The following is a 72,089-nucleotide window of genomic DNA, read 5'->3' as shown; positions in this document are numbered from 1 at the left end:
GTGAACATTTTCAGGTTTGTTTCAAACAAATCCACTAACACCATTTTATTGCCCATTTCAGTGGGAAAAAAAGAATCAATAGGGAGGAAGAAGGGTTCTCACATGACCATGAGAGAAAGTAAGGGGGAGGGCTTGTCCTGATTGGCTCCCAGGCTAACAGACAGCCTGGATGAGCCAATCAGGGCTGCAGTAGGCAGGGAGGTGGCCTAGCAGAACAAGCAGAACCCCATTATGTGCTGTGAATAAGAGTGGTTGGGTCTGACAGTGTCTGCCAGGAAAATGATCTTAAGCAGTCATGGAGAATGAAAAAAATAATAATTTGGGACAGTCAAAAATCTATCAAGCTTATTGCCAGGGCGAGTGAAGGGAAAGGCTAGGATTCCAAAGACGAATTGTGTGTTGTGTACAATATAGAGAATCTGAGCATCTGACAGACAGGAAAAGAGAAGACAGGACCTATTGCTGACTGTGCCTGCTATCAGAAGTATGGGTGTACCTAAATAGCAGCTACCTGCAAGCAAATACTTTAATTTTTCCACCCATTTTCACAGAAATCCTTTTAATTAAGCTGCATATATACATGATTACTGCAGCAATACCCGTGGTGTGGCAGCAATCTCCCAGTGTGCATTAAGGTTAAATTTACCATCAAGCCTCAATGGGCTGTTTCTCTATATCCAGTTTCCACACAGTTGCAATTTTTTATTCTTTTTTTTTTTTTGGGGGGGGGGGGGGCGGGGGTCGGGGTGTTTCAGTTTAATTACCATTTACATATATTCAGTTTCCACATGGATGGAATAAAAAAATTTGGGGGATTGTTAAATGTAATTGAACCAGTATATACAGTACAGACCAAAAGGTTGGACACACCTTCTCATTCAAAGAGTTTTCTTTATTTTCATGATTATGAAAATTGTAGATTCACACTGAAGGCATCAAAACTATGAATTAACACACGTGGAATTGTATGCATAACAAAAAAGTCTGAAACAACTGAAAATATGTCATATTCTAGGTTCTTCAAAGTAGCCACCTTTTGCTTTGATTACTGCTTTGCACACTCTTGGCATTATCTTGATGAGCTTCAAGAGGTAGTCACCTGAAATGGTCTTCCAACAGTCTTGAAGGAGTTCCCAGAGATGCTTAGCACTTGTTGGCCCTTTTGCCTTCACTCTGCGGTCCAGCTCACCCCAAACCATCTTGATTGGGTTCAGGTCCGGTGACTGTGGAGGCCAGGTCATCTGGCGCAGCACCCCATCACTCTCCTTCATGGTCAAATAGCCCTTACACAGCCTGGAGGTGTGTTTGGGGTCATTGTCCTGTTGAAAAATAAATGATGGTCCAACTAAACGCAAACCGGATGGAATAGCATGCCGCTGCAAGATGCTGTGGTAGCCATGCTGGTTCAGTATGCCTTCAATTTTGAATAAATCCCCAACAGTGTCACCAGCAAAGAACCCCCACACCATCAAACCTCCTCCTCCATGCTTCACGGTGGGAACCAGGCAAGGCATGTAGAGTCCATCCGTTCACCTTTTCTGCGTCACACAAAGACACGGTGGTTGGAACGAAAGATCTCAAATTTGGACTCATCAGACCAAAGCACAGATTTCCACTGGTCTAATGTCCATTCCTTGTGTTCTTTAGCCCACACAAGTCTCTTCTGCTTGTTGCCTGTCCTTAGCAGTGGTTTCCTAGCAGATATTCTACCATGAAGGCCTGATTCACACAGTCTCCTCTTAACAGTTGTTCTAGAAAAGTGTCTGCTGCTAGAACTCTGTGTGGCATTGACCTGGTCTCTAATCTGAGCTGCTGTTAACCTGCGATTTCTGAGGCTGGTGACTCGGATGAACTTATCCTCCGCAGCAGAGGTAACTCTTGGTCTTCCTTTCCTGGGGCGGTCCGCATGTGAGACGGTTTCTTTGTAGCGCTTGATGGTTTTTGTGACTGCACTTGAGGACACTTTCAAAGTTTTCCCAATTTTTTGGACTGACTGACCTTCATTTCTTAAAGTAATGATGTCCACTTGTTTTTCTTTACTTAGCTGCTTTTTTCTTGCCAGAATGCAAATTCTAACAGTCTATTCAGTAGGACTGTCAGCTGTGTATCCACCTGACTTCTCCACAACGCAACTGATGGTCCCAACCCCATTTATAAGGCAAGAAATCCCACTTACACCTGTGAATTGAAAACCATTTCAGGTGACTACCTCTTGAAGCTCATCAAGAGAATGCCAAGAGTGTGCCAAGCAGTTATAAAAGCAAAAGGTGGCTACTTTGAAGAACCTAGAATATTACATATTTTCACTTGTTTCACACTTTTTTGTTATTTATATTATTCCACATGTGTTAATTCATAGTTTTTATGCCTTCAGTGTGAATCTACAATTTTCATAGTCATGAAAATAAAGAAAACTCTTTGAATGAGAAGGTGTGTCCAGACTTTTGGTCTGTACTGTACAGGTCCTTCTAAAAAAATTAGCATATTGTGATAAAGTTCATTATTTTCTGTAATGTACTGATAAACATTAGACTTTCATATATTTTAGATTCATTACACACCAACTGAAGTAGTTCAAGCCTTTTATTGTTTTAATATTGATGATTTTGGCATACAGCTCATGAAAACCCAAATTTCCTATCTAAAAAAATTAGCATATTTCATCCGACCAATAAAAGAAAAGTGTTTTTAATACAAAAAAAGTCAACCTTCAAATAATTATGTTCAGTTATGCACTCAATACTTGGTCGGGAATCCTTTTGCAGAAATGACTGCTTCAATGCAGCGTGGCATGGAGGCAATCAGCCTGTGGCACTGCTGAGGTGTTATGGAGGCCCAGGATGCTTCGATAGCGGCCTTAAGCTCATCCAGAGTGTTGGGTCTTGCGTCTCTCAACTTTCTCTTCCCAATATCCCACAGATTCTCTATGGGGTTCAGGTCAGGAGAGTTGGCAGGCCAATTGAGCACAGTAATACCATGGTCAGTAAACCATTTACCAGTGGTTTTGGCACTGTGAGCAGGTGCCAGGTCGTGCTGAAAAATAAAATCTTCATCTCCATAAAGCTTTTCAGCAGATGGAAGCATGAAGTGCTCCAAAATCTCCTGATAGCTAGCTGCATTGACCCTGCCCTTGATAAAACACAGTGGACCAACACCAGCAGCTGACATGGCGCCCCAGACCATCGACTACTGTGGGTACTTGACACTGGACTTCAGGCATTTTGGCATTTCCCTCTCCCCAGTCTTCCTCCAGACTCTGGCACCTTGATTTCCGAATGACATGCAACAGTCCAGTGCTGCTTCTCTGTAGCCCAGGTCAGGCGCTTCTGCCGCTGTTTCTGGTTCAAAAGTGGCTTGACCTGGGGAATGCGGCACCTGTAGCCCATTTCCTGCACACGCCTGTACACGGTGGCTCTGGATGTTTCTACTCCAGACTCAGTCCACTGCTTCCGCAGGTCCCCCAAGGTCTGGAATCGGTCCTTCTCCACAATCTTCCTCAGGGTCCGGTCACCTCTTCTCGTTGTGCAGCGTTTTCTGCCACACTTTTTCCTTCCCACAGACTTCCCACTGGGGTGCCTTGATACAGCACTCTGGGAACAGCCTATTCGTTCAGAAATTTCTTTCTGTGTCTTACCCTCTTGCTTGAGGGTGTCAATGATGGCCTTCTGGACAGCAGTCAGGTCGGCAGTCTTACCCATGATTGCGGTTTTGAGTAATGAACCAGGCTGGGAGTTTTTAAAAGTCTCAGGAATCTTTTGCAGGTGTTTAGAGTTAATTAGTTGATTCAGATGATTAGGTTAATAGCTCGTTTAGAGAACCTTTTCATGATATGCTAATTTTTTTAGATAGGAATTTGGGGTTTTCATGAGCTGTATGCCAAAATCATCAATATTAAAACAATAAAAGGCTTGAACTACTTCAGTTGGTGTGTAATGAATCTAAAATATATGAAAGTCTAATGTTTATCAGTACATTACAGAAAATAATGAACTTTATCACAATATGCTAATTTTTTGAGAAGGACCTGTATATAATACTACAAGAAACAAGGAATAGCAGAAATCTACCTGTGCATATTAACGAGAACTTGAGCGTCTGTTTATGTAAATTCACACAGTCACAATTTAAATTATTTTGGAGGGCGTTTACTTTAATTAAGCTGCACATATATGTGATTATATGTGCCCTGGTGTGGCAGCAATCTACCAGTGTGTATTAAGGTGAAATTTACTGTCAAGCCTCAGTTGTCCGTCTACGTATATTCAGTTTCCATGCAATCATAATCAAATTTTTTTTTGGGGTGGGTTGAATTTAATTAAGCTGCATATATACTGTATGCGATTACTGTAGCAATACCCCAGGGGTGGCAGAAATCAACCAGCGTGTATTAAGGTGAAATTTAGCGTCAAGCCTCAATTGTCCCTTTACATATATATTTAGTTTTCACGCGTTTTGGAATTTTAATTTTTTGGGGGGGATTGTTAAATGTAATTAAATCAGCATATATAATTGATTACTACAAGACACAAGGTATAGCAACCAGTGTGTATTAATGAGAGATTGAGCAGCAAGTGTCTGTTAAATCACTAAAACAGGAGGATAGCAAGGAAGTATTGAAAAACTATAAGAAAAATAAATACAATATGTAAAAGGCAAATAATAGCAACCAAACTGGAGACAGACAGATTAATTGCCATATAGAGTAAAACTAACCTGAAATGATCTTCAATTATATAAATAGTAAAAAGTATAAATTTGAAGGTGTCAGCCATTTACAGAATGATGAGGGGGGAGTTGCAGAGAGCGATGAGGACAAAGCAAAGCTATAAAAAAAATTTTTTTCTCCACTGTACTTACTGAGGAAAATAAACTGTTAGATAACAGCGTGTAAATTCCCCATTAAAAGTGGTCTGTCTGACCCAGGAAGAAGTGCAGCAGCATCTTAAAAAGATTAAAATGGACAAATTCCTGGGACCAGATGGCATACTCCCCCATATCCCAAGAGACTTAAGTAATGTCATAAACAGACCCTTATTTCTGATATAATGACAGGGAGTGTTTCACAGCATTGGCGCTTAGCAAATGTGGTGCTAATATTCACAAAGGGGCCGAGAAGCACAGAGCCGAGAAGCTATAGCCCGGTAAGTTTAACATGGGTAGAGATGAGCGAATCCAAGCTGACGAAGTGGAATTCGATCCAAATTTCAGGAAAAATTTGATTTGCACCGAAGCCAAATGGCTGCTGCACGTGTGAGGACATGGAGCAAGGAACTCTGGGAAGGCGGGATCACCCATAATGCTATGCATGCAGCCAATCAGCAGCCAGCCTTGTAATGTCACAGCCCTATAAATAGCCTCAGCCATCTTGGATTCTGCCATCTTCCAGTGTGCTTAGTGCAGGGAGAGACATCAGCAGGCATCTGCAAAAAAATACGATTTACAACTGCAGGGAAAGATTATTCAAGGTGTAGGGAAAGGATAGGGAGGAATCATTCCACAGCATTTTTGTTGAACAGGGTTCAGTAGAGGAGGTTACAGCCTGGGTAATAGGAACAATCCTATTACACCTTGCTGCACTGACTGGGGATCCAAATTGTCATTATACAGCTCTGTAAGTCCAGCAAACCGTTCTTATTAGGGTGCAAGTGCTGTTTGATACAGGCATTAACAGTGTTTATTGCAAGGAAATATTTATATGTCTTATTTGCCCTTGTGCAGTGCAGTTATATGTTCTAAAGCATTTGTATTAGTGGGAAAACGAGGGCTTATTTGCCGTTGTGTGGTAAAGTGCTAAATTGCAGCCCTTTTTGTCATGTATTAGTGGCAAAAGTAAAATGTATTTGCCGTTCAGCAGTGCAGTTATATTGTCACGGAAGGTGTACAGAAAACTAGAAGGCACAAAATGAAGATCCGACTGACTGGATCCAAAACTAAGGAACCAAAGGGAGAGCCCTGCAACAGACCTGGCTCTCTCCCTAAATGCTCAGCCTATGCAAAAATCTCAATAGTAGATGATCGCATATCCTCGTTCCTCGACTGTATAACACCTGAACACCCTACAATAGTGAGGGGACACGACCACCGGCTCCCTACATTTGATACAGAGGGAGTCAGGGTCACCTGGGATCCAGGAAACAGGAAAACACAAATGAATAAACAAAACGTATCTGTAGAAGACTCAGTAGTAGCATCCAGCATGCACACACTCCAGGAAGTATAAACTGCAAAGTGATGCAGTATGGGAAGGGATTTAAAGGGATGCAATCAGTGCAACTTCATGACAGCTGAGAGAGGCTAACGAGATGAGAAAGCGAAAGCAAAACAAAAGGAACCTCAAGGAGGAGGTTCTGAAGAACGTCTGTCAGAGCTTCTCAGATGTCTGGTAGTGACAGTACCCTTCCTTCTACGAGTGGCCTCCGGACACTCAGAGCCCACCTTCTCAGGATGGGACCTATGGAAAGCCCTGATAAGACGAGTGACCTTAATGTCCGTCACTGGGACCCACATCCTCTCCTCAGGACCATAACCCTCCCAATGAACGAGGTACTGGAGAGAACCGCGGACAACACGAGAATCCACAATCCTAGAGACCCGAAATTCAAGATTACCATCAACCACAATCGGAGGAGGAGGCAAAGACGAGGGTACAATGGGTTGGACATAAGGTTTTAATAAGGACTTATGAAAAACATTATGGATCTTCCAAGTCTGAGGAAGATCAAGACGGTAGGCAACAGGATTGATGACGGACAAGATTTTGTAAGGCCCAATAAACTTAGGACCCAACTTCCAGGAGGGAACCTTCAATTTGATATTCTTAGTAGACAACCACACCAGATCACCAACATTCAGGTCCGGACCAGGCACACGTCTCTTATCCGCCACACGCTTATATCTCTCACTCATGCTCTTTAGATTATCCTGAATCTTTTGCCAGATACAGTTGCAAGAAAAAGTATGTGAACCCTTTGGAATGATATGGATTTCTGCACAAATTGGTCATAAAATGTGATCTGATCTTCATCTAAGTCTCAACAATAGACAATCACAGTCTGCTTAAACTAATAACACACAAAGAATTAAATGTTACCATGTTTTTATTGAACACTTCATGTAAACATTCACAGTGAGGATGGAAAAAGTATGTGAACCCTTGGATTTAATAACTGGTTGAACCTCCTTTGGCAGCAATAACTTCAACCAAACATTTCTTGTAGTTGCAGATCAGACGTGCACAACGGTCAGGAGTAATTCTTGACCATTCCTCTTTACAGAACGGTTTCAGTTCAGCAATATTCTTGGGATGTCTGGTGTGAATCGCTTTCTTGAGGTCATGCCACAGCATCTCAATCGGGTTGAGGTCAGGACTCTGACTGGGCCACTTCAGAAGGCGTATTTTCTTCTGTTTAAGCCATTCTGTTGTTGATTTACTTCTATGCTTTGGGTCGTTGTCCTGTTGCAACACCCATCTTCTGTTGATCTTCAGCTGGTGGACAGATAGCCTTAAGTTCTCCTGCAAAATGTCTTGATAAACTTGGGAATTCATTTTTCCTTCGATGATAGCAATCCGTCCAGGCCCTGATGCAGAAAAGCAGCCCCAAACCATGATGCCCCCACCACCATACTTCACAGTTGGGATGAGGTTTTGATGTTGGAGTGCTGTGACTCTTTTTCTCCACACATAGTGTTGTGTGTTTCTTCCAAACAACTCAACTTTGGTTTCATCTGTCCACAGAATATTTTGCCAGTACTGCTGTGGAACATACAGGTGTCTTGTGCAAACTGTACACGTGCAGCAATGTATTTTCTGGTCAGCAGTGGCTTCCTCTGTGGTATCCTCCCATGAAATCCATTCTTGTTTAGTGTTTTACGTACCGTAGATTCGCTAACAAGGATGTTAGCATATGCCAGAGACTTTTGTAAGTCTTTAGCTGACACTCTAGGATTCTTCTTCACCTCATTGAGCAGTCTGCGCTGTGCTCTTGCAGTCATCTTTACAAGACGGTCACTCCTAGGGAGAGTAGCAGCAGTGCTGAACTTTCTCCATTTATAGACAATTTGTTTTACCGTGGACTGATGGACAGCAAGGCTTTTGGAGATACTTTTATAACCCTTTCCAGCTTTATGCAAGTCAACAATTCTTAATCGTAGGTCTTCTGAGAGCTCTTTTGTGCGAGGCATTATTCACATCAGGCAATGCTTCTTGTGAAAAGCAAACCCAGAACTGGTGTGTGTTTTTTATAGAAAAGGGCAGCTGTAACCAACACCTCCAATCTCATCTCATTGATTGGACTCCAGTTGGCTGACACCTCACTCCATTTAGCTCTTGGAGATGTTATTAGTCTAGGGGTTCACATACTTTTTACACCTGCACTGTGAATGTTTACATGGTGTGTTCAATAAAAACATGGTAACATTTAATTCTTTGTGTGTTATTAGTTTAAGCAGACTGTGATTGTCTATTGTTGTGACTTAGATGAAGATCAGATTACATTTTATGACCAATTTGTGCAAAAATCCATATCATTCCAAAGGGTTCACATACTTTTTCTTGCAACTGTAGATGACAAAGACGAGGAGAATCTGTCCTCATCAGGTAAACCAGAAGACCCCTCTCCAGAGAATGTCCCAAACTGCGGATGAAACCCATATGCACCAAAAAATGTTGACTTATCAGAGGACTCCTGACGACGGTTATTTAAAGCAAACTCAGCAAGGGACAAAAAAGAACACCAATCCTCCTGATTCTCCACCACAAAACAGCGCAGATATGTCTCCAGATTCTGATTGACGCGCTCTGTCTGGCCATTCGACTGTGGGTGGAAAGCAGAAGAGAATGACAACTGAACCCCCAAGCGAGAACAGAAAGCCTTCCAGCATCTGGAAACAAACTGCGTGCCCCTATCAGAGACTATGTCTGAAGGAATACCATGCAATTTGACAATGTGATCAAAAAATGCCTGCGCCAGCGTCTTAGCATTGGGTAAGCCAGGAAAAGGAATGAAATGCACCATTTTGCTAAAACGGTCCACCACCACCAGAATCACAGTCTTCCCCGAGGAACGAGGCAGGTCCGTAATGAAGTCCATGGACAGATGTGTCCAAGGACGGGAAGGAATGGGTAACGGAAGGAGAGGACCTGATGGCCGTAAATGAGGGACTTTGGCACGAGCGCAGGTCTCGCAGGCTGCCACAAAACCCTCAACCGACTTACGAAGCACCAGCCACCAGAATCTCCGAGCGATGAGTTCCACTGTGGCTCTTGCCCCCTGGTGCCCAGCAAGGACAGTATCGTGGTGCTCCTTCAAAATCTTGTGTCTTAAAGCGAGAGGCACAAACAACCTCCCAGTAGGACAAAGATCAGGAGCCTTTGACTGGGCTACCTGAACCTCTGCCTCCAATTCAGGATAAAGAGCAGAGACCACCACACCTTCAGCCAAAATGAGACCCGGGTCTTCAAAATTCCCACCTCTCGGAAAACAGCGTGACAGGGCATCCGCCTTCACATTCTTAACCCCAGGGCGGAACTTGACAACAAAATTAAACCTTTAAAAGAACAAAGACCATCTGGCCTGTCTCGGGTTCAGACGCTTGGCTGACTCCAAGTAGGCCAGATTCTTATGGTCAGTAAACACGGTAATAGGGTGTCTGGCTCCCTCTAGCCAATGGCGCCATTCCTCAAAAGCTAACTTGATGGCCAACAACTCCCTATCTCCTACATCGTAATTTCTCTCTGCGGATGAGAGTTTCTTCGAGAAAAAGGCACACGGTCGCCATTTGGCAGGAGAGGGACCCTGAGACAAGACCGCACCCACACCCACCTCAGAAGCGTCCACCTCAACTATGAAGGACAGAGAAATATCAGGTTGTACCAAGATGGGAGCAGAAGCAAAACCCTCCTTGATATTAGATATTAGAAAAAGATATTAGATATTAGAAAAAAACTACCCCCTTTCTAGTCATATCAGTGAGTGGTTTAACAACAGAGGAATAATTCAAAATAAACTTCCTGTAATAATTGGCAAAACCCAAAAAACGCATCAGCGCCTTCTGATTCTCAGGAAGCTCCCACTCAAGCACAGCGCGGATCTTCTCGGGGTCCATGCGAAAACCAGAAGCGGAGAGAAGAAACCCCAGAAATTGAATTTCTGGAACCGCAAACACACATTCTTCCAGTTTAGCGTACAATTTATTCTCCCGCAGGATGAGCAAGACCTGACGTAAGTGTTCCTTATGAGTTTTGAAATCAGGAGAAAAAATCTAAATGTCATCAAGATACACTAATACAAATTTCCCCATTAAATGATAAAAAATGCTGTTCACAAAATGCTGAAAGACGGCTGGAGCATTCATCAAACTAAAAGGCATAACCAAATTCTCAAAATGGCCCTCAGGGGTATTGAAGGCCGTCTTCCATGCGTCTCCTTCTCTGACCCTGACCAGGTTGTATGCCCCTCTTAGATCCAACTTGGAAAAAAATTTTGCCCCAACAATCTGGTTAAACAGGTCCGGGATCAGAGGAAGCGGATAAAGGTCACAAATTGTGATACTGTTCAGCTCCCTGAAATCCAGACATGGTCTTAAAGAACCATCTTTTTTCTTAACAAAGAAAAAACCAGCGGCAACAGGTGTAATGACCGGCAACACACACAGGGAGGAAAACAGGGAAAGCCCTGCACAAGGGAGAGGGAAAGGTGGTGACCCCTAACTCACCTTGCAGCTGGTACCTGCCTGCCCTGTCGTCCCTAGACGGGTTCCTCACCCGTGCGGCGATCACGTGCCTAAACCCTGGCTTTCCCTGAAATGAGCCCTAGATAATGAACGGGCCGGTGGGTTCGCTAGTCCTCACCACTGCACTAAGAGGGAAACACCAGGGAGAGGACAGACAAACACAGACAAACACAAACACCCAGGTGGACGGCAACAATTGTCCACAAAGGTCCAACAGGGATCCGGAGGGTAGCGTTCTAAGGCAACACTCAGAGAACGCAGCAACACAGCTCCAGTGTGTCAGAATAGATGTCCAGGCAGGAAGCTCTATATCTGGCAACCAGAGAAGTGTGAGAGGGGAATATAAGGAGGATTGGGAGTGCTGGACAAGGAACAGCTGAGAGAAGGAGCTACGGATCCCTGAGTGAGCCAAAAGGGTTTGTAAAGCAAACCCAGAAAGCTACAATAAGGAAACTTCCCTATCTGACATAGAGCGTGCAGCCAACCGCTGCGACCTCCTGACCCCGGGTACAACGGAGTCAGGCGTGGCTCCTGACACCCTCGTGACAGTACCCCCCTCTCTACGAGGGGCCTCCGGACACTCAGGACCAGGTCTCTCAGGATGAGAGGCATGAAAAATCTGGACTAGCCTGTCGGCGTTTACCTCAGACGCAGGAACCCACATTCTTTCCTCGGGACCGTAACCTCTCCAGTGCACCAGATATTGGAGAGAGCGGTGGACCCGACGAGAATTAACAATTTTGGATATCTGAAATTCCAAACTACCATCCACGACAACAGGAGGGGGTGGCAGCGGTGACGGTTCTAGAGGTGGAACATATTTTTTGAGTAACGACTTATGAAAGACATTATGGATTTTAAAAGTCTGAGGTAACTCCAGGCGAAAAGCCACGGGGTTGATGATGGCTACAATCTTGTAAGGACCAATAAACCTAGGACCCAGTTTCCAAGAGGGAACCTTCAACTTGATATTCCTTGTAGACAGCCACACATAGTCATTCACTCCTAGGTCCGGACCTGGCGACCGTCTCTTATCAGCCATGCATTTGTATTTACCTCCCATATTTTTCAAGTTAGCTTGCACCTTCTGCCATACTGATGAAAGAGATGACGAAAACCGTTCCTCTTCGGGAACCCCAGAAGACCCCCCCTCTTTGAAAGTACAGAATTGGGGATGAAAACCATATGCACCAAGAAAAGGTGACTTGCCAGTGGATTCCTGACGGCGATTATTTATGGCAAACTCAGCTAACGGTAAATATGACGACCACAACTCTTGGTTTTCAGACACAAAACTTCTTAGATATGTCTCCAGGTTTTGGTTGGTACGCTCAGTCTGTCCATTCGACTGAGGATGGAAAGCTGAGGAAAAGGACAAGTGAACCCCCAAACGGGAACAAAAAGCTTTCCAAAATTTAGAAATAAACTGGGTTCCCCGGTCCGAAACAACATCGGAGGGGACCCCGTGAAGCTTCACGATCTCACTGACGAATACCTGAGCAAGAGTCTTAGCATTAGGTAGTGCGGGTAACGCAATGAAGTGTGCCATTTTGCTAAACCTGTCCACTACTACCAAAATCACTGTTTTACCCGCAGACAAAGGTAAGTCAGTGATAAAATCCATAGACAGATGTGTCCATGGTCTATTGGGAATGACGAGTGGTAATAGAGACCCTGCAGGACGTGTATGTGAAACTTTTGCGCGCGCACAGGTAGAACAAGAAGACACAAAATCCAATACATCCTGACGCAACCTTGGCCACCAAAAACGACGAGACAATAGCTCTAAGGTTGCTTTACTACCCGGGTGCCCAGCAAGTGCCGAATTATGATGTTCCTTTAATAATTCGAGACGTAGGTTCAACGGTACAAACAACTTCTCTGAAGGGCAAGAGACCGGGGTGTCCCCCTGGGCCTCTAACACCTTCCCCTCCAAGGCAGAGTGTACCGCAGAGACAACTACTCCTCTTTGTAGAATGGGTACCGGATCACTCACATTACCCCCTCCAGGGAAACAACGAGATAGTGCATCAGCCTTGGTATTCTTTACCCCAGGACGATAGGTAATCACAAAGTTAAACCTGGTAAAAAATAGCGACCACCTAGCCTGTCTAGGGGTGAGACGCTTAGCTGATTCGAGGTACAGCAGATTTTTGTGGTCCGTAAACACAGTGACGGGGTGGACTGCCCCCTCTAAAAAGTGACGCCACTCCTCAAACGCAAGTTTAATAGCTAACAGTTCCCTATTGCCAATATCGTAGTTCTGTTCCGCTGCAGATAGTTTTTTAGAAAAGAAAGCACAAGGACGCCATTTGCCAGGAGACGGACCCTGAGACAGCACAGCCCCCACTCCCACCTCTGATGCATCGACTTCAACAATAAAAGGCTGGGAGACATCAGGTTGGACTAGTACAGGTGCCGAGGTAAACCTCTCTTTTAGAGAGGAAAACGCCATTTTGGCGGCGTCAGACCATTTAGAAAAATCAGTCCCCTTCCTAGTCATGTCAGTAAGGGGTTTTACGATCACCGAATAATTTTTAATGAATTTCCTATAGAAATTCGCAAAGCCCAAGAACCGTTGTAGTGCTTTGAGGTTCTCAGGAAGATCCCAATCCAAAATTGCCTGGACCTTCCTAGGATCCATACGGAAACCTGACGCAGATAAATAATAACCTAGGAATTGTATTTCCTGAACGGCGAAGACACATTTTTCAATTTTAGCATATAATTCATTCGTCCGTAGGACCTGTAGTACTTGTCTGACATGCTCCTCATGTGTTTTCAGATCAGACGAATAAATTAAGATATCATCTAGGTATATTACCACAAACCTGCCGATGAGATGACTAAAAATGTCATTAACGAAATGTTGAAAGACGGCAGGAGCATTGGTCAGGCCGAAAGGCATAACTAGATTTTCATAATGCCCCTCAGGGGTGTTAAAAGCTGTTTTCCACTCATCCCCCTCTTTAATACGAATCAGATTGTAGGCCCCCCTAAGATCGAGTTTGGAGAACCACCTAGCACCCGCAATCTGTTTTTTTTTTTTTTTTTTTTTTTTTTCAACAAAAATTTATTGGAAAACCACTACAAAACATTTTTTACAGACATTTTTACAATCTCTCAATTCTTAGTGTCCCAACTAATTATATATAATTATAATATATTCAATTCATCTTTTCTTTCATTTAGAGAAACCCTCCCCTCCCTCCCCCCTAATCCCTAATCCCTAATCTGTGGTGCGTCAAAGCAGGCCCCCCGTAAATAAACCAACTTGACCTCGACTAATCAATCAATCTTCCAGCCATCCCATATCTTGTTCCACTGTTCCTCAACCTCCCTCCGTTTATATAAAATTTTCTCGTAGTTTTTAACCTTATCGGTTAGGTTTATCCATGTGTTGATGTCTGGAGTGGAACGGGCAAACCAGGTCCGGCTGATCAGTACTCTAGCCAGCATCAATATTCTACTCAGGAAGATCTTTTGATACTTATGATTTTTTAATTTGGAAAGATCATTAAGCACGAATACTTGTGGTTCAAAAGGAATTCGAATTTTTAATTTGTAGATAATACAGTTATTGATGTTATTCCAGTAGTTTGTGAGTTCTGGACAAGTCCATATCATATGGAGGAAGTCCGCTCCTACAATGTCACATTTGGGGCAGTTGGACATATCTCTTAACCCACATTTATTCATCCATAAGGGAGTAATATCTGGTTAAACAGGTCAGGAATGAGAGGAAGAGGGTATGGGTCTCGGATGGTTATCCGATTTAATTCACGAAAATCTAGGCAAGGACGCAGGCCCCCATCTTTCTTTTTAACAAAGAAAAACCCTGCAGCCACGGGTGAAGAAGAGGGTCTGATGTGTCCCTTAGCCAAGCTCTCGGAGATATAATCTTTCATGGCTTGTCTCTCTGGACCTGAAAGATTATATAACCTGGTCTTGGGTAATTTTGCGCCGGGAATGAGGTTAACCGGGCAATCATAAGGACGATGAGGTGGTAACTTCTGAGAACCCTTTTCAGAAAAAAAGGCCTCAAAGTCCGAAACAAATGTAGGTAGGGTAGTTATGGAGGCGACTAAGCAATTGCTATTTAAGCAATTTTCTCTGCACGGCTCACTCCACTCCAATATCTCCCTGGCCTGCCAATCCACCACTGGATTGTGCGCTACCAACCAGGGTAGGCCCAGCACCACCGGAGTGGGAAGCCCCTCCAGAACATAACATGAAAGCATCTCGTTATGGTGGTCCCCTACCCGAAGGTGTAAATTATGAACGATGTGGGTGAGGTTTCTCTGAGACAGAGGAGCAGAATCTATAGCAAATATGGGAATAGGTCTCTGTAACGTACAGAGAGACAAACCCATAGTGCGGGCAAAATGGGCATCTATCAAATTTACCCCTGCTCCACTGTCTAGAAAGAAAGAAACAGTCTCCGTCTTATCACCAAAAACAATAACCGCTGGCAACACAAATTGCGATGTACGTATGGAGGAAACGTATACCCCCCGGCTGACATCCTCCACACAGCCTGGGGTTAGTAGTTTTCCGACGGTTTTTTTGTTTCTGAGGAAAGAAGGACAGACGTTAATGAAATGACCCCTCTCCCCACAAAAAAAACAACCCCCACGCCTGCGGCGAACCTCAGGAGGACGGACCTGACGAGTAGTTCCTCCTAGCTGCATAGGCTCGTCTATGTCCGTACAGACTAACTGCTGCTTGGGAGGGGTTATCAATGGCTCCGGTTTTTTCAACCTGTCCCTAAGGCGTCTATCTATACGGATAGAAAGGGACATAACTGCATCAAGGGAAAAGGGGGTCTCATACAATGCAAGCGCATCCTTAACCCTTTCGGATAACCCAGAGCAGAACTGACTCCTGAGAGCCGGGTCGTTCCATTAGGTATCCGTAGCCCACCTACGGAAGTCAGAGCAATACTTCTCTACCGGCCGCTCTCCTTGTAGGAGTCTCCGTAATTTTGATTCAGCCAGTGCGACTCGGTCAGGGTCGTCATATATGAGACCCAAGGCCCCGAAAAACTCATCCACTGACCGAAGAGCCTGGGAATCAGTAGGTAAAGAGAACGCCCAGGACTGCGGGTCCCCCTGCAGCAGGGAAATAACAACCCCCACCCGCTGTTCTTCATTACCAGAGGAGTAAGGACGCAGTTTAAAGTATAGTTTACAGGCCTCACGGAACGTCAAAAACTTGTCCCTTCCCCCAGAAAATCTGTCAGGGAGAGGGACCTTGGGTTCCGCAACAACCTGGTTACCAGTAGCAACCGCTGGGCTTGCGGTCTGTTGTAATTGCTGCTGTTGCTGGAGGACCGACGCCTTCAATCCTGCCACCTCCAAAGACAGGCCATAAAATTGTTCGGACAGAGCAGCAATTGGATCCATACTGGATTCTAAGTAGGTAAAAAAATTTTTTTTTTTTTTTACCTACACAAAAATAAGGGCCAGATATAATGTAATGACCGGTAACACACACAGGGAGGAAAACAGGGAAAGCCCTGCACAAGGGAGAGGGAAAGGTGGTGACCCCTAACTCACCTTGCAGCTGGTACCTGCCTGCCCTGTCGTCCCTAGACGGGTTCCTCACCCGTGCGGCGATCACGTGCCTAAACCCTGGCTTTCCCTGAAATGAGCCCTAGATAATGAACGGGCCGGTGGGATCGCTAGTCCTCACCACTGCACTAAGAGGGAAACACCAGGGAGAGGACAGACAAACACAGACAAACACAAACACCCAGGTGGACGGCAACAATTGTCCACAAAGGTCCAACAGGGATCCGGAGGGTAGCGTTCTAAGGCAACACTCAGAGAACGCAGCAACACAGCTCCAGTGGGTCAGAATAGATGTCCAGGCAGGAAGCTCTATATCTGGCAACCAGAGAAGTGTGAGAGGGGAATATAAGGAGGATTGGGAGTGCTGGACAAGGAACAGCTGAGAGAAGGAGCTACGGATCCCTGAGTGAGCCAAAAGGGTTTGTAAAGCAAACCCAGAAAGCTACAATAAGGAAACTTCCCTATCTGACATAGAGCGTGCAGCCAACCGCTGCGACCTCCTGACCCCGGGTACAACGGAGTCAGGCGTGGCTCCTGACACCCTCGTGACAACAGGTGACTTCAAGGGGTCGTATGTGTCCCTTTCTCAGACTCTCAGAGATATAAGCACGCATAGCGACCCTTTCAGGTTGGGAGAGATTGTATAAACAAGATTTAGGCAGCTTGGCGCCTGGGATGAGATTAATAGGGCAATCATACTCCCTGTGAGGGGGCAAGTCCTGAACACCACTCTCAGAAAACACATCCGAAAATTCAGAGAGAAAAGATGGTACAGTCTTTGTAGAAACCTCAGAAACAGATGTCGTGAGGCAATTCTCTCTGCAAAAGTCACTCCAACCATTTATTTGCATCGCTTGCCAATCAATAGTGGGGTTATGTTTAGTGAGCCAGGCTAGCCCCAACACTAGAGGAGTAGGCAACCCGCTTAGGACGAAACATGACACATCCTCAACATGAGTATCACTCACAATCAAACGGATATTGTGAACTATGCCCTTTAACGATTTCTGAGAAAGTGGAACGGAATCAATAGCAAAAACAGGTATATCCTTTCCCAAAGTGCATACCTGGAAACCATGAGTTATAGAAAATTGATTATCAATGAGATTGACAGCTGCTCCACTATTTACAAAAATCTCACAAAAAATGTTATTGCTCTCTAGCGCCACCCTGGCAGGTAGGACAAAACAGGAACTACAAGCAAACGGAAAACCTTCAATTTCCGCATCAACCTTGCCAATAGTAACAGATGGAACGTTTTTAGAGGAATTTTTTCTTTTTGTTTCTTTATTACTCTCAAAAAACTGCCTGAATCTCCTAGAGGGACAAACATTTGCCAAATGATTTATACCTCCACAACAGAAACAAACCTTCCTATGAGAGCTGAATCCTCTATTGTCAGAGGCAAGCAAACCCAGCTGCATGGGCCCCTGCTCAGAAGGGATTGAGAGCGACTGAGACCCCTGTGCACTGAATGAGACCGCCACACTGTCCTTGGACTGAGTATGACAGGAAGGAGTGATCTCTCCTCTCTCTCTAAGACGCCTGTCAATACGAACAGCCCGAGACATGGCAGAGTCCAAGGAGGTAGGTCTCTCATGAAAGGCAAATGCATCTTTCAATCCCTCTGAAAGACCATGGCAAAATTGACTTCGGAGTGCAGAATCATTCCAACCAGTATCAGTTGCCCATCTCCGAAATTCTGAAGAGTATATCTCTGTGGACTGTTTACCCTGGCATAAAAGACGTAGTCTAGACTCAGCCAGAGCAATACGATCCGGATCATCATATATCTGACCGAGGGCTAAACAAAAATTCATCCACTGAACAGAGGGGCCGTGCCCCCACCGGCAGCGAAAAGGCCCAGGACTGAGCGTTATCCCTGAGCAGCGAGATGATGATCCCCATCCTCCGCTCCTCATCACCAGAAGAAATGGGGAAGTAGGCGAAAATGGAGTTTGCAAGCCTCTCTAAAACGAACAAAATTCTCACTACCCCCGGAGAACGTATCCGGAAGCGAGATTTTAGGCTCAGAACAAATTCCATGAATGCAAGCAGAAACGGTCACCTCAAACTGAGAGACAGTTTTCCGAATATCTGCTACCTCCAGTGAAAGACCCTGCATGCGGTCAATCAAGGTTGAAACCGGATTCATGCTTTTGGCGGTTTATAATATCACGGAAGGTGTACAGAAAACTAGAAGGCACAAAATTAAGATCCAAAACTAAGGAACCAAAGGGAGAGCCCTGCAACAGACCTGGCTCTCTTCCTAACTGCTCAGCCTATGCAAAAATCCCAATGGTAGATGATCGCATATCCTCGTTCCTCGACTGTATAACACCTGAACACCCTATAATAGTGAGGGGACACGACCACCGGCTCCCTACACTTGATACAGAGGGAGTCAGGGTCACCTGGGATCCAGCAAACAGGAAAACACAAATGAATGAACAAAACATATCTGTAGAAGACTCCAGCATGCACACACTCCAGGAAGTTGTATAAACCGCAAAGTGATGCAGTATGGGATGGGATTTAAAGGGATGCAATCAGTGCAACTACATGACAGCTGAGAGAGGCTAACGAGATGAGAAAATAAAAGCAAAACAAAAGGAACCTCAAGGAGGAGGTTCTGAAGAACGTCTGTCAGAGCTTCTCAGATGTCTGGTGGTGACATATATGTTCTAAAGCTTTTTGTGCCGTGTATTGGTGGAAAAAAAATATATATATTTGCCGTTCAATGGTGCAGTTATGTTCTAAAGCCTTTTGTGGCATGTATTAGTGGAAAAATAAAAAATAAATTTGCCGTTCAGCGGTGCAGTTATATTTTCTAAATCGGGTGCAGCAAACCCGTGGAGGTTTGTGTTCGGCGGGTTCGGCCGAACTTCAGGTTAAAGTTCAGGTTCAGGACCCGAACTTGACCCGATTTTCACCCTGAACCCGGACCTCATTTAAGTCAATGAGGACCCAAACTTCAATTTATTATTTTCCGTTATAACATTGTTATAAAGGAAAATAATTGCATTCTTAAAACAGGACGCTAAATAAAATGTCTATTGAGGGGTTAAAAAACAAAACAAAAACTCACCTCATCAATTTGATTGCGCAGCCGGTATCTTCTTTTCTTCAGGACCTGCAAAAGGACCTGCGGTGACGTCACCGCGCTCACCACGTGGTAAGCACAGTGACGTCACCGCAGGTCCTGCTGAATGAAGATAGAAGATCCTTTTGCAGGTCCTGAAGAAAAGAAGATACCGGCTGCGCGATCAAGTGGATGAGTTGAGTTTTTTTTAAACCCCTTGATAGACATTTTATTTAGCATTCTGTTTTAATAATGTTTAATAACGGAAAATAATAATAACGGAAAATAATAAAATCACCCGAACACCAAACCCAAACTTCAGGATCTCAATACATTACTAGAATGTATTCGCTCTGATGAGTATTGTTGATCATGAATATTTGAATTGCGAATTTTTATTCTGAATATGGGCACTTCGAGAATTCACAAATATTTAGAATATAGTGATATATATTCGTAATTTCGAATTTTAAAGATTTTTTTTTTCAGTACACATGATCCCTCCCTGCTTTTAGCTTGTGGGCTAATGAGAAGACTGCAATATCTTTGACTTTAGGAGTAGTGTTGATTGCGAATTTTCGTAATGAGAATCAAAGAGATCGTAAAAACTCAGATCCGATGGTATATTCTAACTTACAGGCGTTCCCATGGTGACGGGGACACTTGTCGGGGTGGAATATGCCAAAGTGGAACAACTGTACCGATTTTTTTTTAAAAGACGAATATTCTAACAAATATATTGTTTTTTTAGAATATTCCTAATATTCTAAAACAAGAATATATAGCAATATAGCGAATATTCGAAAAAAAAATGAATGTAGAACAATTTAGCTAATATAGTGCTATAATCTTTTTTTTTTTTTTTTTGTAATTTTTTTCCAATCTGAACTTCAGATGAGAAAAAAATTACAACTATTAGAGAAAGATTATAGCACCATATTAGCTAAATTGCTCTATACTCATTTTTTTTTTTTAATATTCCCTATATTGCTACATATCCACTTTTTAGAATATTCATAATATTATAAAACAAGAATATATAGCAATATAGCGAATTATTATATTATGAAAATTCGCATTCAACCCTACTCCTTAAAATCAAAGCTATTGCAGCCTTCTCATTGACCCACTAGCTAGAAGCAGGGAGGAATCATGTGTACTGATAAAAAAAATCTTGAATATTTGCTATATTGCTATATCTTGTTTTAGAATATTACGGGGAAAAAAGCGAATATATAGCACTATATCGAATATGTTTGTTTTTTAGAATATTCGTCTTTTTTTCCATCTGAAGTCATGATTCCTCTCTGCCTAAGTTAAGCAGGGAGGAATCATGACTTCAGATGGAAAAAAAGACGAATATTCTAAAAAATGAATATATTCGATATAGTGCTATACAGGTCCTTCTAAAAAAGTTAGCATATTGTGATAAAGTTCATTATTTTCTGTAATGTGCTGATAAACATTAGACTTTCATATATTTTAGATCCATTACACACAACTGAAGTAGTTGAAGCCTTTTATTGTTTTAATATTGATGATTTTGGCATACAGCTCATCAAAACCCAAAATTCCTATCTAAAAAAATTAGCATATTTCATCCGACCAATAAAAGAAAAGTGTTTTTAATACAAAAAAAGTCAACCTTCAAATAATTATGTTCAGTTATGCACTCAATACTTGGTCGGGAATCCTTTTGCAGAAATGACTGCTTCAATGCAGCGTGGCATGGAGGCAATCAGCCTGTGGCACTGCTGAGGTGTTATGGAGGCCCAGGATGCTTCGATAGCGGCCTTAAGCTCATCCAGAGTGTTGGGTCTTGCGTCTCTCAACTTTCTCTTCCCAATATCCCACAGATTCTCTATGGGGTTCAGGTCAGGAGAGTTGGCAGGCCAATTGAGCACAGTAATACCATGGTCAGTAAACCATTTACCAGTGGTTTTGGCACTGTGAGCAGGTGTCAGGTCGTGCTGAAAAATTTAATCTTCATCTCCATAAAGCTTTTCAGCAGATGGAAGCATGAAGTGCTCCAAAATCTCCTGATAGCTAGCTGCATTGACCCTGCCCTTGATAAAACACAGTGGACCAACACCAGCAGCTGACATGGCACCCCAGACCATCACTGACTGTGGGTACTTGACACTGGACTTCAGGCATTTTGGCATTTTCCTCTCCCCAGTCTTCCTCCAGACTCTGGCACCTTGATTTCCGAATGACATGCAAAATTTGCTTTTATCCTTGGTGCCTTGATACAGCACTCCGGGAACAGCCTATTCGTTCAGAAATTTCTTTCTGTGTCTTACCCTCTTGCTTGAGGGTGTCAATGATGGCCTTCTGGACAGCAGTCAGGTCGGCAGTCTTACCCATGATTGCGGTTTTGAGTAATGAACCAGGCTGGGAGTTTTTAAAAGCCTCAGGAATCTTTTGCAGGTGTTTAGAGTTAATTAGTTGATTCAGATGATTAGGTTAATAGCTCGTTTAGAGAACCTTTTCATGATATGCTAATTTTGGGTTTTCATAAGCTGTATGTCAAAATCATCAATATTAAAACAATAAAAGGCTTGAACTACTTCAGTTGTGTGTAAGGACTCTAAAATATACGAAAGTCTAATGTTTATCAGTACATTACAGAAAATAATGAACTTTATCACAATATGCAAATTTTTTTAGAAGGACCTGTATATTCGTTTTTTACAACATTTTTAATATTCTAAAACAAGAATATATAGCAGGATTTTTTTTTTTATCAGTACACATGATCCCTCCCTGCTTCTAGCTTGTGGGCCAATGAGAAGGCTGCAATATATTTGACTTTAGGAGAAGTGTTGATTGCGAATTTTTGTAATGAGAATTTTCGTAATGCAAATTTTCATAATATAATAATTAGCTATATTGCTATATATTCTTGTTTTACGAATATTCTAAAAGATGAATATATAGCAATATAGCGAATATTGAAAAAACAAACAAATATAGAACAATATAATTGAACTTCAGGTTGGAAAAAAAATGCAACGATTAAAAAAAAGATTATAGCACTATATTAGCTAAATTGTTCTACATTCATTTTTTTCAAATATTCGCTATATTGCTATATATTCTTGTTTTAGAATATTACGAATATTCAAAAAAAATAATATATTAGTTTTTTAGAATATTGATCTTTTTTTTTAAATCTGTACAGTTCCACTTTGGCATACTCCTCCCCAACAAGCGTCCCCGTCACCATGGGAACGCCTGGGGGTTAGAATATACCATTGGATCTGAGTTTTCACGATCTCATTGATTCTCATTACAAAAATTCACATTACGAAAATTCAACTAATATTCTACAATATATTTGTAAAATATCACAAATTCGAATATGACCCCTGCCGCTCATCACTACTGATGAACCGAAGTTATTGCTTCGCGAAGTACATTGGAACTGAACCCGAGTTCGGGAAATGGTTTTTTACAGTACAAATTAATTAAGCTATTGTGCAAAGTCTCGCGAGACTTCGAGAAGCAATAACTTCGGCTTATTAGAGCCAATACATTCTAGTACTTGTGGGGATTCGCTCAGGTAGGCAGGTTAGCGGATGCAGTATAGAGGCAATCAAAAAGTCTTTAACTTACATAGTTCAGTGTTTATTCACACAGAAGGCAAAACAAAATAACAGTTCAGTCTTGGTGTTTGTTCACACCATGGCAAGTCCACAGAACACAAACATTCACCTTGATAGCAGTTTTTCATCAGCGGATCCCAGCAGGCTTTAGGGGCCTGTTTTCCAGCATGTGGCTCTCAGCCCTTTTGCACGGCACACAACTACAGATCCCAAACCACAGAGACTCCACAGTTTCACTGTGAGATGCAGGATAATCCACACCACCTGATTATTGGTGACTGCTTTTAATAGGCCTCCCAAGACCTGGCCTGGAGAGTAGCCACCCACCCAGCACTTTGGCTACTCCCAGGAAGAGCTGTCCCGGATCGGCTTTACAGCCATACTAAACAACTGAAGTGTCAGACTGCAAAGCAATAATGACACCAGGAAAAAAATACTGCTCCTACCTCACCGAGGCCAGGAACCTCGGTGACACGTACCGATCATCAATGATAGCCGCTTGGTCCTTCCTACATACCTCTCCCCTTTGTTCCACCCTGAGGGGGTGGACACACATTAAACAGTGTACCCAGGACAAGGCATCCGTGTTTCCTAGCAACAGGCCTGCCCTGTGTTCCACTGAAAATTAGAAATTTTGCAAAGACAGAAACCACCGGGTGACCCGGGCATTTCTGTCCTTGGCCTGGCTCATCCATTTGAGAGGGGAGTGGTCAGTCACCAGATGAAACTTTGTCCCCAGCAAAAAATATCTGAGAGACTTGAATGCCCACTTGATAGCCAGGCACTCTCACTCCACTGTCGGTGCTGTGGATAACGATAATGTCCAGGTACGCCAAAGCGTACTGACGATGTGGATGGAGTACAACATCCATTAGCCTTTGAAACGTGGCAGGAGCGCCATGTAGACCAAAGGGTAATACCTTGTACTGTTACAGCCCCTCTGTTGTGATGAAAGCCATTTTTAACCTTGGAAGCCTCCGTAGAGGGTACCTACCAGTACCCTTTGGTTAGGTCCAACACAGAAAAATACCGGGCTTGGCCTAACTTCTCAATAAGCTCATCCACTCGGGGCATGGGATATTCATCTAACTTGGAAACCTCATTAAGTTTGCGGAAGTCGTTACAGAATTGTAATGTCCCGTCTGGCTTGGGTATTAAGACTATCGGACTGGCCCACTCACTTTTTGACTCCTCGATGACACCTAGCTGTAACATCAGTTGCACTTCTTCCGAGATGGCTTGTCACCGCGACTCAGGTACCCGGTGACCCGATTATCGGGTAGATCGAACAACACTTGCTGGGGTCTAGACGCCAGGAATGGAGCGACGGGTTGCACACATTGATCACTTTTATTACTACTTTCACTCCTGTACCTAGGAGGTTGGTCTAAAAACGACTTCAGTTTCAGGATTCCAGGGGCTCTGCATCAAGCATGGTGGATGGTAAAGGCAATATATGCTCTTAAAATTGTCATCTTCACTAAACAGTTGAATATTCCTCAACGAGAATTGAAAGGAATGAAACGGGTTGCACATTTTGTCAGCCTCATATATGTTCACATTTTGCATGAGGCAATTGTAAGTTGATGGGCTCCAAAGAATGATTTGGATATGCTACAGCTTCTGAGCACTTACCCAGATGCAGACATCAAAAAAAGTGCTCTCACAGTTGCTAAGAGACACCTTTGGTATCTGTCAGAAACAATCATAGGATTGGCTGTTATGGAAAAAATAACTAAAAATTGAGAATCCAAACCTGCAAAGAAAAAGGAAATGAAACTATTAGAGGGTAAACACCTAGTTTTTTAAGGAAAAGATCTGAGCCATTTCATTACTAATAAAACAAAGACGTTCTTTGAATTGTTTGGGATCCACGACGTGACAGAATACTGCAGTGATTCTCTAAGAAGCCATGTGAACGCTCTTAAGGTGGTCAAGGATACCGCAGAAAGAGGAATTGCTCTAAAAAAAAGTTTAACAAATCGGTCAGGGACGAACAACAAAAACAATTCTTGTTGATGGTAGTCGAGCATCACAGAAAAAGTCATCACCAAGCAACAAAAGAAAGGATTGCATCGTTCAAAGTTGATTATTATAACATGTTTTGCCTATCATACTACCTATTAGTCTTAGTGTCTAGTTTTAATATTATTTTAAGTTTGTGATTTCTAGTTTTCCCAATAAAAAGTAATTAACATTGAAAAATCTTATTTTTTGCCTACTTTTACAAAATTGATCAAAGTGTGCAACCTCTAAATATTATCCAATCTTCTTGAAATTTGGCATATATATCTTTTACATCACTGAGACTCGGGGCGTAAGCAAATTTTAATTCCCATTACAAACTAAAACACCCTTGTAATGGGACAGTGAGCGTAGAGGAGACAAACCTGGGAACGCGAGATCACCTATAATGCAGTGCCACTAGCCAATCCACAGTTATCTTTCCTCCTGTGATGTCACAGATAGGCAGAGCCCTATTAAACCCTGATCCAAGGCGGTCTTCCTGTGAGCTGAGCATAGAGTGAGACGCGGCAAGACACTCATGTGCTAGGGAAGAGTGTGAGTACAGGTAGAGTGCAGGATGCCAACATTCATAGCTAATACATTCTGTTAGAGATACTTTTACTGTAACTCAGCATTAATAGCAGGTCAAATATATTGCCATGTGCATCACTGTGCAGTGCACTGATATTCATAGCTAATCTGTTCTGTTAGAGAAACAATTGTTATACACTATGGCTTACAGACAGTTGCCTGCACTCTCTAAAGGAATGGGCAGTGGCAAAAATGATGCTGTAGCTGGAACAAATAGCAGCAGAAGAAAGGGTGGTAGCAGCAGCCGCAGCAACATGCCAGAGCTCCCACTGTCATCCAGCGGTTGTGTATTGACCAGCTAAACTGGAATGGTTGACTCGCTCTTCACAATTATCTGAAGTTACAACAGATACACATAGCCAGGAATTGGTGGGTGTCACGGATGGTGTATAGGAAACAAGACAATGCAAAATGAATATATGACTCACTGGATCCAAAACTAAGGAACAAAAGGGAGACCCCTGCATAAGACCTGGCACTCTCCCTGACTGCTCAGCCTATGCGAACACCCCAATGGTGGATGATCGCATATCCTAGTACCTCGACTATATAACGCTTGAACACCCTACAATAGTGAGGGGACACGACCACCGGCTCCCTACACTAGACACGGAGGGAGTCAGGGTCACCTGGGATCCAGCAAACAGAAAATCACAAATGAATGTACACTTATCTTGTAGAAGACTGGGAAATAGGATCAGCATGCACACACACTCCAGGAAGTTGTATAAACCACACACTAATGCATTATGGGGAGGAATTTAAAGGGATGCAATCAGTCCAACTACATGACAGCTGAGAGAGGCTAACGAGGTGAGGAACTGAAAACCAAAACAAAGAAAGCTCAAGGAGGAGGTTCTGAAAGGCATCTGTCAGAGCTTCTCAGATGTCTGGTTGTGACAGTGGGTTCCTCTGACACCACACTTAGTTGGCACGGCCCAGGAACTACCTCTGTGCCCACACCTGTCCTAAACCTGCCTATTGCCTTTGCTGCTCCTTTTGCTAGCAAAATAATAATAGCCGCCGGACAGTGAGCTGTTACAGGCCAGCCCAAACTTGGTGGAGAGATCCGCTGTGGACTCCTTTAGGCATGCAACTACCAATGATGACAGTCAGGTGGGAACACATGTTGCGAGAGGTCATGGTTGTGCTCATGAGACAGATGAGGGTGACAGAAGTGACAAACAAACATATGTAAATTATGATTTAGTCGATTGCACGTGGAAGCCAGGTGAAGAGGGGGTATCATCATGATCAGGGGGCGAGGATGAAGTGTGCCCGTAAGACGTTAGGGTGGAAGCAGTGGGAGATCTGTAGCCAAAGGCAGGAAGAGAACACCGTCTGCTACTTGGGAGACTACCTGTGAGGAACACACTGCACAGGTTCATAAATCCAGCATCAGCGAGGTATCATGCAGTGGTAGCAGGAGAATGCGATACTCAGCAGTGTAGGAACTTTTCACAAAGTCACCGGGGAACGTTAGCATGGTGGTATGCAGGATGTGTGGGCAGAAGATGAGGCTTGGCCAGTAGAGATGGCCTTGCAGTTCGCCCGGCGGTCGTTTCACGATGAACTTTGCTCGTTCGCTGTTCACCAAACATATGGCGATGTCTGCAGGCGCCATATTCTTTGCATTGTGCAGAACTTTGACCCATGACACATCCATCAGGAGGGACAGGACAGCCAATTGAGATGTTTCAGCACATGGACACACCCCCTACCCTATAAATAACCCCGATCTGGCCACAATTTTTTTTCTCACAGACAATGAAACAGATGGATTTAACTGTATTTCTTTAACTACCAGAAATGCAGCACAGGACTAAAAGGTACTTTATTGTTCCCCAAAAAAGTTGTTTTTTTAACCCAAAATAAAACTGATGGATTTAACTGTGATTATATTTCACTCTCACAAATGAAGCACAAGGGTTTTGAACATAAAAAATTGTGGATATGTCACCCCTATAATGGAACAGATGGATTTGCTGAATTTATGTGCCTGCCTGTAACATTTGAAGGCCTCAGAGGTACTTTACACCCAAAAATATGAATTTGATGCCCAAAAGTGTAACAGCGGTATTTAATGGTTTTATTTGACTGAAAGGAATGCAGCGTAGGCCACAAATGTACTTTATAGCAACAAAAATTGCAAATTTTCAGCTAAAAATGTAACTGCAGCATTTGGTGGTTTTATTGGACTGTCAGAACTGCAGCACAGTGCAAAAAGGCAATTTATTGCCCCCCCAAATTTTTTTTTTTGACCCTAAAAAAAAATTGTGGATATGTCCCCTTACAATGGAACAGATGGATTTGCTGAATTTATGTGCCTGCCTGTCACATGTGCAGGCCTCAGAGGTACTTTACACTCAAAAATGTGAATTTAAAGCCCAAAAATTTAACAGCGGTTTTTAATGGTTCTATTTGACGGACAGGAACGCAGTGTAGGCCGCAAATGTACTTTATAGCAACAAAAATTTTAATTTTTCAGCAAAAAATGTAACTGCAGTATTTGGCAGTTTTATTGCACTGTCAGAAATGCAGCACAGGGCAAAAAGGTACTTTATTGCCCCAAAAAAGGTTGTTGTTTTTTAACCCTAAATGAAACTGATGGATTTAACTGTGATTATATTTTACTCTCACAAATGAAGCACAAGGCTTTTTACCATAAAAATGGTGGATATTTCATCCCTTCAATGAAACAGATGGATTTGCTGATTTTATGTGCCTCCCTGTCAGATGTGCAGGCCTCAGAGGTACTTTACACCCAAAAATGGGAATTTGAAGCCCAGAAAATGTATTCAATTTTTCAGCAAATAAATTATTGGACTGTCATAAATGCAGCACAGGGCAAAAAGGTACTTTATTGCCCCCCAAAAAAGGGTTTCTTTAACCATAAATGAAACAGATGGATTTAACTGAGATTATATTTCAATCTCACAAATTAAGTACAGTTTTTTTTTTTACTTTAAACATAGTGGATATGTCCCCCCCTTTTAATGGAACAGATGGATTTGCTGAATTTATATGCCTGCTTGTCACATATGCAGTGCAGGCCTCAGAGGTACTTTACAACAACAACATAAAATGTAAATATGTCACCCCACAATGGAACAGATGGATTTAACTGATTATATTTCACTCTAAGAAATGCAGCACAGGGGTACTTAACAGAAAAAAATGGGGATATGTCACCTCCTGGGTCCCTGAACTCAGAGACGGTATTATTTTCCCTTCCCCTGGCACATATGCAGTGCAGGTGCACTTTAAAAATGGGTATATGTCGGCCACTGAACTACAAGAACAGGATTAAATGATTGTCCCTGGCACATTTGCAGTGCTAGTGCACTGCTGTTTCACAAAATGTCCGCCGACACCCACCTAACTAACAGACGGATACAAACTTTTTTCAGTCTCACTGGGCTCAGAGCAGGGTACAAAAATGTTGCATTGCAACCCCAAAACAAAAAACGCTGTAGATCGCTGACTTCACAACAATTGCAGATATCACAGTCTTTCCTAATCTCTCCCTCACAGCAGCAGCATCCTATCCTTACAACTAGTAAGAGCAGAGTGACATGAGGCGCTATGTGACTCCAGCTTATAGAGAGGCTGGGTCACATGCTGCACTTGGCCAATCACACCATGCCATTAGTAGGCATGGCTGTGATGGCTTCTAAGTTCACAGTAGTTAAACGCTTGTTGATTGGCTGCCCTGCAGCCTTTCAAAAAGCGTCATTAAATCACCGAACACTGAACTCGAACCCGAACTTTAACAAAAATGTTCGGGTTCGGGTCAGGGTACATAAAACCCTAAAATTCGGTACGAACCTGAACTTTACAGTTCGAGTTTGCTCAACCCTATCTACAATTACCCATAAATTTTCCCCCAAATGGCTGTATTGCAAACAAATTTCACCACTTAATGGCTAATAAACGTAATTAATTCTGTACAGCAAAAGGCAGTCTACAATACCCCATCAATTTTCCCAAAAAAGGCTGTATCACAAACAAAATTCACCACTGAATGGCTAATCAATGTAATTTGGTCCATACAGCAAAGGGCAGTCTACAATCACCCATCAATTTTCCCAAAAAAGGCTGTATCTCAAACAAATTTCACCACTGAATGGCTAATCGATGTAATTCGGTCTGTACAGCAAAAGGAAGTCTACAATCACCTATCAATTTTATAAAAAAAGGCTGTATCACAATTATTTTTTACCACTGAATGGCTAATCGACATAATTCGGTCTGTACAGCAAGAGGCAGTCTACAATTAGGGATGAGCAAATCGATTTGCATAAAACTTCATTCTAATACTGTACGGAGCAGGAGCTCTGTACAGTATGTAGGAAGGAAAAAGGGGGCCATCATTGATGGTCGGTACGTGTCACCGAGGTTCCTCTGTGAATTAAGAGCCATTTTTTTCCCCTAAAGTGTCATTATTGCTTTGCAGTTGTTTAATGGCTGTAAAGCCGATCCGGGACAGCTCTTACTGGGAATAGCCAAAGTGCTGGGTGGGTGGCTACTCCCACATTCCAGGACGGGTCTTGGGAGGCTTATAAATAGCAGTCACTATTAATCAGGTGGTGTGGATTATCCTCGATCTCACAGTACAGCTGTGGGGTCTCTGTGGTTTGGGATCTGTAGATGTGTGCCGTGCAAAATGGCTGAGAGCCGTAAATGCTGTAAAACAGGCCCCTAAAGCCTGCTGGGAACCGCTGATGAAAAACTGCTATCAAGGTGAATGTTTGTGTTCTGTGGACTTGCCATGGTGTGAACAAATACCAAGACTGTGAACTGTTATTTTGTTTTACCTTCTGTGAGAATAAACACTGAACTATTTAAGTTAAAGACTTTGTAATTTCCTCTATACTGCATCCACTAACCTGCCTACCTGAGTGAATCCCCACAATTGGTGTCGGATGCGGACAAAGGCAGTGAGGCAGGTCTAAAGGCCGAAAAGTTTTTTTGTTTTTTCCGGGCACTGTATGTCCTATATAAAGCCGGCAAGGTTACGACCCGTGTCCCCTGACAAAATGGAGGCGGTCATGAAAGCCCTTGTGGAAGCTAACTTGCAGAAGCGGAAGGCTAACAAGCAGCAGCAGTAAACTAAACATCTGTTATTACAACATGTGATGGCGTTGCAAGCATCAGGAGCGTCCCAAAATGTCCACGATGCCTGGAAAGCTGTTCGTGCGGCGATCCCTAAGATGACCCCCCCGGATGACGTCGAGACCTATCTGGCGGTGTTCGAAAAGGTGGCCGTGAGGGAGAGGTTACCCCGAGACCAGTGGGCTGAGGTGTTCTCTGGCCTAAGCCTTTTTTGGCTCATAACTTCTAACCTATGGAGTAAAGATTATTGGTGACATACTTACCTTCAACAGTGTAGCCGCTCCTGAGATCTGCCTCCTGGTCACCTTGTCCATCCAGATGGATTTTCTGTTCTTTTGGCCAAAGTCCATCTCCTTGTCTTCTGTTCTTTTCTTCCTGCCTTGAGCAGGAGACGGAACGTCATGAATGATGTTACTGCCTCCTGCAAAAGAATGCTCCGCCCGATTGTCCTCACTTACCATGCAAGTGCACTATGCTGAATGCTAATGCGCATGCGCAGGATTGCCATCTGTATCGTACAGGCTTCTATGTGAAGCCTGTACTGAACTCCTGCACAGCTCAATGTAAGCGTTGTGCATGAGTGACAACATAGTGATCAGCCACAGAGGCTGATAGCTATGCTCTGAAAGTCCCAGGCACTTTGAATGACAAACAGGGGGCACTGGATGGCAAACAGGGGGCACTTGATAGCAAACAGGGGGCACTGGATGGCACAATGGGGGCAATGGATGTCACAAAGGCACACTGGATGGCACAATAGGGGCAGTGGATGGCAGAATGGGGGCAGTGGAGGGCACAATGGGGGTAGTGGATGGCAGAATGGGGGCAGTGGTGGGCAAACCAGGGCACTGGATGGCAAACAGGGGCATTGGATGGCAAACAGGGGGCAATGGATGGCACAATAGGGGCAATTATTGTCACAAGGGGCAATGGATGGCAAACAGGGGGCACTGGGTGGCACAATGGGGCACTGGATGGCACAATGGGGGCACTGGATGGCACAATGGGGGCAATGGATGTCAAAAGGGAGCACTGGATGGCACAAAGGGCACTGGATGGCACAATGAGGGCAATGGAATGTCACAAGGGGGCAAAGGATGGCACAAAGGGGCACTGGATGGCAAACAGGGGGCTCTGGATGGCACAATGGGGGCAATGGATTACACAAGGGGCAATGGATGGCACAAAAGGGAGTGGGCACTGGGTGGCACAATGGGGGCAGTGGAGGGCACAATGGGGGTACTGGATGGCCCAATGGGGCAATGGATGTCAAAAGGGAGCATTGGATGGCACCAAGGGGCAGTGGATGGCAAACAGGGGGCACTGGAAGGCACAATGGGGGCAATAGATGTCACAAGGGGGCAATGGATGGCATGCAGGGGCAATTGATGGCACAAAGGGGCACTGGATGGCACAATGAGGGCAATGGATGTCACAAGGGGGCAAAGGATGGCATAAAGGGGTACTGGATGGTAAACAGGGGGCTCTGGATGGCACAATGGGGGCAATAGATTGCACAAGAGGGCAATGTATGGCACAAAAGGGCACTGGATGGCACAAAGTGGGCACTGGGTGGCACAATGGGGGCACTGGATGGCCCAATGGGGGCAATGCATGTCACAAGGGGGCACTGGATGGCACAATGGGGCCAATGGTTGTCACAAGGGGTAAATGGATAGCACAAAGGGGCACTGGATGGCAAACAGGGGGCACTGGATGGCACAATCGGGGCAACAAATCACACAAGGGGGCAAAAAATGTCACAAGGGGGCACTGGATGGCAAACAGGGGCACTGGATGGCAAACAAGGGGCACTGGATGGCAAACAGGGCTACTGAATGACAAACAGGGGCACTGGATGGCATAAAGTGGCACTGGATGGCATAAAGTGGCACTGGATGGCACAATGAGGGCACTGGATGGCACAAGGGGGTCAATGGATGGCAGAATGGGCGCATTGGATGGCAAATCGGGGCACTGGATGGCAAACAGGGGGCACTGGAAGGCACAATGAGGGCAATGGATGGCACAATGGGGCAATGGATGGCAAACAGGGGGCACTGGATGGCACAAAGAGGCACTGGATGGCACAATGGGGGCAATGGATGTCACAAAGGGGCAATGGATGTCATAAGGTGGCAATAGATGGCAAACCGGGGTACTGGATGACAAACAGGGGGCACTGGATTGCAAACAGGGGCACTGGATGGCAAACAAGGGGGCACTGGATCGCACAAGGGGCACTGGCTGGCAAAAGGGGGGCAATGGATGGCAGACTGGCGGTGCTGTGGATGGCACTGTTATGGACGCACTGTGGATGGCACTGTTATGGACGCACTGTGGATAGCACTGTTATGGGTGCAGTGTGGATGGCACTGTTATGGTTGCACTGTGGATGGCATTGTTATGGACGCACTGTGGATGGCACTGTTATGGGGAGAGTGTGGACGTCACTGTTATGGGAATACTGTGGATGTCACTGTTATGAGGGCAGTTTGGATGACACTTATGGGAACACTGTGGACATCACTGTTATGGGGGCAACAAGGATGCCATTGTTATAGGAACACTGTGGATGGCACTGTTATGGGGGCAGTGTGGATGTCACTGTTATGGGAACACTGTGGATGACACTGTTAAGGTAATACTGTGGATAGGACTGTTATGGACACACTGTGTATGGCACTGTTATGGGAGCAGTGTTGATGCCACTGTTATGGGGGCAGAGTGGATGACACTTATGGGAGCACTGTGGATGTCACTGTTATGGGGGCAACAAGGATGCCATTATTATGGGAACACTGTGGATGGCACTGTTATGGGGGCAGTGTGGATGTCACTGTTATGGGAACACTGTGGATGACACTGTTAAGGTAATACTGTGGATAGGACTGTTATGGACGCACTGTGGAGGGCACTGTTATGGGAGCAGTGTGGATGACACTGTTACGTGAATACTGTGGATGGCACTGTTATGGACGCACTGTGGATGGCACTGCTATGGGGGCAGTCTGGATGCCACTTTTATGGGGGCAGTGTGGATGACACTTATGGGAGCACTGTGGATGTCATAGTTATGGGGGCGCTGTGGATGTCACTGTTATGGGAACACTGTGGATGACACTGTTATGTAAATACTGTGGATGACACTGTTATGTAAATACTGTGGATGGCACTGTTATGGACGCACTGCGGATGGCACTGTTATGGGAGCACTGTGGACGTCACTGTTATGGGGGCGCTGTAGATGTCATTGTTATGGGGGCACTGTGGATGTCATTGTTATGGGTGCTGAGTATAGGGCTCTTGCACAGAACTGTTTCGGTTTTGTGGTCTGTAAGTTGCAGATTCACTAAATAAGGATACTGTCCATGTGTGATTCGCATTTTTTTTGCAGTCCCTATGGGTTTTAGATCTGCATTATGAGAACCAGAATAGGACATGTTCTATCTTTCGCAGAACTGACATACGGATGTGGAAAGCACTGGGACTTTATCAGTGTGTTTTTTACATCGGTATGTCAGTTCCAGTAAAGACAGAACATGTCCTATTCTGGTCTTCAAAATGAGGAACTCAAATCCTTAGAACTCAATGGGACTGCAAAACATGCAGATCACAAAATGGATACGGTCAGGTGCATAGGGGCTTAGGGCTCTTTCACACTTGCGTTCTTTTCTTCCGGCATAGAGTTCCGTCGTCGGGGCTTTATGCCGGAAGAATCCTGATCAGTTTTATCCTAATGCATTCTGAATGGAGTGAAATCCGTTCAGGATGCATCAGGATCTCTTCAGTTCCGGAACGGAACGTTTTTTGGCCGTAGAAAATACCGCAGCATGCTGCGCTTTTTGCTCTGGCCAAAAATCCTGAACACTTGCCGCAAGGCCGGATTCGGCCTTAAGCTAAACATCGTTTCGGCGCATTGCCGGATCCGACGTTTAGCTTTTTCTGAATGGTTACCATGGCTGCCAGGACGCTAAAGTCCTGGCAGACATGGTAAAGTGTAGTGGGGAGCGGGGGAGCAGTATACTTACCGTCCGTGCGGCTCCCGGGGCGCTCCAGAGTGACGTCAGGGCGCCCCACGCGCATGGATGACCTGATCACATGGCACGTCATCCATGCGCATGGGGCGCTCTGACGTCATTCTGGAGCGCCCCGGGAGCCGCACGGACGGTAAGTATACTGCTCCCCACTACTACTATGGCAACCAGGACTTTAATAGCGTCCTGGCTGCCATAGTAACACTGAACACATTTTGAAGACGGATCCGTCTTCAAATGCTTTCAGTTCACTTTCGTTTTTCCGGATCGGGCATGTAATTCCAGCAAGTGGAGTACATGACGGATCCGGACAACGCGAGTGTGAAAGAGCCCTTAGATACACAGCTCAGCAGGCTACTGTATATCATACAAAATGGGATTAGATACAAAGCTCAACAGGCTGCATCATAAAAGATGGGATTAGATACACACTTCAGCAGGCAGTATAGCACACAACAGACTCTGTATCAGGCACACATACATATTAGAATTAGATACAGATGTGCTTGGACGTGCTTGCCTATTCCAGCTGTTTATCACATTTAGGAGATGGTGAGTGAAGAGCCCGTGGATGGTCAGTGATGAGATTATATACACAGCTCAGCAGGCTGTATCACACAGGATAGGATTAGATACACATGTGTTTGGATGTGCTTGCTGCATCCAGCTGTTTATTCACTCTGGAGATGGTAAGGTAAGAGCCTGTGGACAGTCAGTGATGGGATTTAGACACTGAGTGAGAAGTAGATTCATGTCTGGGTGTAGAAAGATGGACACAGGAGTTGTAGTGGACGTAGCTGCTGCAGACAGAGCAGAGTGGGGGGCGTGGTCAGCCTGTGATTCATCACTGTGCAGTGCAGCCAGGCTTGTGTCTCAATAAAGTTTTGTATTCAACAAAACAAGAAGGGTAGAAAGTAAACAGATCTGCCAGGATAATCTCATGTCTTCCAGGGGGGAAGGAAAGCTTGGAGTGTTAGGAACACATAAAAATAATTTTAATGCCGGATCCGGTACCAAGTGTTCCGGAAATTGCTGCATCACCGGATCTGGTTTTCTAGTCTGCGCATGCACAGTTCTTTCTAGCTTTGAAAGTGTGAAAGTACCCTTAGCTTTCTTTTCTTCTAAGGACTCATGCACACGACCGTTGTGTGTTTTCTGGTCCGCAATTTGCGGAACAGCACGGACAGCCATTGATATAATTGCCTATTCTTTTCCGCAAAATGGACAAGAATAGGACATGCAATATTTTTTTGTGGACCTCGGAACGGAGCAACGGATGCGGACAGCACACGAAAAAAATCTTTTACCCTAAACTTTCTTTGATCCATCTATCAGACCCCAGACCCCCCCCTGCCACTTGCCCCCCCACCAGAACTCCCCCCCCCCCTCACCACCAGCCCCCTTACCTCCACTTTTTTTTTTTTTTTCTGTGTGCGCTGACTGTCCGGCACTTTTATCGTCCGGCCACTGTTAGCGCATCGCCCGCCCCAACGCCCCACCGCTGATCAGCGTTGCACTGCTGATCGGCAACTTTGAACTTTTTTTTTCTAACACTTGCCCATTTTTTTGCCTTTTTTAGTACGCGAACACCCGTTGCCCCCACACACACGCACATATAATAAAGTTTTCCACACACGCACACATACACGCACACACACCCATGGCCCGCCGGATGTTCTCGGCCGAGGAGGCATACGCCCAGATTGCCTCCGACTCCGAGAGCCCCAGTGAGGATGACCCCACGTTCCTTTTGTCATCCGCATCCTCCTCATCATCATCGGATGACGATGAGCCACCAAGGCGGCGGAGACGCCGCCAGGCGGAGCCAGGGGCCCTGCATGCTAGGGATCCTGTGGCCCACCCTAGTACGAGCCACCCTGGGGTTCGTACTGGTTTCCCGGCCCACCAAATAAGTCCACCGGAGCCCCTTGCCGATGAACTTAGCTGGTGTCCCCCAGTGGACTTTGAGCCTGAGATTCCGGATTTTGCTGGCAATCCTGGAATCCAGATTCCCACAGTGGGGTTTACTGAAATTGCCTATTTTAGTTATTTTTTCAGTAACCCACTGGTGAATCTGATGGTGGAGCAGACGAATCTGTACGCCCAACAGTTCGTCGCTCAAAACCCAGGCTCATTTTTGGCTAGACCCGGTGGCTGGATGCCGGTCAGTGCAGCCGAGATGAGGACATTTTGGGGCCTCGTGCTGCATATGGGTCTAGTCCAAAAACCCAGTGTCAGGCAATACTGGAGTGGGTACATCCTATACCAGACCCCACTGTACAGTATGGCCATGACACGTCCCCGGTTTGAGGCCATCCGGAAATGTCTGCATTATTCCGATAATGCAGCATGTCTCCCCCGAGGTGATCCTGCCTATGACCGTCTGTATAAGATGCGGCCGGTCATCGATCACTTTGGGGCCAAATTCATGGAGGCCTACGTACCTGGAAGGGAGGTCGCGGTTGATGAGTCTCTCGTTGTGTTCAAGGGGAGACTCAGTTTCCGCCAATACATTCCCACAAAGCGGGCGAGGTATGGCGTGAAGCTATACAAAATTTGTGAGAGTACCTCAGGGTACACTTACAAATTTCGTGTGTACGAGGGGCGAGATTCCCGTATTCAACCCCCAGAATGTCCCCCCACTCTGGGTGTTAGCGGGAAACTCGTGTGGGACCTTATGTACCCACTGCTGGATAACGGTTACCACTTGTACGTGGATAACTTTTATACCAGAATTCCCTTGTTCAGGTCCCTTGCTGCCAGATCCACGTTCGCTTGTGGGACAGTGCGGAAAAATCAACGTGGCCTCCCTGCCTACCCCCTCCATGTACCTATCCCCAGGGGTGAGACCCGTGCACTTACCAGTGGAAACCTGTTGCTGGTCAGGTATAAGGACAAGAGGGATGTCCTTATGCTGTCCACAATCCACGGTAACAGCACCACCCCTGTCCCTGTGCGAGGTACCGCGGCAACGGTTCTCAAGCCCGATTGTATCGTCGACTACAATCGGTATATGGGAGGAGTTGATCTCTCTGATCAAGTCCTCAAGCCATATAATGCCATGCGCAAAACCTGGGCATGGTACAAAAAATGTGCAGTCTACTTGGTACAGGTTGCCATGTACAACTCTTTTGTACTATCCCGAAGCGCTGGCAGCACAGGGACACTCCTCCAGTTCTATGAGGCAGTCCTCAAAGACCTGATCTTTTCGGACCGGGAAAGAGCAGGCCGGAGTACCTCGGGAACTGGAGGCGCCCGGATCGTCCCTGGCCAACACTTTCCAGGTTTGGTCCCCCATACTGGAAAGAAGGGACGAACCCAAAAAAGATGTAGAGTGTGTCACAAGAGGGGGATACGGAATGACACCACCACTCAGTGAGACACGTGCCCCGATCATCCGGGCCTCTGCGTTATCGATTGCTTCAGAACTGTTTTGAATACCTTGAGGGGTGTAGTTTATAGAATGGGGTCATTTTTGGGAGGTTTCTATTATCTAAGCCTCACAATATGACTTCAAACCTGAACTGGTCCAAATTTCAGTAAAAATGTGATTCGCTGTGAAGCCGAATTTCCATGCGCTTTTGGTAATGAATCAATTTTTGTTTAAATGGCGGTAAAGACAAAAAATACATACTCACCTCATCCATTTGCATGCAAAGTGGTCGTCACAGCCATCTTGAATGACGATACAGCACAAAATCTCGCCAGTGTGTTGACATTATGACATCACCACACCGCTGCATCTGGCCATCATGTCACAAGATATTTCACACTGTGTCTTCAATCAAAATGGCCGTGACAGCCTCTTTGTGTGCAAATGGGTGAGCTCAGCATTTATTTATTTTATTTTTTTAACCCTGATTAAACCCCCGAAAAGGCCTAAATGGTAGCCTCAGGTGCCAGGATCAGCGATGAACATGACATCTGAGGGTTTCAATGACGATGCGGTGTGATCACCTTTCCCCATCATTGCGTCCGCTACATAGAAAGAAAGTGACAAAGTAATTTGAATAAAAAATTTCTGAACTTCGCACATCTGGAATCAGTATTTGTAAGCTAAAGCCAGGAGTGGGTCCAAAACACTGAGAAAAGCAAATATTTCCATTATATTTTATCTCTTTAGGCTCCACTGCTGCTGTTTTCACCCTCCCCACTCTGTCATGGGGCCACTACTATCACTGCTACTGCCACCCTCCCCACTATGTCACGGGGCCACTATTGTCACTGTTACTGTTACTGCTGCTGCTGCCACCCTCTCCACTCTGTCATGGGGCCACTACTGCCACTGCTGCTGCTGACACCCTCCCCACTCTGTCATGGGGCCACTACTGTCACTGTTACTGCCACTGCTGCTGTTGTCACCCTCCTCACTCTGTCATGGGGCCCACTACTATCACTGCTACTGCTGACACCCTCCCCACTCTGTCATGGGGCCACTACTGTCACTGTTACTGCCACTGCTGCTGTTGTCACCCTCCCCACTCTGTCATGGGGCCACTACTATTACTGCTACTGCTACCCTCCCCACTATGTCACGGGGTCACTATTGTCACTGTTACTGCTGCCACCTTCTCCACTCTGTCATGATGCCACTATTGTCACTGTTACTGCTGCTGCTGCCACCCTCTCCACTCGGTCATGGGGCCACTACTGCCACTGCTTCTGCTGACACCCTCCCCACTCTGTCATGGGGCCACTACTGTCACTGTTACTGCCACTGCTGCTGTTGTCACCCTCCCCACTCTGTCATGGGGCCACTACTGCTACTGTTGCTGCTGTCACCTTCCCCACTCTGTCATGCTGCCACTATTGCCACTGTTACTGGGGCTGCTGCCAACCTCTCCACTCTGTCATGGGGCCACTATTGCCACTGCTGCAGCTGACACCCTTCCCACTCTGTCATGGGGCCACTACTGTTTCTGCCACTGCTGCTGTTGTCACCCTTCCCACTCTGTCATGGGGCCACTACTGTTACTGCCACTGCTGCTGCTGTCACCTTCCCCACTTTATCATGAGGCCACTACTATGACTGTTACTGCCACTTCTGCCACCCTGCCCATTCTGTCTTAGGACCACTACTGCTACTGCAAATGCTGATGATGTCACCATCCCCACTCTGTCATGGGGCCACAATTGTCACTGTTACTGCCACAGCTGCTGCTGTCACCCTCCCCACTCTGTCACGGTGCCACTACTATCACTGCTACTGCCACCCTCCCAACTCTGTCACGGGGGCACTATTGTCACTGTTACTGCTGCTGCTGCCACCCTCTCCACTCTGTCATGGGGCCACTACTGCCACTGCTGCTGCTGCCACCCTCCCCACTCTGTCATGGGGCCACTACTGCCACTGCTGCTGCTGCCACCCTCCCCACTCTGTCGTGGGGCCACTACTTGAATCTTTCAATAGTGTGTTTTATTTGCAGTCAAGGTGGTGACAATTGTTCCTTTGTTTGCAAATATTTTCATAGCATATTGGGAGGAATTATTCATATGCACAGCTCAAAATCTATTTCTATCTTACACATGCTTTTATGAAAGATTTATACTCAACCCAACAGTTCTTACAGTTTGCTGAATAATTACAATACGATTACTTCCTTTTTTGGATGAAAGGATGAATGGCAAAGTTGATACAACCCTCTGTAGAAAACACACAGCAGGGAACTCAATTTTGCTAGCAACATTATGTCTTCCCACACATGTGGTCCATAATATTCCATATTTTGTGGTTTTCTTCAAAGATAATGAATATGAGGCAAAATTATTTTCCTTGCTGCATGTATGTGTAACTAATGTTCATACTTCCGAGATGGTGGGGATATCTGGACTTTGGTGCGAAATATGGTGGTTTAGGAGAAAACATTAAGCAAAGGCCGGATGATGGTTGGATGTTTGTATGAAGCATCTTGTTTAATTTATCAAATACAATATTCCAGAATATTAGAATTTTTGGGCATGATCACCATAAATGTAAATCGGTTCCTTGGGCTCCATATTCCATATGGGGAATGGGTGAGGTTGACAAGGAATTGTTCTAATAATGTGACCAAATATTGCTATGACCAGTTATTTACCTAAATAGTACATTAGCTGCTTTAGTGGCGTGGTTCACTTAGGATTTAAATAGATTTACAGTAGCATTTGTGTTAGTAAGTCCATGCTACACCATTGATGCATTTATGAGCCGCCTGAGCCCTGATAAGAGAGGTCCTATTCCTTTTATTAATATACTAGATAACCCCTTCTCGTAATAACATGACAGCCTCTACAAGGGTAATGGTCGAGATCTACTAGGCAGATTAGGAGATTTGTAAGGAGTGTAATTCTTAAATATTTCTTACCCCTTTTTCCTGTTCACAGTAACTGAAACTCTGTCTAGACTCGGAGACTACTGGTCATAATCCAAGCTATATCAAATAAAATCAGTGAAAGGGGATAGCGCAATTTGTGAGGGATATGAGGATTAATTGTGTAGTGTACACTTTGAATGTGTTTCTGAAGACACAAATATAATTTGCAATTAGATAAATAAAAATATGCGTAAAAATTGAGCTAATAAGAAAAAATAGGAATAAAATAGACGGAGTTATAGCTAGTGTTCGAGGTATTGAGAAAGTCTATTCGATAAATCCTAGAAAAATGGTCATCAAATTTCAATAAAATGGTTTGTTGAAGCGGATTGTTGTTATTTTTTCGCTGGATATGCAAAAAAAAAAAAAAAAAAAAAAAAAAAATGAAAAGTTGCCGATAGAATTCTATCGGCAACTTTTTTTTTTTTTTTTTTTGCATATCCAGCGAAAAAATAACAACAATCCGCTTCAACAAACCATTTTATTGAAATTTGATGACCATTTTTCTAGGATTTATCGAATAGACTTTCTCAATACCTCGAACACTAGATATAACTCCGTCTATTTTATTCCTATTTTTTCTTATTAGCTCAATTTTTACGCATATTTTTATTTATCTAGTTATATATGTTCTTACAATTTTATATAAACAAATAGCTATATACAACAACGTAAATTGCATATTCAACTAATAATAATTAATAAATATAGTTCTCTAAACCAAATGTGAGTGTGCCATCACAACTTTCTTTTCCAACACAACTTAATCTCACGGTTCTATAGGTGTACCGGTGATTGAGCACCTCTATCTATATTGATCGACTGGTGAGCCTCAGTAAGACTTCCATTTATAATTTGCAATTAGCAACATTAAATATTTAATTTAGGAGTAAAAAAAAACATTTGGAATATGGAACGAGGAACAGGTCATCTGCATGATGGTGGAGATTTTGGGAACTTGCAAACACCAAATTATTAGAAAAAAGATAACAGAACAGTAACTTAGGAACAGGTAAGACACATACAAATCATGATAAATGATGGGCACTGCAGTATTTTATTGAATATTTTAATCAGGATTTGATGCATGATTGTTCTGCCTTATAACTGTTATCCGATTGTTAGTAATTAATGTACTACAATGCATGCTAATTTACTGAATAAACTGTTAATACAGAATTAGTGCAACTCTGCATAGTAAATATTAATATATATATACATATTAAATACATAATCATTTATAGTAAAGCCAACATTTGAGATCACTAGAAACCACAGAAACATTTGTCATTGTAATTTCTTTGAGCTGCAAAGTGCAAAAGTGTGTGATTATTTTTTAATCGTCATTCTGAGCCCAAAATTAGCAAAATAAGAATGTTTTATTTTTTCAAGAAACAAGAACATATTATCAAAATAAAGGTTATTCATATTTCAGGTTGTCAGAAACGTGAGATTTTAGTCAATTTTGTGAGAAATGTGTTAACCAGTATAAAATTAACTAAAAGGACTGGATGTGTGAGGTGGATGGAAAATATATCTCATCTTAAGAAGAAATTGTCCATATTGTTCATTGTTTAGTATGATTTATTTTACGGACAAATGTAATTCTTTTGTGATGGGTCCAAAGGGAGCTTGCAGATATAACCCTATACAGTATGCCATTAAAGAAGGCACAAAAATCAAATAAATGGATGAAATTTGTTCAATAAATAACAGCATAAATAGATTAGCATTATTATATTTTCTAGTGTTGTGCATCTAGAAGTGGTCATAATTACAAAAGTAGGATAAGGCTCCATTCACACATCCGCAATTCCATTCCACATTTTGCGGAAAGGAATTGCGGACCCATCCATTTCTATGGGGCCGCACATCATGCGGCCCCGATCCGGAATTGCGGACCCATGCTACCGGGTCCGCAATTCCGATCCTGAAAAAGATAGAACATGTCCTATTCTTGTCTGCAATAGCAGACAAGAATAGGCATATTCTCTTAGTGCCAGCAATGTGCGGTCTGCAAAATGCGGAACGCACATTGCCGCTGTCCGTGTGGATCCGCAAAACACACACGGATGTGTGAATGGACCCTAACAATATGAGTTCAGTTGTCCTCAGGATTAGAATGCACATAATTAGCTTGCTCCATATATCAGATTTATACCCTTTTATGCATTTAATCGATCTGAAGATTATGATCAGAAGTTAGAAAACATTGCAGACATTTTTTACATTTCTCAACACATCATGTACAAGTATGCTATAGAAAACTATTTAAAGTGATTATCCAGGTACAAATGTTTTCCTTTTCCCTTTGCTTTCCATGACAGGCAATGCAATTTTCTAATGTATTTACACTTCTTTTTCCATGTCACTCTGGAGATCGGGAAAGTGGTTACATGACGGCGCCGTCTGTGTATTTCCTCCAACCAGGCATCCCATGATCCCCTCTGTCAGAATCCCCACCTGAATGGTCGTGATGACAGACCTATGTGAACTTGGAATAGGCTGGTCAACGCTCTCAATCCGTAAGCTGAGTAGGTGGAGTCCACTGCTTGTCATATTGAAACTGTGTGGGAGGAAACATTAAAAGGAAACAGCAAGGCAATGATGAAGGGTGTAGTGAGTGGAGTTTTCAGCCCAGGGTAGGGTGTAGAAGGCGTTTACATTTCTGGATGATCTTGAAGCACACAGCACTATGGGAAGTGTTGTGGCTGCTCAACTACTTACACAACCTGGAAGTTCGGGTTGTAAACAATAGAGCGTAGCGGGAGCATGATACCTGAAATGAAGAAAGAAGAACAGTTGACAGGTACACCATTATTCTGTGTGGCAGACTAAACAATTAAACTACATTTTAGGATGCTGCACAACTCCTTTAAAAGGGTAAGTTGCCTAGTGAGATTAAGGGGGAAATTTATTTTTCCCTATGCCATGTTTTTGGCATAAAAAAGTAAGAAAACCTGGTTATGCAATTTTTAAACCCCATTGCGACTAAATGTAGTAGAAACTGATGTTTTTCACTCTGTCCTCACTGGTGTGGAGTGAAGGCAGAGACATAGGCCTCAGCATTAGTGGTGATCGAGCACCAAAATGCTTGGGTGCTCGAGTAGAACACTTTGGGATGCTCGGGTGCTCTAAAGAGCACCAGAGAACAATGGAAGTCAATGGGCGAACCAGAGCATTAAACCAGGCCCCCCCTGCTCTGAAGAGGGGAAGGGGGTCTGGTACACAGGAAAAGGTCAGAAATTTATGAAAACGTCACTGAAATGGTTCGGGAACAGCATGGGAAGGATGTCTGGATGCATCTTAGACTCCCAGGTCACTGCTGGGATTTATGTTGTCTGAGTAGTACGGCAATTTTACAGACTGACAATAAAATGCACCAAACCGAAGATAACATCGATTTTAGAGGAAAAATTGTTAGGAAACATTCTTTCCTGTATATTTAGTTGTATATAAAGTGCAAGTGCTGCCAAAAATTACAAGGAAGAGGCACTCCGATACAACCTGTATATCACATAAAGGAGGGCCTCATTCACATTGTGGTACAGTTGTTCAGGTAGTGGCTACTGAGACTGGACTTTGTGGAAGACAGGATGGTGCTTAACCGACTGGAAGCATTATCTGCTGCAATCCAACCGACCACCTGGTTGCACTGATGTGACTTCAAGAGTGGTATCCTGTGCCGCCCTGAAAACTGAGACATGAAGCTACAGTAGGTATCGTGGATGAGTCGGTTTCTTGTGCTCTGGCAGCAGGCACAGTTTCACCGTGCCCAGGGCAATGGCCTCTGCGTGCACCATCAGCAGCACGACCATTTCCACTTTCCTTACTGCTCGCTTTGAGCATATTAAATGGCATATTTGCTTGCAAGTATTTAACACATACAGTAGCACAGGTTTTGTAAATGTATGCACAAATAAATTACACGTCAAAGATATTTAGGATGCGCAAATGTTATACAGAAGATGTAGCGTAGGTAATGTCGATGTCACCATCAGCTAAAAGAAAATTACACTGAATGTCACAGATATTTAGGATGCGCAAATGTTATACACGAGATGTAGTGCAGGTAATGACGCTGTCACCACCGGATAAGAAAAAATTACACTGAATGTCACAGATATTTAGGATGCACAAACGTTGTACAGGAGATGTAGCGCACCTAGTAATGTAGACTGACCAACCACTCTAGCTTTTGATGGGTTCTGCACCTCATCATAAATTAAATGCCTCCTCTGGCAGCATAGGCCCTATGAAGAAGAGTGTAATCAGGGCGTAAAACATATAAAATAGTACATTAAAAAAGGTTTAATAAATAATAAAGCATTCTAATTGTGAATTTATGTTAAACAATGTTTATTATAGCTAATAAAATAAAATAAAAACTTATTGCTTTTCATTGTTTTCCACATATACTAAACAAACTATACAATAAAGGCATCATATAATTTAACCCTTTCATGAACGGGCCTAAAAAAGACCTGAATGTCCAGGCAACTTTTTATGATTTTGTGCACATGTGGTTTAGTGACCATAACTTTTTTTTTATTTGTTCGATTACCAAAATAATTTTTGCTATGTTTTTTACTTGACACTTAAGACTTTTTATTAGCATGTTTTTCTGCAATGTTTCTTTCTTTTTTGGAAAATCACCAATTCTTATTAAAAAGTTATTTAAAAAAATATAGCTTATTTCTTAAATATTAAAACTGACACAAAAATTAATTAGTGCAATGGGTTCCCTAGTTTTTTTATGAACATTTTGATATATACTGTAACATGTATAGGTTTGAGTGAGAGACTAGACTAGAGAGACTAAAGTGACAGTTTTTGTTAGCGGCTGCATAAAAAAAAAAAAAATGATTAGCATTTTTTTTTAACTTATATTTGAATTTATTTTTGGCACATAATATGTTCCCCAGGAGGTCATTAAAAGACCTCTGGAGGACACAGACTTTTTTTTCCCCCACTGTTTCCACTGTAAGTGGGGCATCCACAGGTTCCTGGAGGGGGTGGGTAGGGAGGCTGCGTTAGACATATTAGGTATCACCACGTCCGTAAGAATCTGCTCTATAAAATACCCCATGACCTAAACCCTCAGATAAACACGGTCAAAATTTTTTAATAAAAACTGTGCAAAAAAAGGTATTTTTTTGTCACCTTACATCACAAAAAGTGTAACAGCAAGCGATCAAAAAGTCATATGCCCCCCAAAATAGCGCCAATGAAACCGTCCTCTCATCCCACAAAAAATCAGCTCCTACCTAAGATAATCGCCTAAAAACAAAAAAAAAACCTTAGACTATGGAGATACTAAAATGTATTGTAAAACCTAAATACATTTAAAAAAAGTAGACATATTAGGTATCACGCGTCCGAAAGACTCTGCTCTATAAAAATACCCCATGACCTAACCTCTCAAATGAACACGGTCAAAAAAATTCAATAAAAACTGTCCCAAAATAGCTATTTTTTGGCAAATTTTCAATATTATTCCATTTTTTCCAGTAACAAAGCAGGGGTTAACAGCCAAACAACACTTAATATTTATTACCCTGATTCTGCAGTTTACAGAAACTCCCCATATGTGGTCATAAACTGCTGTATGACCAAACGGCAGGGCACAGAAGGAAAGGAACACCATATGGTTTCTGGAAGGCAGATTTTGATGTCCTTTTTTTGGCACCATGTCCCATTTGAAGAACCCCTGATACACCCCTAGAGTAGAAACTCCATAAAAGTGACCACATCTAAGAAACTACACCCCTCAAGGTATTCAAAACTGATTTTACAAACTTTATTAACCCTTTAGGTGCTCCTCAACAGTTTATGGCAAATGGAGATGACATTTCAGAATTTATATTTTTGGTAACCTTGCCTCATAAAAATGTAATATAGAGCAAACAAAAATCATATGTACCCTAAAAATAGTCCCAACAAAACTGCCACCTTATCTCGTCGTTTCCAAAATGGGGTCAATTTTATAGAGTTTCTACTCTAGGCATGCATCAGGGGGGCTTCAAATGGGACATGGTGTAAATGTCATGGAACCATGAACCAGACGTACAACAGAGATAGGTGGAATAAGAAGGCTTTATTGAAAATCAAGCCGTAGCTAAAGTCCAAACGGATGGCTAAACTGAAGCAGGGTCTTGCGTAGACGGAGGTCAGGAACCAGGAGGGTAGTCAGACGTAGCCAGGATCAGGAACTAACGGGGTAGTCAGACGAAGCCAGGATCGGGAACCAACGGGGTAGTCAGACGAGGCCAGGATCAGGAACCAGAAGCAGCAGCAGTCTTTGAAGCATGTGCACACAGGAGGACCAAGCAAGGAACTGAAGCCACAGACCTTCTATATATATGAGCTAGGCATCCAGCTCCTCCCAGTGGGAAGGAGGAGCCGCAGGGTGGGAGGCTACAAGAAACCCAGAAACCAAGATGGCCGCCAGCACATGTCAAACGAAGGAGAACAGTGAGAAGGTAAGACCATGACAGTACCTCCCCCTCAAGGGCCCCTCCTCCGCGGAGTAAGGAACGGTTTCAGAGGGAAGCGTGCGTGGAAGGCTCGGAGCAACGCAGGAGCATGGACATCTGTGGAGGGAACCCAGGAACGCTCCTCTGGACCATAACCACGCCAATGGACCAAAAACTGCAACCGACCGCGGACCAGGCGTGAGTCCAGGATATTGCTCACCTCATATTCCTCACGATTGCCCACTTGGACCGGACGGGGCCGAGGAACCGAGGAAGTGAAACGATTACACACCAATGGCTTCAACAGGGAGACATGAAACACGTTGGAGATCCGCATGCCAGGAGGAAGCGCAAGGGCATAGGCTACCGGGTTTACCCTGTGAAGCACTCGGAAGGGACCAACAAAGCGAGGCGCCAGCTTGGGAGTGGGCACTCGAAGGTTGAGGTTGCGGGTGGACAACCATACACGGTCTCCGACCTGGTAGGAAGGAGCGGGCGCTCGTCTGCGATTAGCCTGGAGTCTCTGGCGTTGCGCAGAGACCTCAAGGGACCTCTGGATCTGTACCCAAGAAGTACGTAGGACGGAAAGGTGATCCTCCACAGCCGGAGTATCCTGGGGAGAGAATACCTCCGGTAACACGGCAGGTTGGAACCCATAATTGGCCATGAAGGGAGACGTCCCAGAGGAAGAGTTCACCGCCGTGTTCCTGGCAAACTCAGCCCAAGGCAGGAGGTCAACCCAATTGTCTTGGTGATCGGAGACATAGCAACGAAGGAATTGCTCCAAGGCCTGATTGGATCGTTCTGCGGCCCCATTGGACTGAGGGTGGTAGGCCGAGGAGAAAGAGAGATGAATCCCCAACTGGGAGCAAAAGGCGCGCCAGAACCTGGACACAAACTGACTCCCCCGATCCGACACAATCTCCTTGGGCAAACCGTGCAACCGGAAGACCTCCCTGGCAAAAATCGAGGCCAACTCTTGTGCAGAGGGTAACTTCTTGAGAGGAACACAGTGGCACATTTTGGAAAACCGATCCACAATCATGAGAATGACCGTATGGCCTCGGGATGCAGGAAGGTCCACAATGAAATCCATCCCCAGGTGTGACCATGGACGCTCCCCGGTGGCTATGGGTTGCAAAAGGCCCAACGGAAGATGCCGAGGGGACTTACTCTGGGCACAAACGGAGCATGCCGCTACATATGCGGCGATGTCGGAACGTAGAGAAGGCCACCAGAACAGACGTGAAACCGCCCAGGACAGCTGATTCTTTCCAGGGTGCCCCGCGGCCTTGGAGTTATGGTAGGTTCGCAACAACCGAGTGCGCAACTCCTCAGGCACAAAACATCTGCCGTTGGGTCTCCCAGAGGGAGCACCAGATTGAGCCGCCAAAATCTGCTCACCCAGAGGAGAGGTCAGGCTGGTGCGAATAGCAGCCAGGATCTGATTCGGGGGTATGACCGTAGTCGGAATCGACTCCTCCCCGGACAGCTCGGAGTACTGCCGTGATAAGGCATCCGCTCTGATGTTCTTGGAGCCGGGTAGGTAGGAGACCACGTAATTAAAACGTGACAAGAACAGAGCCCATCTGGCCTGACGTGGTGTCAATCTCTTGGCCTCAGAGAGGTAGGTCAGATTCTTGTGGTCCGTCAGGATGAGAACCGGAACCACCGAGCCCTCGAGCAAGTGCCTCCATTCTTTAAGGGCCTGCACGATGGCCAATAACTCCCTGTCACCAATCTGATAGTTGCACTCCGCGGAAGACAGTTTCCGGGAGTAAAACCCACAAGGAAGCAGAGGACCCTCTGGTGTTCTACGCTGAGACAGGAGGGCGCCTACTCCCGTCTCAGACGCGTCCACCTCGAGGACAAAAGGCAACCCAGGGTTGGGATGCGACAGAATCGGAGCCGACACAAAGGCGGACTTTAGAGCCTCAAAAGCTCGGATGGCCTCGAGCGGCCAGACCTGAGGATTACTGCCCTTCCTGGTCAGATCCGTGAGAGGCTTGGCTAGCATGGAAAAGTCCCTGATGAACTTCCGATAATAATTGGCGAAGCCCAAAAAGCGCTGCAGGGCACGAAGCCCACTGGGCTGGGGCCACTGTAAGACAGCCGAAACCTTCTCAGGATCCATGGAGAACCCCTCAGCGGAAATGATGTAACCTAAGAAGGTTACCTGGGATCGGTGAAATTCGCATTTCTCAAGCTTACCGAACAGCTTGTTCTCTCGTAAGCGTTGCAACACTCGTCTGACATCCAGAATGTGGGCCTCCATGGATGCAGAATATACCAAGATGTCATCCAAATAGACCACCACACACTGCTGCAACAGGTCACGGAAAACATCGTTGATGAATTCCTGGAAGACTGCGGGCGCATTGCACAACCCAAAGGGCATAACCAAGGATTCATAATGACCGGTCCTGGTGTTAAACGCGGTCTTCCACTCATCGCCCGCCTTGATCCTTACCAGGTTATATGCCGCCCTCAGGTCGAGTTTGGTAAAGACCGTGGCCCCTTTGAGGCGATCGAACAGCTCGGAAATCAAGGGTATTGGGTAAGCGTTCTTGATCGTGATGCGATTGAGACCCCTGTAGTCGATGCAAGGCCTCAACTCACCGCCCTTCTTTTTCACAAAGAAAAATCCAGCCCCTGCCGGGGACGAGGATTTGCGAATGTGTCCGCGTGAAAGCGCCTCCCTCACGTACTCCTCCATGGCCTCATTCTCCGCTACCGACAGTGGATAGACTTTGCCACGAGGAGGAACGGCACCAGATTGTAACTCTATGGCACAATCGTATGGGCGGTGCGGAGGTAGGGCAACCGCACGCACCTTATCGAATACATCCCGGTACTCCTCGTATTCAGGAGGCAACAGAGAGTCCGAGGAAGTACACAGCAACTTGACAGGCCCATGGATGCAACTAGCCCCACACTGCGGTGACCACGAGAGGATCTCGGCCGATCTCCAATCGAAAGTCGGATTATGCTTCTGGAGCCAGGGGTACCCCAAGACCACCGAGTAGTGTGGAGACGAAATAACCTGGAGACAGACCGACTCTCTGTGAACGGCACCAATGGCCATCCCCACTGGAAGGGTCTCCTGAGTCACGTGTGGCGGCAGAAGGGGTCTGCCGTCTATCGCCTCAAGAGCCAGTGGGGAACCTCGAGGCTGCAGAGGAATGGAATTGGCGGCGGCGAACACACTATCAATGAACAAGCCACCAGCACCAGAGTCCACCAACGCCTGGGTCGTCACCGAGCCCCCGACCCAGGAGAGGACAACAGTAATCAGTGGTTTGTCAACACGGGAAACCGGGGACGAGGAGACTCCACCCAAGATCTGCCCCCGACAGGATCTCAGGTGCGAGCGTTTCCCGGACGGTTCGGGCATGCCAACCGAAAATGCCCACCGAGACCACAGTACATGCATCGGCCCTCGCGTCTCCGGAGTACCCTCTCCCCCTCGGACAGGCGAGCAACCCCCAGCTGCATGGGTTGACCCCCAGACCAGTCATCCCCAGGAGGCGTGGGAGGAGAGGGAGGCACGGGTGGGACAGCAAACGTAGGCGCCAATCTGTTAGAAGGCCTCCGCAGGCTCTCCTTAAAGGAAGGTCTCTCCCTGAGTCTGGTGTCAATCAAAATCAGGAAAGAAATAAGGGACTCGAGCTCCACTGGTAGGTCCTTGGCTGCAATCTCATCCTTCAAGGCATCCGAGAGACCATGAGAGAAAGCAGCGACCAGAGCCTCATTATTCCAGCCCACCTCTGCTGCCAGGGTACGAAACTCAATGGCGTATTCAGCTACGGATCGTGAACCCTGTCTGATGGACATAAGGAGCTTCGCAGCAGAGGCAGCACGAGCCGGCACATCGAATACCTTCCGAAGAGAAGCAACAAAACCGGAAAACTCGGCAACCACCGGATTGTTGTTCTCCCATAAAGGGCTGGCCCAGGCCAAGGCCTTGTCCGAGAGCAGCGAGATCAAGAAGCCCACCTTTGATCTCTCAGTAGGAAAGGCATGTGGCAGCAACTCAAAATAAATGGCCACCTGGTTAAGGAAACCTCGGCACTGAGTTGGCTCTCCCCCAAAGCGCTGTGGAAAGGGGGCAGAACCGGTCATACCCCGAAACACCGCAGGTGCAGCAACAGGTGTCGGGGTAGACTCTGGCGCAACAACCGAAGCGGCAGTAGGAGCGGGCCCAGGAGCGACAACCGACCCATCGGCAACGGAAGCTAAATGAGCCGTGCGTTCAAGCAGGGTTTGTAACGCCACAGCGAACCGACCCAACAGGTGATCCTGCTGATCAAGTCTGGCAACCAGCGTAGGTAGCGAGGATGGCCCTGTACCGTCAGAATTCATGGCTTGGTCCTAATGTCATGGAACCATGAACCAGACGTACAACAGAGATAGGTGGAATAAGAAGGCTTTATTGAAAATCAAGCCGTAGCTAAAGTCCAAACGGATGGCTAAACTGAAGCAGGGTCTTGCGTAGACGGAGGTCAGGAACCAGGAGGGTAGTCAGACGTAGCCAGGATCAGGAACCAACGGGGTAGTCAGACGAAGCCAGGATCGGGAACCAACGGGGTAGTCAGACGAGGCCAGGATCAGGAACCAGAAGCAGCAGCAGTCTTTGAAGCATGTGCACACAGGAGGACCAAGCAAGGAACTGAAGCCACAGACCTTCTATATATATGAGCTAGGCATCCAGCTCCTCCCAGTGGGAAGGAGGAGCCGCAGGGTGGGAGGCTACAAGAAACCCAGAAACCAAGATGGCCGCCAGCACATGTCAAACGAAGGAGAACAGTGAGAAGGTAAGACCATGACAGTAAATAAACCAGTCCAGAAAAATCTGCCTTCCAAAAACCAAACGGCTCTCTTTTCCCTCTACGCCCTACCATGTGCCTGTACAGTAGTTTAGAAACTATAGAATCAGGGCAATAAATCTTGAGGTTTTCTTTGGCTCTTAACTCTTGTATTATTACTGGAAAAAATGTATTAAAATTGAAAAAAAATTGAAAAAATCTAAATTCTGAAATTTTATCTCCATTTGCCATTAACTCTTGTGGAACACCTAAAGGCGTAACAACATTTGTAAAATCAGTTTTTAATATCTTGAGGGGTGTAGTTTCAAGAAAGGGGTCATTTTTGGGTGGTTTCTATTATATAAGCCTCACAAAGTGACATCAGACCTGAACTGGTCCTTAAAAAGTGGGTTTTTGAAAATTTCTGAAAAATTTAAAGATTTGCTTCTAAACTTCTAAGGCTTGTAACATCCCCAAAAAATTAAATTGCATTCCCAAAATGATCCAAACATGAAGTAGACATATGGGGAATGTAAAGTAATAACTATTTTTGGAGGTATTACTATGTATTATATAATTAGAGAAATTGAAATTTGGAAATTTGGTATTTTTTTTATAAATAAAAATGATTTTTTTTACTCCATTATACCACTGTCATGAAGTATAATATGTGACAAAAAAACAATCTCAGAATGGCCTGGATAAGTAAAAGTGTTTTAAAGTTATTCACACATAAAATGACACTGGTCAGATTTGCAAAAAATGGCCTGGTTCTTAAGGTGAAAATGAGCTCGGTCCAATCCCATCCTCTGTCATTAATGAAGTGAAATAATAGCGGACCCATCACAGATCCTTGGGGTACACCACTTATAACCAGGGACCATTCAGAGTAGGAATCATTGACCACAACTCTTTGGATACGATCATGAAGCCAATTTTTGATCCAATTACAAATCATATTTTCTAAACCAATAGACCTCAATTTACTCATTAGTCATCTGTGCGGGACAGCATCAAACATCTTTGCAAAGTCCAAAAACACAATATCAACAGCCTTCCCTATTATCCAGGCTTCTACTCACCTCCTCATAACAAAACAGGTTAATTTGACAGCTTCTTTTCTCAGTAAAACCATGTTTGCTATCACTTATTATATTATTGACAGTTACATAATCCTGTATGTAGTCCCATAGAAGGCCCTCAGACATTTTTCCCATTATGGATGTTAAGCTTACTGGTCTATAATTTCCTGGTGAAGACCTAGCACCTTTTTTGAAAATGGGCACTACATTCGCCTTGAGCCAATGCCCGTCATTAACCCCTTCCCAACATATGACGAAATAGTATGTCATGGCGGAATTTGACTTGCCGCATTTTGATGTACTATTACTTCATGGTGATCGGGGAGGCACCGGAGTCCCTGATAGCCGGGCCCCTACTGTGTCTGCCCGGCATCGCTGGCCGCAGCATAGAAGGTGCATGCGGCAGGTGAAGGAGCCCATCGGATCCCTGTGCTGCTGTGGTGGGGACCTGATGGGTGACAAGGCAGCCTGATGCCATGTACAGGCTGCCCAATGCCTTTCATGGAATCGGGATCCGCCTTCTACGGGGTCCAAGGAGATCCAGCCCCTGTCTGGGTATACTAGGCAACCTGTTAGTGTATTACTAAGTGTAATACACTAACAGGCAATGCATTACAAAACAGATGTATTGTAATGCATTGCAGAGGAGGTCAGATCCCCAAAAATTGAAGTCCCAGAGTGGGACAGAAATAAAGTAAAAAAAAATGCAAAAAAAGTGTTTTTAATAAGTAAAGTAAAAAAAGAAAAAAAAGCCCCTTTCCCCTGATTTTATAATAAAAAATAGGAAAAAAAGGAAAAAACACACATATTACGTATCACCGTGTCCATAACGACGGCTCTATAAATATATCACATGATCCACCCTGTCCGATAAACAACATAAAAATAAAAACAGTGTAAAAAAAAGCCATTTTTGGCTTACATCACAAAAAGTGCAACATCAAGTCATCAAAAATGCCTATGTCCCCCAATATGGTACCAATAAAACCGTCACCTCATCCTGCAAAAAATGAGCCCCTACATAAGAAAATGCTTTATTATGTAAAAATTAAACAGACAAAGAAAGTAGACATATTTGATATCCTTGTGTCCGTAACAACCTGCTCTATAAAAATAGTATGTGATCTAACCTGTCAGATGAATGTTGGAAAAAATAAAAATGGTGCCAAAACAGCCCTTTTTTTGGTTACCTTGCCTCACAAAAAACATAATACAGAGCAATTAAAAATCATATGTACCCCTAAATTGTACCAATAAAACTGGCACCTTATCCAGTAGTTTCCAAAATGGGGTCACTTTTTGGGAGTTTCTACTGTAAGGATGCATCAGGAAAGCTTCAATGGGATATGACATCTAAAAACCAGTCCAGCAAAATCTGCTTTCCAAAAACCATATGGCGCTCCTTTTTTTTCTGCACCCGGCCATGTGCCCTTACATCAGTTTAGGACCACATGTGGGGTATTTCTGAAAACCGCAGAATGAGGGTAATAAATATTTAGTTTTATTTGGCTGTTAATCCTTGATGTGTTATAGAATTTTTTTTATTTAAAATGGAAAATCTGCCAAAAAAGTGAAATTTTGAAATGTAATCTACATTTTCCTTTAATTCTTGTGGAACACCTAAAGGGTTAAAATCAGTTTTGAATAACTTGAGGGGTGTAGTTTCTACAATAGGGGCATTTATGGGGGGTTTACACTATGTAAGCCCCACATAGTGACTTCAGACCTGAACTGGTCCTTAAAAAGTGAGTAGGAAATTTTCTTAAAAAATTTAAGAATTGCTTCTAAATTTCTAAGCCTTTTAATGTCTTTAAAAAAAATGACATATGGGGAATGTTAAGTAATAAATATTTGATGAGTTATCCCTTTCTGTTTTAAAAGCAGAGAAATGGAAATTTTGAAAATTGTGAATTTTTTTAAGTTTTTTGTAAATTTATCATTTTTTTATATAAATAAAGGTGAAATATATTGACTCAAATGTATGACTGTCATGAAGTACAATCTCAGAATGGCTTGGATAAATACCGGTAAGTGTTCCAAAGTTATTACCACATAAAGTGACACATGTCAGATTTGCCAAAAATGGCCTGGTCAGGAGGGCGAAAACTGGCCCCAGGAAGAAGGGGTTAAAGAATCTGTAAATATCATGAACAGAGGCAAAGTAATAACTGAACTGAGGTCCTTTAGAACTCTAGGGTGTAATCCATCTGGACCTGGGACATTTTTAGCATATTAAGGAAAATATCTACAGTCAGCCAGGAAAGTATGCTATTTGAGGTATTAACACCACCCTCATGAGATTCCCTCTCTTCTTATGTATATAAAGAGCTAAAAAAAAAAAAACATTTAGGAGCTCTGCCTTCTCTTGATCCCAGTGACCAACACCCCGTTACCATAATTTAGGGGCCCTACATGTTCTGACTTTGGCGTTTTTGCATTTATGTATTTGAAGAATGTTTTGGGGTTGTTCTTACTTTCTTTGGCCACCTGTATTTCATTGTGTATTTTGGCAGATTTTATTATCCCCTTACATTATTTATTTAGTTCTTTATACTTTTTAAAGACTACAGCTGACATCTCTAATTTGTATTTCTTAAAAGCCCTCGTTTTCTCATTAATTGCCCTTTTTACTCTATTTGTAAGCCATGTGGGGTTTAATTTTATTCACTTGTTACCTCTAGGAATGTATTTAACCATATACTTATCTAAAGTAGATTTAAAGGACTCCCATTTACCATAAGTGTCATTATGTGACAATAGTTACTCTCAGTTTATGTCCTGAAGTGCAGCACTCAACCCTTGGAAATTCACCTTTTTGAAATTAAGTGTTTTTGCCTTACCGACCCCTTTCTGTCTCCACAGGACTGTTATGCCCCATTTTGTGCCCTTTTCAGTGTAGTTATGCCCCCTTTGTGCTACTACATAGTAATTATGATCCATTTCTGCTTCCACACAGTAGTTATGCCCCTTTTCTGCATCACACAGTAGTTATGCCTCCTTTGTGCCTCCACAGAGTAGTTATGCCCCATTTTGTGCCCCTTCACAGCACTGTAGTTATTCTCCCTTCACAGTAGTAATGCCCCCTTAGTGTCCCTTCACATATGGCCCTATGAGCGCCACACAGTCATTATGCCTCCACACAGTATTTATACCCCCACAGTGTCCCCACACAGTATTTATGCCCCCCCTTTACAGTACTGCTGCCCCCACACAATATTGTTACCCTCTGTAGTGCTAATAACATAAAAAAAATTATACTAGTAAGTACCATAAGTCTGTTAAGACTTCTATCCAGCTGCTGGGTGTCAAAAGAACTGACAGCAAGCAGTCCTGGTGACCTATTGTTAGGAGAAGGGTGGGTAGCATGAAAGTGAGATCACAGCAAGACCGCCCTTGAACTGGCACACTCACATCAATACATACCGCTGCTGCCGGCGACCCTGCCCCAATATCATTATTATGCCACAATGTATGAAGTGAGGAAATCTTATTTAATCTACCCCTGTTCACAGGTCTGCTATCACATCACACTCCAGTTACATCCAGAGACATTTACATCATAAATGACTGACATCAGCTGCACCTCTTATAACGCTCCAGAACTGATATAACCTTCAGAGACCTTTACATCACATGTGACTGATATCAGCCAGTCCTCATATAATGTTCCACCACTGATATAACCACGAGATACATTAACATCATATTTGATTAATACCAGCTACTCCAGCACTAATATAACTTCCAGAGGGCAGGGGAAGACAGTAATTAGTGTGGGGATTTACTCTGGTAGTTTGGATAAGCAAACACAGTACAGAGGCAAAGTACAGGTTCATAATTCAAATGTTCGTGTTTATTCACACATAAGGTCAAACAAAAAACACTCTTTGCAGGGTTGGTATTTGTTCACACCGAGTAGAAAGTTCATGCATAACAAAAAACGTGACCATGTCGGCGGTTCTTTCTCCAGCAGTCTAAATGCAGGCTTTAGGTGGCCTGCTCTCCCAACACATGAGTCTCAGCATTTCAGCCTGCCACAGGGCTCAGATCACAACACACAGGGTGTTCTCTGCTGCTGAGCCCAGCTGCCTTTTTAAGGACAGCCAGGTGCTGTCAAAACCCGGCCTGGAACGTGGGGAGTAGTCACCCACCCAGTTCTTTGACTACTCCCAATAAGAGCCGTCCCGGATCAGCTATTTACAGCCATACCAAATAGCAAAAGTGTCAATCAGCATTAGCTGCCGCTGACACATCAAAATACCGGCTCTTACTTCACCGAGGCCAGGAACCTTGGTGACATATACCTACCATTAATGACCCCTTGTACCTTCCTACATTAGGTAGAGACTATGTCGGGAGTGTGTGTGTGTTGGGGGGTTAAAGATGAGATAATAGGTATGCAGGGATCTGTGAGGGGGCAAGGGCAACAGGGGGCACAAGATGTACAGGGGCTCTGTATGGTCGGGGGGGGGGGGCACATAAATACATTGCACTGAGGCTGTTGACTGTATTGAACATAGGTAATAGACATCAGCTTTAGGACCTGTCACCACAAAGTGAAATGCAATCTCAGACCATGTTACTGTTTCTGCTCACACACAGAGCAGTTATGCCCCATTTATCAATCTTCTCAGCTTTTCCTGCTCTATAGCAGGGTGCTTTCATATTGCATTGCAGTTTATGGTGACAGGTCTTCTTTAACCTTCTTTCCACAGTAACTGCTACTCCACTGCTGTTGTGTCGAGTAGGAGGAAGAATGCATGGACTAGTGGGGGGTGGCTGAACTTCATACTTCCACCACCTTGAGGCACAGTAATAGGAGGTCCGTAGGTGCAGAGTCTCTTCAGGGCAATTTTTATTATCTCCTGTGACATAGCTCGTCTGGCAGGAGTCTCCCCAGTTGAGGTCCATAAAGTTTACTTTGGCAAGAGAACAGACCATACAACATACCTGTATTGTGCTCTGTCCATTTTACAAATAAATTGATATGGGCTCCAGTGGTTCAGCCAGCAGATGACAACAGCGGAACATTTTTTTTGCTTCCTTGTAGCCGGGCCCCTGATAGCATTACCAGTAGTACTGCCTTCATGACTCCCATGGCTGTGCATCCGCGATGTGTATTAATTAAACTACATATATTATCATAGTGAAAGTGCAGCAGAGCCAAAAGCATGAAATGTCACATTGCACACGCTGCAGTCTGATACTATCATTATGATTAGTGTTGAGCGAATCGAGCTTTGAATCATAGATCCAAAGTCAATTCATTCAAAACTTTGTTTGAATGCTGTACGGAGGGAAATTAGTTATTCCTAAAGTCTTGCGGGACTTTGGTAAATATCTTCGGGATTAGATTTTTCAACTTTAAAATAATGTAAAACATGGAAAGGAAGTAGGCTTTGGTACCGTGGAAAGCTGTCAGCCAGGGAGTGAGAAATGAGAAATGAAATATGAGAAAAAAAGCTGAGGTTGACTGTGCCTCCTAGTACAACTGCATCTGCTGCAGAACCTCAAAAGCAGCTACCTGCAAGGACATTTCTTTCATTTTTTCTCATTTTAACAGAAATACAAATATTTTGTGTGGTGGGCTGGTGGAATAAGTGCAAAACTGTACAATGTATTTTATCATCCAGATGATAGATGTAGCATTTGAAATCTCAGTGAAAACCCCTGACATACTCGTCCAAACCCGGTGTCAGGAAATTTCCACATTAATTAATGAATTTTTTTTTTTTTTTTAAGTTTACAACAAATTTTTAAAACCAGCATATACACTACTCACAACAAGTTAGGGATAATTGGCTTTCGGGTGAAATGTATGGAAAATGTAAAAAGTTTGCGCTACAGTGATATTATATTTAAAAAGTAGGGCATTTAAGTAGGAAAGCATGCAATGGCGATTTCCTCATCTCAAACAATTTATTGAAACAAATGGCAACAACAGTGGTGGGTATACCCCCACAAAAAATGTCAAAACGTGTCATGTGGCCTCGAGCATCAATTACAGCTTGACAACGACTCAATAAGTCGACTTATTGTCTGCTGAGGCATGGCATCCCACTCTTCTTGAAGAGCTGCCCTCAGGTAATTGAGGTTACATTGTCCAGGGCTGGCATAGTAAAAGGATCTTTTTTTTTTTTTTTTTTATAAATCGATCACCATATCAATTTGTCTCTTAAACAAAAAAACTCAACAAGGTTGTCAGTTACAAACAGCTGAAAAAACTGTAGTGGGTCAAATCAAGTTACATCCAATAATATAACACCTGGTACAACATTACATTCTGGGACAATCGGGATGTCTGTACTTGGTGGTTGCCAATTCAGAAAGGCAACTTGAGGGATTGTTTCAGGCATAAATTCAGCAGACACTTGTGCCTCTCTGCTAGCAGTTGGCACATCTCTGTTGGTGGTAGGCATGTCAAGATTTTGTGGTTTGGTGATTCTGCACCTCTTTGATAATCGTCCATAGTGCACACTACTGTCAGACCTCAGTGTCGCTCTCATCAAAACTGCAGAAACTGGCATCACTATCATTGTTATCAGACAGCTCAATGTCTGAGCACAACAATGCGTAAGCCTCATCTGCATCAACTAAGACATTTTTCTGAAAGAAATAATAAAAAAAGCAGTAGTATTAGACTGCTATTTCACCCCAATTACAGAATCAAGGCCTAATGGAATTAGTTATCTATAAGACAATGTGAACACCCCTATAGCAGAAGTATTAGGGCTCATGCATACGACCGTATGCCCTCCGAGACATGCGGTCCCAGAGCGGCATACATCGCGCGCACAGGAGCGCACTGCATCATAGGTTACTATAATCTTATAAGTGCAGGACAATAGTTACCTATAATGCTGTGTGCTACCGTGCGCACCATGTATGCCACTCCGGGACATATGGCCCGCTCATGGACTGTATGTCTTGGAGGGCATACGGTCGTGTGCATGAGCCTTTACAATGCTATTTCACCCTAATTACAGAATCAAGGCATTATAGAGTGACCTATCAATAACACAATGTGGACATCTCAAAAGGAGTAGTATTAGAGCGCTTGTTTTTTAAACCCAAATATAGAATCAATGCATAATTGAATTTAATATCTATAACACAATGTGGACACCCCTATAGCAGGAGTATCAGACCACTTTTCATCCAGCCACATAATCACTTGTTCTTTTCTGTACGGTGAATGCATAATTTTTTGGGCCTGTAAGCTAACTGGCCAACAGTAAAATTGTTATATGGTGACCGCCTAATGTACCTCCAGCCACATTATAAATTGTTCTTTTCTGTACGGTAAATTAACAATTTTTGGGGCCTGTAGTCCACTGGCCTGCAGTAAAATTGATAGCCAATGACCGTCTAATATACCTCCAGCCACATAATCACTTGATCTTTTATGTACAGTGAATGCATATTTTTTGGGGCCTGTAGTCCACTGGCCTGCAGTAAAATTGATATCTATTGACCATCTCATATACCTCCAGCCACATAATCACTTGATCTTTTATGTACGGTGAATGCATAATTTTTGGCGCCTGTAATCTAACTGGCCAACAGTAAAACTGTTATACGGTGACCGCCTAATGTACCTCCAGCCACATTATCAATTGTTCTTTTCTGTACGGTGAATGAATCATTTTTGGGGCCTGTAGTCCATTGGCCTAAAGTAAAATTGTTATCCAATGACCATCTAATATACCTCCAGCCACATAATCACTTGTTGTTTTCTGTACTGTGAATGCCTAATGTTTGGGGCCTGTACTCCAATGGCCTGCAGTAAAATTGATATCCAAAGGCTGTCTAATATACCTCCAGCCACATAATCACTTGATGTTTTCTGTCCGATGAATGCCTAATGTTTGGGGCCTGTACTCCCGTGGTCTAAAATAAAAATTTTCTAGGCTCCAGCAGAGCACACTCTTGAAAGTTTCCCTTTAAGACGCATAAAAATGGCCCCTGATTAAAATACATATATTTTGTGGGAATTTTTGCCATTGATCCCCCTTTGGTATGTCAGTGTGGGACGATTTGCACACTTCTAGTAAGTATTTGGTGGCTGCAAATATGACCTGAAGGTTTTTCAGGTTAGCCTGACATCAAAATGAATGGGGTTCGCAAACATTTGATTGCGTTTGCGTGATCACGTTCTCGAATCCTCCCGGCCGATGTTTGTCGATCACTAGCAGGGACGAGACTACCTGTTCCTCCAAAAGGAAGGACGAACAGGAGTCTCCCCCAGGCTTAATACAAACAATAGGGAAATACAACACACAGAACCAAAACAAAATACAAAAGGGTAAGGAAAGACTTAACTTCAAAGGAGAAATGGAAGCACCAGAAACTCTGTCGAGATCTACACACCAGCAATCCACAACTGAAACTGAAGCTATAAATAAGGAAGGTTAAATGACCACATTAGCAACACCTAAGGCAAGGGGTGTGGCCATGCCAGAAACAACACAGATGCCATTTAATCCACAGGGAAAACCTGTCAGATCAAACCTCATGTTGCCAATCTCACTGATCTCCTGCCACCTGTCGCGGAAACATACGTGACACTTGGCCCCCAACAATCAACTTTTTTTTATATCCCATAAACACCATCTGCCCCCGATAAGGAACTATTTTTCAAAGCTTTGGAATATGAAAAAGCATAACACATGTGACAGTGATGTGTGTTCTTAAACACATTCTTAACACCATCAAATGTTCCTTTACCCTTAGCTATGTATATCAGGCATGATTTACTATTGCTGGCATTGCATTCAAGAGCTTAAGGAAGGGGGAGGGAAAAAGCAAAAAATCATAAAAAATAAACAAAAAGACAAAAATTTTTTTCTAAAAATCCCGATTCCTAGGAGACTAGAGGGTGTTATATACACCGACTTTCAAGGCATTTGGAGCCACTTTGGTTTGGCCCAACTCGATTTGAGTTTGAACTAAATTTTTGAAAAATTTAGCGGACCTAAACCGAACCGAATTCTGACCAGTTTGCTCATCTCGGATCTTGACCCATTAATATCAATAGGTATATGCATGAGTACCATTTTTTACTGATTACCTTAGCGTTCAGGACAAATCATAGCATAATGTGTATTGTCCATTTTTCATGCAATGTAAAAACGAAAGGCATCCCGATACAATGCATTTTCACTGATAATAAATGACTGTATATAATATATTTTTCTCTTTTTTGTTATATATATACTATACATCTTTGGTGTGCTTTCTTTGCTGACAGTGACCTAAAAACTTACACAGGAATTTTTTTATTGCTCAATATTATTATCCTTATTTAATATTAGTATTAAGGCCGATTAATTGGCCTGTATTTGTGGGAGGGGCGCCCTGCCCTATATCTGGCACGCACCTTTCTCCAGAGGGGACGGACGGCAGCAGTGTTCCTGTTACAGCCGGCGGCGTCAGCATCTCCTAGGCGACAAGAGCGTCACTTCCGGTCGGCGCTTCCTCCTGCAGTCCGGCGTCCTGTTCCTCCTCGTACGGCGCGTGAGTAGCTGCTGCCTCAGCGCAGTATCGGCTCCTTAGTCCGGTCGGTGGGGTCGGTCCCTCTAAGGTATGAGAGGGACATCCCCACACCGGAACGGCAGTCTGGCAGCACGCCCCGCTCCCACGTGACTTGCACGCAGGTAGCAGGAGTCAGCGGGACTCCGTTCGTATATTTGCTGGGGCTATTCGCATTAGGCTCTATCTTTCTGCATTGGGGGAGGCTTGTAAGGGAGTTAGGACGGGGGGAGGGGGGGAATGTCAATGAGAAGGCTAGTCTTTGAGGGCGGAGTTTCAATCTGCCTGATTAATCACAGCCTAGCTGTTTTTAACTTTCTGTCAAGGCGAATTTTGTATAATCACCATGACTGTTATATGGGGAGTAAAGTCTGGCACGGGCCGCCGTGCTGTCAGTTAGGTAGGGGGTTAATGCCGTACAGCGTGTTGGTGATGAGTTCTTGGGGGTAGTACCCCCAGTAACAGGCGCCCCTAGACGTAGGCCAGCAGGGGCACGCCAGACCCCTCACATTGTATGGCATTTTATTTTTATTGTTCTGTTTCAGATGGGCAGGTTTCTCATTTGCCTGTCTTCATACACTTTTCGCAATTTGCTTGCTACATAGATAGCTGTGTTTTATTTTGCATATGCACGTCAGCCGTTCAGCCAACTCCGTGAGGACCCCGGCAATCTGACAATCGTGTCTCGTCACCCAGCTTCGGACCACTTGAACGCAGGCGCAAGTGTTCTTAAAAAAATTAAAAAATAAAAAAAATAAAAAAAATAAAAAAATACTTATTCTGCTTAATTCATGCGGATAGGTCTATTTCCACGGTTGGTTCCTTGTGGTCTTCTCATATCAGCATCGTGTCCTGTTTCCGATAAGGTCCTCCTTCTTTGTCTCCAATTTATTTTCCACTGTCACACGTTTCCTCTTTCTCCGTACCTCAGCTGTCAGGTGGTCACCAGGGTCAGTTACCTTTGCATGATGGTTTCTGCAGTGGCGGTGGTGGTGTCAAGGCACGGGTGGTAGTCAATTTGTTGCTAAACAGTGGTAGTGACGGTCCGTCTTTTTGCTTGTTTTACAGTCACAGAGAGCATGTCAGCTAGGTTGCCAGAAGACAAGTTGGTTAGGGTCCGCGCAGTGATTCACAGTTTCGTCACTGGTAGGGTCACCACCAAAGTGGGACTGCAGTCGTTGTTAGGCATGCAAATTTTGCGCTGCGTGTCATTCCTCAGGGTAGGTTTTCGTAGCCAGATTGTTACCACTCCTCTCAGCAGCCCCCTGTCAGGATAGTCCAGTGTTCCTGGACAGTCAAGCGCAAGCGGATTTGAGCATGTGGGACCACTTCTTGAGTCATTGGAATGGCGTGTTCATGTTTGTCCCGGCGGTCTCGCACAACTCCCCCGTCATATTCTCCAACAGCGGGGTCAGCACTGGTTTTGCTGCTATTTTTGGCCCCCATTGGCTGAATGGGGCGTGGCCGGAGGAGAGTTGCGAGGCCACGGGAATTTCCAGTCAACAGAGGCTATGGACCTGTATCCCGTGGTGGCAGCAGCGCATGTTTGGGGTAACCATTGGTCAGGCCGTACTGTGGTCTAAATGACCAAGACCTCCCATTCAGGTCCCCCTACCCAGGTCAAAATTCTTCCCCCACGTCTCACAAATGGGGTCCGGTCCACGTCCTGCAGGAATTGTCAGGGGCACTGGCCGGTCGCGGCACTAACACCCCACTGTTAGCCTTCGGGACAGCAGCGTTGTCCACCTCCCAGTTCATAGTGCATGCGCGTATACTGGCGGTCAATCTAGGTTTTGACCCCTCACGGTGTCAGGGCATTTGTTCAGGATTGGGGCAGCCTCGGCCGCTTCAGGAATCAGGTGCCAGCACACATTATCCGTAAGTTAGGCCGGTGGCGCTCGTCTTGTTACAGCCGTTATGTTCCGAACCCCGTTAGCGAGATTTCTTGTGCCTTTCAGAATTGGGCGTTGCAATACGTCAATGAACACGCTTTGTATTTTCATGCTGGGTTTTTGGCCTCTTTCAGGTGTACTCTCGACGGAAGCGGTTATGGCACAACTCAAGCCGCTAGTTCTGTTGGGGCCTACATTAGGGGGTAGGTTCTTTCACACATAGCCCCGACCACAAGTATTAAGGCCGATTAATTGGCCTGTATTTGTGGGAGGGGCGCCCTGCCCTATATCTGGCACGCACCTTTCTCCAGAGGGGACGGACGGCAGCAGTGTTCCCCTCCCAGCCCGCCCTTTTCCTTTCACTCTCCTGCAGGGTATGCCCTCTTTCAGGTGTACTCTCGACGGAAGCGGTTATGGCACAACTCAAGCCGCTAGTTCTGTTGGGGCCTACATTAGGGGGTAGGTTCTTTCACACATAGCCCCGACCACAATTATTGTTGATAGTCATATTTCTTACAGTGTGGGATTCTTTTCAGTACTCTAGTTTTCTCCCACACTGAAAACAAATACAAATGACTGTTGCTGCTTTAATAAGTGGGTTGTTAGCTCCATTGTGTTCAGGAACTGAACAATCTGTGTGCAGACATACATGTATAAGATTGAATAAGTTGATGATGCCATATACGCAATGCAAAATGCATAAAAACTGAAGGCATAAAACATGGTGGGAGTAACTTTGATAAAAACTATATTTTGTCTGTGTTTTTCAACTGTGTTTCCATGTATCTATGCATTTATATTTCACAATGTAATGATGAACATTTACAGAAGCCAGACATATAGACAAATATAATATGCTTAATATTTAATATCTATACCTTTACCATGGTGGTCTTCTGTATGGCAGACAGGCTCATCTTAAATTCTGAAAAATTTAAGAACAGACATTGGCTTTAAAAGGAAAAGACCTATGTAATTTTATGGATTGGATCGTACAATCTGCCAAAATTTTCTTGCACCAAAATTTAAGAATATCAAGAGATTTTGTAATACTAAGCCTGCTATATTCACACCTGATAGAATTTCGCTTCTTATTACCCCAATTTCACAACCAAAAATATGCTGTAACATTTACAACCATATTGATTTCTACATAATCATGGCATTTCAGCATCAGTTAGAGGAAAAATATGAAAGACATTTTCACTTCACTTACGTTACTGTTGTTTCGATATTACGGCTATGCAGCTTACAGGCTATGATTTCCTGCGAATGAAGGTTCATTGTCAGGTCATCACTTCTTTTCTTTCTTTTCTGCTCCCCACTTTCTTTTCCTAATATTATATGTACTGTTTGTTAAAATAGTTATGAAGCAAATCTCGCTTCAATTACATATTAATCACAAAAAAAAACATTTTTATTTTTTGGTGTTTACACACAAATAAATTGCAGTTGATTTACTATTAAAATGAGCAATACTTCTTGTTCAGAGGCCGTATGCCAAATTTATTAAGTGTCCCAGTTGCTTTTTGTTTTGCCTCAGCTGACAATTGGCAGGAAAGGAACATGACTTAGCAACCAAGTCAGCGTGGCTTGACATGATCCATAATTGTGTCAAACGTCAGGTGCACAATTCTGGCCAAAGTAAACCAATGTAAAGCTTGTAGAAACTTAACATGGCCAAACACTTCAGATCTATGTCAGCCAAACCCACCGATTTTGGTGGGTTCGGCCAACCATCTAATAGTGTATTCCAATCTGCTAATTTTCAGCTGCCTGATCTTTTTGTTCTCAGGTTGATAAGCTGCTGTCAGAAGAGTCTGACATCAGCTTTCTCTACTCTTCCTATTCACTACATTTGCTTAAGCAAGAATAAATATGTAGAGGAGGATCAGGAGAGATATCTGTTGGCCAAAAGCCAGCTTTAAAGGGTTTATGCGAGAATGGAGGGGATTTTTGGCAACCCCCCCCCCCCCCCACACTCCCATTCTGCTGGATGTACAAAGTGAATATGACTTACCTACTTCACGACAAAGGCTCCCTGCTCCTTATCCTGCAGGCCTGCGATGATCTACTGGGCTCCAGTGATGTCAACATCCAATCACATCCAATTGCAGCCAATCACCAAGTAGAGGATTTAAAGGGGTTCTCTGACTCAAGTTCAAAAATTGTCTCTGAATGAAACCTGTGGAGGGAAGAATAGTTCACCAGTACTTACCCTCCACATGGCAGACAATTCCAGGATCTTGTTCATGGTCACATGACAGCTCATCTAGTGTTTTCAGGGCTTCTGGTCCAAGCCCATTTTCTCTTTTACTTTCTGAAGCAAGAGACACTGAAATCACTGACATCACCACTTCCTGCCGGCCTTACTTGTTCTTGATGCCTACACAATAGGATAACATTATTACGCGAGTACCAGGATTACCTGCCGTCTTGTCAGTGTTTAGGCTTCTGTGTGAAGCCTGTACTTTACTAACTCAGTGTAAGTACTGTGCATAAGTCAACCTCTGTTCTGTCTCTATGCTGGGGATGGAGCATTTTGGATGGAATTGTGCGGCACTATGAACGGCACTGTGGGGTCACTATGGATGGCACTGTGGGTAGCACAATGAATGACACTTTAGATGGCACTGTGGAGCACACTAAAGATGGCACAGTGGGACACTGAGGATGGCACTGTGGGGGTACATGATAGATGGCTCTGTTGTGACCCCATTGTGGATGTCACTGTTATGGGAGCCCAATATGAAGTCCACACAACAGATTTTACAGAGGAATTTTGACGCCATGGCAGAAAACCCACCAACAGCCACATCTTTTCTGCCTCCCATTGGAATTTTGGCATAGACAGCCATGTCAAAAGCCTGCCACATGTACCTTCTCAGTGCTGCCGCAGCTTTAAGCCGCTGCTACATGATCCTCACCACTTCCTCCCTTTGAAATGAATGGTAGGCAGAAAGGGCATAGCTGCTAGATTTTTGGTGCAATTTCAAAGAGGCTCTCTGCACCAAAATTCTGTGGTAAAACCCAAATGGCCCCATATAGGACTCATCCATACGACCATATTCATTTTGCGGTCTTCAAATACCAGATCTGTACTGTCCATGTGCTTTTAACATCTGTATGTCCTTTTCGCAAAGGACAGAACATGCCCTATTCTGGTCCTCAAAATGTGAATTACGAACTCATTCAAGTCAATGATGGTATCCTTATTTTGCAGTTCTCCAATTTGCACACTAATATGTCATGTGCATAAGGCCTTAGATAGACAGCTCAGTAGACAATGTCACACATGAGAATATTTGACACAGGAACAGTAGACTGCATGGCAGATGATAAACTTAAATACAGAGTCAGTATTCAACATGATAGGCTTAGATACACAGCTCAGCAGGCAGTATCACAGACAACAAGCTATGTTACAGGATCAACAGACTGTATTGTGCATGATAGTATAAGGTTCAGATGTATTTTGATGTGTGTGCTTATTGAAGCTGTTTATTGCACTCCTAAGTGGTGAGGGTGCCTATGAGTGCCTATGGACTGCTTGTGATGTGATGCAGAAAGAGACAAACAAGACAATAGCAGGATTCATGTGTGGGTGTAGTAACATAGTCACAGGAGGTATAGTAGTTGTGGTTACTGCAGACTGAACAGTGTGGCAAGTGAGACCAGCTTGTGACTCATCACGCTGTAATGCAGCTAAGCTTGTTTATATATAAAGCTAGGTAGTGAAAAAAAACAGGAAGTGCTGCATGTAAACATTCCTGCCAAGATACTCTGATGCCCAGACAGGGTGAAGGAAAGAAAATACATGAAAAACAGCTATTAGGGGCATATATATGCATTGTGAGGGGTATTAGAAGCATATAAAAAGAATTTTGATTTTGCGAGTGAACAACCTATTTAACCCTTTCTACCTCAGGCCAGTTTTTGCCCTCCTGCCAAGCCATTTTTTGCCAATTTTACGTGTGTCACTTTATGTGGTAATAACTTTGGAACACTTTTACTTATCCAAGCCATTCTGAGCTTGTTTCCTCATGACACATTGTACTTCACGACATAAATTTGAGTCGATATATTTCACCTTCATTTATGAAAAAATCCAAAATGTACCAAAAATTGGGAAAAATTAGCAATTTTCTAAATTTCTATTTCTCTGCTTTTAAAACAGAAATTGATACCTCATTAAATATTTATTACTTAAAATTCCTCATATGTCAACTTTATGTTGGCATCAACATTGTAAATGTAATTTCATTTTTTTAGGATGTTAGAAGGCTTAAAATTTTAGATGCACTTTTTCAACAAAATTTCCAAAGCGCAGGTACTTGCATCCCTGGATCTGATGAAAGCTGTAATGGCACCGGACGGGGTTAAAAGCAGAGTGTGCTTGGCGTGCATGCTGTTCCTGCGCTCCCTGGACTTTGTGTGGCTGTCATGGCCCATAACAGGTAGGAACTAGTGTTAGGGACTAGAGTTGAGCGAACACCTGGATGTTCGGGTTCGAGAAGTTCGGCCGAACATCCCGGAAATGTTCGGGTTCGGGATCCGAACCCGATCCGAACTTCGTCCCGAACCCGAACCCCATTGAAGTCAATGGGGACCCGAACTTTTCGGCACTAAAAAGGCTGTAAAACAGCCCAGGAAAGAGCTAGAGGGCTGCAAAAGGCAGCAACATGTAGGTAAATCCCCTGCAAACAAATGTGGATAGGGAAATGAATTAAAATAAAAATTAAATAAATAAAAATTAACCAAAATCAATTGGAGAGAGGTTCCATAGCAGAGAATCTGGCTTCCCGTCACCCACCACTGGAACAGTCCATTCTCAGATATTTAGGCCCCGGCACCCAGGCAGAGGAGAGAGGTCCCGTAACAGAGAATCTGTCTTCATGTCAGCAGAGAATTAGTCTGCATGTCATAGCAGAGAATGAGGCTTCACGTCAGCCACCACTGCAACAGTCCATTGGCATATATTTAGGCCCAGCACACACACAGGCAGAGGAGAGAGGTCCCGTAACAGAGAATCTGGCTTCATGTCAGCAGAGAATCAGTCTGCATGTCATAGCAGAGAATCAGGCTTCACGTCAGCCACCACTGCAACAGTCCATTGTCATAAATTTAGGCCCAGCACCCAGGCAGAGGAGAGAGGTCCCGTAACAGAGAATCTGGCTTCATGTCAGCAGAGAATCAGTCTTCATATCATAGCAGAGAATCAGGCTTCACGTCACCCACCACTGTAAGAGTCAATTTTCATAAATTTAGGCCCAGAACCCAGGCAGAGGAGAAAGGTCCCGTAACAGACAATCTGGCTTCATGTCAGCAGAGAATCAGTCTTCATATCATAGCAGAGAATCAGGCTTCACGTCACCCACCACTGTAAGAGTCAATTTTCATAAATTTAGGCCCAGAACCCAGGCAGAGGAGAAAGGTCCCGTAACAGACAATCTGGCTTCATGTCAGCAGAGAATCAGTCTTCATATCATAGCAGAGAATCAGGCTTCACGTCACCCACCACTGTAAGAGTCAATTTTCATAAATTTAGGCCCAGAACCCAGGCAGAGGAGAAAGGTCCCGTAACAGACAATCTGGCTTCATGTCAGCAGAGAATCAGTCTTCATATCATAGCAGAGAATCAGGCTTCACGTCACCCACCACTGTAAGAGTCAATTTTCATAAATTTAGGCCCAGAACCCAGGCAGAGGAGAAAGGTCCCGTAACAGACAATCTGGCTTCATGTCAGCAGAGAATCAGTCTTCATATCATAGCAGAGAATCAGGCTTCACGTCACCCACCACTGTAAGAGTCAATTTTCATAAATTTAGGCCCAGAACCCAGGCAGAGGAGAAAGGTCCCGTAACAGACAATCTGGCTTCATGTCAGCAGAGAATCAGTCTTCATATCATAGCAGAGAATCAGGCTTCACGTCACCCACCACTGTAAGAGTCAATTTTCATAAATTTAGGCCCAGAACCCAGGCAGAGGAGAAAGGTCCCGTAACAGACAATCTGGCTTCATGTCAGCAGAGAATCAGTCTTCATATCATAGCAGAGAATCAGGCTTCACGTCACCCACCACTGTAAGAGTCAATTTTCATAAATTTAGGCCCAGAACCCAGGCAGAGGAGAAAGGTCCCGTAACAGACAATCTGGCTTCATGTCAGCAGAGAATCAGTCTTCATATCATAGCAGAGAATCAGGCTTCACGTCACCCACCACTGTAAGAGTCAATTTTCATAAATTTAGGCCCAGAACCCAGGCAGAGGAGAAAGGTCCCGTAACAGACAATCTGGCTTCATGTCAGCAGAGAATCAGTCTTCATATCATAGCAGAGAATCAGGCTTCACGTCACCCACCACTGTAAGAGTCAATTTTCATAAATTTAGGCCCAGAACCCAGGTAGAGGAGAAAGGTCCCGTAACAGACAATCTGGCTTCATGACAGCAGAGAATCAGTCTGCATGTCATAGCAGAGAATCAGGCTTCACGTCAGCCACCACTGCAACAGTCCATTGGCATATATTTAGGCCTAGCACACAGGCAGAGGAGAGGTTCATTCAACTTTGGGTAGCATCGCAATATAATGGTAAAATGAAAATAAAAATAGGATTGAATGAGGAAGTGCCCTGGAGTCCAATAATATATGGTTATGGGGAGGTAGTTAATGTCTAATCTGGACAAGGGACGGACAGGTCCTGTGGGATCCATGCCTGGTTCATTTTTATGAACGTCAGCTTGTCCACATTGGCTGTAGACAGGCGGCTGCGTTTGTCTGTAATGACGCCCCCTGCCGTGCTGAATACACGTTCAGACAAAACGCTGGCTGCCGGGCAGGCCAGCACCTCCAAGGCATAAAAGGCTAGCTCTGGCCACGTGGACAATTTAGAGACCCAGAAGTTGAATGGGGCCGAACCATCAGTCAGTACGTGGAGGGGTGTGCACACGTACTGTTCCACCATGTTAGTGAAATGTTGCCTCCTGCTAACACGTTGCGTATCAGGTGGTGGTGCAGTTAGCTGTGGCGTGTTGACAAAAGTTTTCCACATCTCTGCCATGCTAACCCTGCCCTCAGAGGAGCTGGCCGTGACACAGCTGCCTTGGCGACCTCTTGCTCCTCCTCTGCCTTGGCCTTGGGCTTCCACTTGTTCCCCTGTGACATTTGGGAATGCTCTCAGTAGCGCGTCTACCAACGTGCGCTTGTACTC

The sequence above is a fragment of the Bufo gargarizans genome, chromosome 2 (genome assembly GCF_014858855.1).
Source record: "Bufo gargarizans isolate SCDJY-AF-19 chromosome 2, ASM1485885v1, whole genome shotgun sequence".
In the NCBI taxonomy this organism is placed as follows: Eukaryota; Metazoa; Chordata; class Amphibia; order Anura; family Bufonidae; genus Bufo; species Bufo gargarizans.
This window is presented reverse-complemented; position numbering follows the sequence as displayed.